The sequence below is a fragment of the Cibotium barometz genome, chromosome 4, assembly GCF_041138505.1.
Source record: "Cibotium barometz isolate CiBa-2024 chromosome 4, ASM4113850v1, whole genome shotgun sequence".
NCBI lineage: Eukaryota > Viridiplantae > Streptophyta > Polypodiopsida > Cyatheales > Cibotiaceae > Cibotium > Cibotium barometz.
The window spans coordinates 40,773,669-40,845,757 of record NC_141049.1 but is presented as its reverse complement, the minus strand read 5'-3'; the positions used below and the strand labels follow the sequence as shown (position 1 = coordinate 40,845,757).

Sequence of the window (72,089 nt, the reverse complement as noted above, 5' to 3'; positions counted from 1 at the left end):
CATACATCTTGAGAACGGATGATGAAGTGAGAGGAATGAAAAGGTTTGGGAAGGGGGGAGCTTTCTCATCCAACATAGATCTTGAACATAGGACTTCAAGGCCAAACGAAGTGAGGACCTCTCTTGAGGAAACTTCAAGACCAAAAAGCCTTGATGAGAGGGGTCAATTCATCGTATCGGCAACGGAAAAAAACTACAATCCCAAAGTTGAGGTGAGGCTTCCCTCCACATTAGACCCAATAAGGGACAAACATCTAACCTTTGTGGAAGAGAGAGTTGCAATCCCAAAGCCGATGTGAGGCTTCCCTCCACGTTATACCCAATAAGGGAGAATTATCTAACCTCCATGGGAGAGAGAACCATTAAGCAAGAAACTGCCTAGAGAAAGAACAGGAACTATAACCCTAGATGAGCTAGTCATACCGCCCAAAGGTTTGAGCGTAGATGTCAAGTCTTGTAATACCCTGATACTGGTAGATATTTACTTGGACTTCCCCACCACTACAAAGAGTATAGTCAAAGTTGCTCTATTAAATATTGGAGCAGGAAGAAACCTCATGTCCTATGAGACATGGATCTCATCAGCCAAACCAATCCTTGATCCCACAAAGGCCTTAGTGCAAACTATATCAAGACTTTACAATGAATGTGAAGGGTTATTAAAACTTTAGTTCCACATAAACTCTTATCCCATGGAAGTTAGTTTTTATGTCATGAGATGACTGCAAGTACTTTGCTAGAAGAAATCATCTTTGAAAGAGGATGGATTGCTAAGCACAACTACTACAGCATTGATTGGAGGACAAAGACTACAACTCCTAAGTTTGAGCAAAGAACCATTAGTGTCCTTTTTTGTTGAAGGAGAACTAGAACAAATCTCCTTGAAGATCTAGAAATACTTAATCTATTACAAGCAGGTTTGATCAAGCCAATAAGTTCAATCATCTAAAAACTCTAAGCCTTACAGAAACGACCCCAACCCTTTCCAACTCTACCACTAATAGGGGCCAACAAACTAAAAGCCAAACTTAAGGCAAAGAAGCCCAAGCCTAAACCAAAGAGGAATGGAAAACTAGCCCAAGAATCACCAATCCCTACTACCTTTGCCTCCACCAATGCCCAAGGATAAACTTCAACAAGTGGGGTACCAAAAGTTCCAACAATTCCAACAGTCTTATCCCATGCCTCTCCAAAATCCAAGGTAAAGTAACCAAAATGGGTATGGATCCCAAAAACCAATATACCTAACATGCAAAGGATAACATATGATAAGCTATGTATGGATCCCAATGCGAGGGAGAAACATTGGGCAAAGAATTGATCAAGCCACCCAAGGATGGATAACCGTGGAACATTCTCTCAAGGCTCAAGGCTATTATCAAGGCTTGATCTCATTGTTTGCCAAAGATTAAGTCCACAAAAGGGGGCCATCATGAACAATAGAGCACATGAATCAAAGAACATCAAAAATCATCATCATGCTCAAAGCCAATCCACAATCTTGCTAAAGCCAAAGCATGTATGGGTACCCACCAAAAGGACCAACAAGAGCAAAGATAAAGTAGCGAAACGATCGACCATGGAAGAGCGCGAACAACTCTAAAGTCAAATTTAGGACCTCCCCTCAACCTCCAACATGAAGAATGCTCCTCTAAATCCAAAAAAAGAGTCAGCCGGCCGATAAGCAAACCTTGCCCCAAAAAGGTCCCAAAGGCTATAAAGTCTTCAATCTTGACATAGGCATAAACCTTGTTTGTAAAGAGAATGCTTACACCCTCATGCCAAATCATAGGTCAAGTTAAGTTGTTGCCCAATAGCAACATCAAGCAGATCACGAGCGACAAAATAAAGGCCAAAGGGAAACCTTCAAAAATGTCAAGGCCAAAATGGGCCAAGGGCATATGAGTCAAGAGTCTGATTAATGAAGGTCAAAATGTGCCTTAGTGTAAATCCTAAGCATGGCACAAAGTTATTCACAAGGTTTTTTTCTATTGACACACTTATGCTAGAGAGGCAAGCATAATGGTGGCTAAGTCAAGTTGCCTATGTGGTATGATTTGGGACAACCTCATGATGGAGGGATTGTCGTACATTGTGATAACATGAGTAGTATTTAGTTGGCTAGTAATCTGGTATATCATGCAAGGACCAAACATATAGAGGTTTACTATCATTTTATTAGAGAGAATGTGTTGGATGGAGTGGCAAAGGGGTCCTCTCACAACCACACACTATTCATAAAAGGAGAAGCCTTGGCTCCGAAGGTTCTCTATTTTAATCCAAACTTCTTCCTGGGATCCTACCCCTTCTTCTTTAGAACCACAGTACACCTTTTTGGGATCTAAATTTTCATTGCACATCAGCATGGTAGCCTTGGGCTTGCAATAATACTCTTAGAATCTATTGTGTGTGTGTGTGTGTGTGTGCGTGTGCGTGTCTACATTCTTACAACCCTATTTCCGACATCATTGTGTATTAGATCATATGCTCCCTCACCCCTACCCTTCACCTCGAGTCGTCTGTCTTCTTGAATAAAAAGGAATTGACTATGGTGATACCTTTGCACCCACATATCGTATGACTACCATGCAGAGTATCATTGTATTCACAGCACATAAAGATTGGAATGTACATCGATTGGACATCAAAACTTCTTTTTAAAATAGATATTTACATGAGGTGGTCTATGTATCTCAGCGTTGTGGTTTTGTTTAGAAAGGTTAGGAATCAAAAGTATGCAGATTGAAAAAAGCTTTGTATGGTCTTAAGCAGTCTCCTAGAGCATGGTATAAGAAGATATATGCATACTTGGTTGCACAAGGTTTTTACGATAGTCCTACTGACAATACCCTCTACATTAAGAGGACTAAAGATGAATTTTCAATCATTGTGCTATACGTTGATGACATGCTTCTCATAAGCCCTGATGATGATCATATTTTAGCTTTTATAGTAGCTAATTTACATACGTCTTTTGAAATGTTAGATCTTGGCCCTATTATTTGGACATTGAGTTTTAGGAGCATAATGATGGCATTGTTATGTTATAGACATGATACATAGAGGCATTGTTAAAGAGGTTCAATCTTGGAGACTATAAACCGGTTACTACACCTATGGAACCTAGTTTTTCAACTTAGTCTTAAAGATATAGGTGACCCTTTTGATGCTGGCATGTATCAAGTGTTGAAATATACAAGTAAATAGGGTGTGTGCAGGAAGAAGCCCTTGGTTAGAGGCTGTAAAAGAGAATGAGTAAATGTGAAAGAACCTGTGAAAAGGTGAGAAGAATCTACTGGGAGAGAATAAAGGGTAGCATGAGAAGATTTAAGAAGTGTGGAGATATTCTGGGAAGTGTGGAGATATTCTGGGAGATATTCTGGGAAAAGTGAAGAGGTGGAGAGAATCAAGGAAAAGAGGTGGAGTGAATCATGGAGAAATCAGTGGGATTTGATGCTTGATGTAAACTCTATAAATTGAGGCATTGCCCTAATGAGAATTTGCTGGTTTTTGAGCATCCATGCCTACATTAATCTATTTGTTAATTACCCACTAATTACATCTTAATTATTTATTAATCACTTTGTTAATGATGTTGATTCTAGTGTTTGATCCACCATAGCTCATCACAATGCCCTAATTTCAACATGGTATCAGAGCCATGCTAATTTGTGAGCCCATTATCTTTCTAATTATTTTGCTAATTAGGATTAGTAGAAAATTACGATTTTTCCTCTTTTTTCAACTAGCTTCTGTACCCCCAGCTAGTCGAGGAGCTCCCTCTCCTTGCACACATAAAATTAGGCCAAACCCTTCTAGCACATGATAGCTATCTCAGTGCTCTTCAAGCTCATCAAGAAAGAAGCGCAAACCATCAATGGAGCTGGGAGAAATCGCTATTTTAGCAGGCGCCGTTTTTCAGCAGAAGATCTGAGATCTTGTCTTCACCAAATCAAAGTTCTCTAATTCCTTTTAGCCCAAGGTGTTTTCAAGCATGCTCTACAAACTGGTGAAAACAGAATTCAATTTCATCAAGTCTACAGTGAGATCCAAGCTCTTCATCAAATCTACAGGTGACTTTGGTAAAACAGAGATTAAGCTTTCAATATTTGGTCAAATCTTGTGTTTCTTGGCTTAATCCTCTACTAGACTCATTTCTATTGATGGCTTTGAAAGCATTTGAGCTCATTTGAAGTCTAAGGCACCAGATCTGGACTCCCCGCATACTCTATTTTTTGCACACAAAATAATGGATTAATTTGTTATCAGTGATTAATCAATGATTAATCAGTGCTAATCACTATATTTTGGTGCAATTGAGGGTTCAAATTAACCATTAGGTATCTAATACAAATCCCTATAACTTCAGATTGCAATTCGGAGTTTGTTTGATACTCCAACCATTTTGTACAAATTGGCTACCCTTGATTTAATGTAATTTCTGGTAAAATTGTGCTGATAAAATTATGATAATCATCATTTTACATTTAACCCTTGGTTAATGCCTGTAAATCTCACTCAAAATCAAGATTATTCACAGCCAGAGTTGCATTTGGGAATGTGCATAAGAATGAATGCTATACGCATTATGTATTGGGCACATTGCATCAGTGTAAAAATGGGATCAGACACTGCCCTTGTCCAGAATAAGGCAAGAGGTAAGACCTCCCACATAAATTTGGGTTTGCATTGCATAATGATACAAGATAAACATCAAAAACCCAAAGGAACTGTCAGCAAATCATTTGAACATGTTGCTCACATGGAGCAAAAAGACCTGATGGACAAGCTCATGGCCCCAGCCATGAAAGAAGAAGAATATCTCTTTCCAAGAGGAAGATCCACACCAAGAAGATCTAAAGGAAGACATGGACACGAGAAGAGAAGCTGCCCCAAGAAGACTGAAAGAAGAGACAGACGCATGGAGAGAAGCTGCCACGACAAGAAGACTGAAGACAAGAGAAGATGTGAGGCTCCAAAGAGTGAGGAGTGAAAATCTCAGAGAGAGAGAGAGAGAGAGAGAGAGAGAGAGAGAGAGAGAGAGAGAGAGAGAGAGAGAGAGAGAGACCCCACAACCCAATGTAACCTGCCCCAACAAAGTAAAACCACCTCTGAGCCACCGATGATGTAGGCCACGTGGTAGATAGATGTATGTGTGAGCACTTTAGTCAAGGTCGCGGGCAACTATAGTAAGCCTTGGACACATAGAGAGAGTGTGTGTCAAGGACTATGAGTTTAGGGACTTGAGGCACTGGTCGCGGGCTATCAAGTAAGAGACAAACTTGGTACAGGGTCCAGGTGTGCTAAGTTCACTTGAGGGGAGGTCTAGACACTAGTCGCGCGGCGGACTATCAACAAGTAAGGGGAGGCAAACTTGGTATAGGAAGGGTCTAGGTGTACTAGGAGTATTCACTTAAGGGGAGGTGTTTAAATATACAAGTGAATAGGGTGTGTGCGGGAACAAGCCCTTGGTTAGAGGCTGTAAAAGAGAATGAGTAAATGTGAAAGAACTTGTGTGAAAAGGTGAGAAGAATCTACTGGGAGAGAATAAAGGGTAGCATGAGAAGATTTAGGAAGTGTGGAGATATTCTGGGAAGTATTCTGGGAAAAGTGAAGAGGTGGAGAGAATCAGGGAAAAGAGGTGAAGTGAATCATGGAGAAATCAGTGGGATTTGATGCTTGATGTAAACTCTATAAATTAAGGCATTGCCCTAATGAGAATTTGCTGGTTTTTGAGTATCCATGCCTACATTAATCTATTTGTTAATTACCCACTAATTATGTCTTAATTATTTGCTAATTACCTACTAATTACGTCTTAATTATTTGCTAATCACTTTGTTAATGATGTTGATTCTAGTGTTTGATCCACCATAGCTCATCACAATGCCCTAATTTCAACATCAAGAAGCTGTTGGATGCCTTATCTTCTCAAGCCCAAGCACAAAGCATTGGAAGTATGTTAAATGGGTGTTCCATTACCTAAAGGACACCAAGCACTTTGGATTGTTTTATCCCAAGGGGAGTAAATCATAGCTGCATGCATTCACAGACTTAGATTGGATATATAACACACAATTGTCCACGAGTGGTTTTGCTTTCGCCTTGGTGATTCATGTATATCATGGCTCAACAAGAAGCAATCCATTGTAGCCACTTCTAGCTGTGAAGTTGAGTACACTGTAGTGTTTACAGAGCTACAGTTGAGTGTGTTTGACTCAGATGCTTGATTTGGGTATTGACGAGTCCTTAGCCACTACCATTTTTACTGACAGTCAGAGCGCTATGGCAATTGAGAGGAACCCAATTTTTTATGCTCACACAAAGCACATTAAGGTACATTATCATTATGTTAGGAGAGAGATATTCTATAGGGGAAATCAACTTGGCTCATGTGCTAACACAGGACAACATGGCACATTTATTCTCTCACGAGAGAAGTTTGAAGCTTTTTGCAAAGCTTCGAACTTACTTCTCTTTGGGGATTAGTCTGGGGTCCCTCTTATAGTCTAAAGAGCCTAGCACATCCTATACTTTAGTGCCAAGTTACCCCTTATTCACATCATCACTCCTAGGGGGGATTTGTAGCCATATTTGGTAGTGATGTGTGTAAACACACTAGGACCAATTGGGTACTTTTTCTCTCTTTAGGAGGTTTTTTCCCCCGTGCTAGTATACACCCCATCTTGGGGTGTACTTATCATCTTTGTACGCACATTCATTATCTATCTATCATCTCATTGTGTGCTCCTTTAAGCTTCTCAATGTGTGCGTGTGTGTGCATTCCTGCAACTTTGTTTCCAACATTCTTAGTGGCAGATAATAAGCTTTCCTTGCTGGAATTGAAGCTTTTGTATTTGTTTTGATATGAGTTGGCGAGGCTTTAGTTATGGGTTGTGGCAGCATTGATGTGATGAGGTTGGGGTCTTCAATAAAGGAGGGGCTACCGATGTTGAGGCTATGTTAAGGTTGGGGTCTTCAAGAAAGGAGGGGCTACCGATGTTGACGCTATATGTTGGATTTTACCAGATTCAATTATGGATCTAATCTCATTTGCTATTGTAGATTATGGGACTTTGCAAGAGGGGTCATTGATAAGATCACAATGATAGATTTTCCTTTTTCAGCTTTTGTAGTAGTGATAACCTTGGTTATTATGGTCAAGGATTATAGAGGTGGCAATAAAGGGGTGATTGATGAGGTTCCCTTTGGTGTGAGTCTTTTCTTTTATTTTGGTGATGTCAATGAAGGTTTTTTCCTTATAGTAGAATTTTCATCCTTGGTTTCTTTGTTAGACATGGATTTAACCATTGGTACCACCATTGGTGATCATGAATTATTTCTAGGAGGAGTGGCTGTTGTAGATGAGGTTTTGTGGTTGAGATCTTGCTGCTTCCTTGGTGACACTAGTAAAAGAGGTTCTTGAGACGGAAGCTCTTTTTTCAAAAGATGTGGCCGTTACTCTGAGCCTTAGTGTGTTAACCCATTCCTAGGGTTAGCAAGAGCACTACCATTATCTTATATCAAGGAGTCAAGGTAGATACACCAAAAGGTCATACATTCAAGATATGAAGCAATGGTGTCCAAATCTATGACTTAGACGAGTTCTCGTAATGATTCGTTGGAATACTTATAGCAATTCCCACTTCAAGAGCATGTGGTAGTAAGTTAGGATGAATTCCCAAGTGATGTACTTCATGGATATATTATGAGATTAGTCATTGTAATAGCATTAGGCCTCTTATGAGCCAAAAGTGCCCGGCCGGCCACAGTTTAAGTGAGTGTGAACACTTATGGCCATGTATATAAGTGAATATCTCTCATAATACAAAGAATTCTCCCATTGTGCAATAAAGTCTTGCTCTTGCTAATCTCTCTCTCTAACCCATGCTAGTGAATGTGTGTGAGTGAAGTGAGGTGAGAGGGAGGGACGAGTACACGTAGTGCAACACGACAGTGTGACAATGCTCATAGGAGGTGCGATGGAATTGCTTCTCAAGGAGTTGTAGAGCTTGGAGACCTCAAGAATTACAAGTTAGGCCATTGGAAAGATCCTCACAACAAACAGTTGCGGTTCACCAAGTAATCTCTTGTTGGATGTGTTTCAAGAAGAGGGGTTAGGGTAAGCCATAACATTTTTGGCACCGCTGTTGGGGAATCATCCCTTGGCTTTTTCCATCATTTTCCTCTAATCTACACATTGCCCATTGCCCATTGTCTTGATTAGTGGTTTTTCATGAAAAAGAGGTGGTTTTGATGTGATTTGTGTGTGATTTGGTGGAAAGTAGCTCTCTTTTTTATTTTACAAAGAATACTTTTTTGCTTAATTTTTACTTAAATCGTTGTTTTTGTTATTGTTAATGTGGTTTTAAATGTTCATAGGGCTTGCACATAAAGTGTTTTAGGCTTTGTTTGCTTAATGTTTGTATTTTTAGCTCTCTTAAGGGTTAAACATCATTAATTCTTGTTTGATTTGTGAGTTTTTTGTTTGATTTGTATGCATTATAGTATTAGCAAGTATTAGGAGTAGCTTAATCCTTTAAAAAATTTCATAAAAAATCTTTAAAATCCTTGAAATCAACTAATATTTCTTAATTGACTGGTTGAAACAGGTCAAGTTCAATCATGTAAGAGGTTGAAATTAGTGTTTTTGAATGTTTTGAGAGCATCTAGATGCATCAAAACACCTATTACATCAATTGGAGGAATTTCTCTCTCTTGCTTAATTTTGCATAAAGAGAAGAGACTAAAATTAAGAGTTTAATTAATCTCTAATTATAAATTAATTTACACATTAGTTGATGTGTGTAGCTTAGCGATTTCATGCTCCATCCAATGATGTGATCAATGGTGTGAATTAATTAGTGATTAGTGGTTAATTAGAGTCCTTGATTAGTCCAAAAGGGAGAAAGATTAGTGGAAGGATTAATCTTTAATTAATTCTTAAGCACTTTTTTCCATAACTCATTAAGGCTAATGAGCATTGAATGAAAAGATGCCAATGAGTTGTCAATTTGTCCATTTTGGGGGTTATTTATGAAGGGTGTAAGGGGGTGTCATAAAAGTGTTGACTTTTTTTATTCCCACTTGCCTTTTTTCGAAAATGCCCATATCTCCTCATTTTAAAATTCAAAAAATATTCCCTCTACACAAGGAATTTCGAATTTCCCAATAGACTCAAAAAAAATTTTAAACGAACATAAAGTTGTTAGTAGATCTTTTGTTTGAGACACTACCTACCCAATCCGCATTTGTATATCTATGTATTACTCCATCCTTATAATATCAACACTATTAAAAGAAAATAAAAAGTTGCTATCTCTTGTTTGAGACACTACCTACCCAATCATCATTTGTATATATGTGTACTTATACTCCAACCTTATAGAAAAGTCCATAGTATACTATGGACTTTATGTGCCTAAGTATCCTCCTAGTTGCATGACTTCCTTTTGGGACCTACATAAATTGACTCACCAATCAACAACATAGATCAAATAGTCATAAAGAGCAAAATCCCTACAATATGCATGTACATAGTAAGGTTCTCCAAAAGATCACCTTCACCTATATCTGTAAGCCAATTTTGTGTTGTGATCCTCTAATAGCACTAAGATTAGCTTACATGTCAGTCCATACTTGGATAGATAGCATGTCCAAAGCATATTATCTCTGCAAAAGGCCAAATACCATGGCCTAATCTAATCACTTCTATACCTAGGAATTATTGTAGCTCAGCCAAATCTTTTATTTCAAACTTTCTCTTAATATCAACATCAATGGCCCCTATGACCAATCAAGTCATCAACATAGATGATTGTTGAAACTATGGATCGGGATCTCCTAACTACACATCCTAATTACACACCCTAATCACACACTAATCTACTCTAATGACATTGTTAATCTAAGGTGGATAGAAATGAAGGAGACTCATTGTGAGTGTGTGCTAACTAAGATTAGACTCAAGCACAATTAGGTTACAAGATTAAGACTTGTACTCATAAAGAGGCTTGAGATGTGTGGAAGTGATCATTGCTTGTTTTCTTTGAATATTTTTACCCACTAGGAAATCTAGCCAAATGTTGATGATCGGATTCTTTAGAGGTAGCATAGATGTTTCAGTTATTGACTCCTATTCACTTTTGCTTCATTCATTTAAATTTTAGTCCTTAGCTTATATTCTCCTAAAGCACTTTCAGGTCTACATTTATGCATCGAGGGTTGATCAAGGGTTTAAAGGTCATTAATAGGGTCCACACACTAATTGTGTATAAAGATGTATATTTTTTACCCCTTTTCATTATTTGTGTTGATTTTTTTGTTTCGTTTGCATGGACTCTTTTAATTTCTTTTGCTTTTAACTTATCGTTTTGCAATAAGCCAATGACATTGTTCTACCTCCATACAACACATTGAGTTCTTTCTAGTTAGCTTGTCTTAGGGGTTGAGTTTCATTTGGTAAATCTAGCTCATTTTCAAAACGAAAATTGATAATTGTCTGTTTGGTCTGGTTTCTCTTGCATGAACATTTTGGAAGTCGATGGGGAGGAGTCAATGGGTGACTCAATCCACCATTGAACCAGTCTCACTATGCTCTCCCACATTTCACCCTTGGAATTATTAGTTGGAGTCAATTCTTCTTCATTTGGTTGGAAGGGTGCATGTTCTTCTAATCCCTTTTTTTCTCATGTGGTGGCACATGACAATTTTTTATTTTTTTATATTTTTTATTTTGCTGTTGTGTCCCTCCATGTAGCACTTGTCTCTCCCAGTGGCTTTGTTTGCTAGCAAATCTTGTTTTTTGCTATTAACAGTGTTTAGTTTCGGACAATCTTTGAACAAGTGGTGTAATGCACATTACTCACATAGGGGTTTTAAAGTGTTGGTAGTTGGAGATGGGGTGTTTCCTACCGAGCAATCTACCTATCTTTGGTGGTCCGCGATAGTAAAAGCACTAGAGTGATAGTCTTGTCATGTCCTGAATAATTTCTACCCTTTGTGTAGTCTCATTCTAGGCCAAGCGCGCAACAATTTCTAATGTGAGTTCTTGGATTTGTAGGGTTTGAGGGTTTTGTGTCTCATGGTGCTGATTCATTTATATAGTGTTTCGAGGAGTTAAAGATGATGTACCAATTATTAAACAAGGTTGGTGCATGACTTATATTTTTTATTGATTTGATTCGGTTGCACAAACTTTAGGACAAAGTATGGTTTCATGGCCTTGTTTAAAATGATTTCAATATAAAAGCATTGGCTTAAAACCCCCACGTGGAAGAGGTTTTAGATTTTATTTATGTTTAGCTCCTTTTTTATCCCATAGTTCTCTTCCCATTAACGCAGTGTAAAGATATTGAGTGGTGAGCTCTGAAATCAATTTCTTTACAACCCTTTGTTTGATTAAGGGATTTCCCACTTCTAGGTCATTATCCAACATGTTGACATCCAATCGGATAGCCTCTTTACAACATTGGTTAAAGGTCTCAGAATTTGATATAAGGATCAAATTGTGTAAGACATTTTTCTTTAGCCCCATCATAAAACATCGTTTCAATTGGGCGTCAATCAAATTTTCCCATGGTTCATACCGTGAATCCAGAGTGTTCATCTATAGGATAAAATCTCGCATGGTTTCATCAATTTTTTGCTCAATTGAGAAAAGTTCATGTGATGCACACCACGAGTGACCCTGCCTTGAGAACCTGTGATGAATAAAGGTCTCTTTTAGGGTTCTAAAATTGACCTTTATCTCTAGCCTTAGAGTTTGAAACCACTATCTTGCTTTGCCTTTTAAGCACAAATTTCAGGCGTGCACCTTAGTGGGATAGTCAGGATTTCCAAAAGCTTCACAAATTGTGTCAAACATTTGGAGATACTAAATGTAGCATGTAGCACTCGTCTCGAGATGATTAGTTTGGATCCCTAAATGATAAAATACTAAATGTAGCATGCAGCACTCGTCGAGGCAGTTAGTTTGGATCCCTAGATGATAAAAACAGGACTTCTAGGTGCAAAATAGGGCCTCTAGAAACTTTTAGACAAGTTGGGATTATTGAGCCAAAGTGCAAGCTTCTCATCACTCCCTTTTGCTATTTTAGGCTCCATCTACTTTCTTTTAAACTTGTTCTTACACTGTGATTTTGCAGGTCCAGGTGTGATTCTACAGGTTTGCTCATACCCTATGATTCAGGTCGTACGTCATGTGACTGCAGAATCGCACCGATTTTCACAGTGACTATAGAATCATGTTGCTCGTACATTGTGATTTTGGCCATACACAATGATTTGTTCGTACACCAAGTGACTGCAGAATCACATCAACTTTTTGCGTGGCCTACAAAATCATGCAATCAAGATAATATAAGATTTACTATTTTTATTGTGGCCTACAAAATCACGCGGTCAAGATAAGATAAGGTTTACTATTTTTAGCCTCATAATCCCAAAAATTGCATAGCGAGAAATCACGGGAAGATAGAGGGAAGATAATCATGGGCGTAATTGCTAAAGAATCACAGTCGTGATTTTGCAGGTTTTACCCAAAAACATGATTTTCCATGAAATTCAAAATTTTGAATGTTTTCGATGTTTTTGCTTAATCAAATTGTCCAGTATGGGTCTCCTAAGCATGAAGATCATGAATATGTGTTCAATAGAGCCCAATCTACTTTCTAAACTCCAATTTCTTGTAATTTTTATCTCTTGACTTTACTTATTAAAAACCTAGTGTATTAGTGAAAATTAGCAAAAATCAAGAGTTTTATTTTATTTTTTAGTGAAAATTTTTGTTGATTAAGCTACATAGTATGAATGCTAACATGCTAATGTAATCAAATACAATAAAAAACCTAGATAACATACAAAAATTAAGCATCTAAGCTTTACGTTCACATAAAAGAGAGCACCATTTTCACACATATCTCCATCAAATCCTACTCTCATTTTAGGCACTCCCACTATTCAAGAGTGTGAGCAATGGGTAAACCATAGATTAGAGAAAAACAAATGATAAAGCCAAGGAATTTCTCCTCCTTACAAAAATGTAAAGGCTAAGAGATAGCTTATAGGGAACCATTCACCTCTACATGTCATGGGATCTTTCTAATGGGGTCGAGCTTGTAACCCTTGAGGTCTCCAAGCTCAACACTGCCATGGGTAGCTAAGAGAGAGCTTCAAGGGAACCACTCCCCTTTACTTACCTCAATGTGTTTTGGGGGATCTTTCCGAGGGTGATCAAGCTCGTAACCCTTGAGGTCTCCAAGGTCAACATCACCATTAGCGGTAGCTTACCATTCGCCTTCTCTCGCAAGCATTGTCACATCGTCACGTTGCACTGCGGAAACTATTCCCTCCTTTCTGCCACTACCATCATTTAAATAGACGAATCTCATGTGGAATTTCCTTAAGAGTTCACAGCCGAAGAGGGTTATCCTCTTCATCATCTGCTAACTTCCCATCACTACTCTAGCAATTTGTTTTTCTTGTCATTGCTTGTGATTGGGTATTGGTTTTATTTCCATTTATTACACCTTCTATATTTGATTAAATTTTAGTGTGCTTTCTATTTTGTAGAGATCTTTAATGACATCACTGTTGGTATATGGTAAGTTCACCTTTCTTTGAATTCATATTGTCATTTACACTTTAATTTAAAAATTTAAGAGCTTTATTTTCTTCATCTTTTTTTTTTTGTATCATTTTTAATTATTATCCTCATCTTCTGTAGAAGAATGAAATCACCAAAAAGAAGAAGAGAACAATAATTACACTTGTGTTTTGTTTCTTTTAACCTTGAAAATCTTTAAAACTCCTCAAGGTGAGTTCATTGAGTACTTTCCATGCTTTCATTATTTGGCATTTATTTGTAGGCTATTAATAGGAAGAAGACAAAAGAGGAGAGAGAAGAAATGCCACGTCTTCACGTTCTTTTTGTATCACAATCATCGTCGTGTTCTTATATAGTAGTGCTTGTCCTAAAGAGATGTTGAAAGTATTACTTCCATTTGTTGTGGGGAATTTATTTATAAGCCAAGCTCGAGCAAGGCTCATAGCTTCACCCTCTTTTGGTGAGAGCTAGCCTATTGCACTTCGCTTTGCACTTGTTGACGCACCAAGCTGGTTCTTCCTCCAATGGGTGGTAATGCCATGCTCCACAAAGCTTGAGATGGCAAACCTCATGAGAAAATTTGATGGAATGCTTATCACTCAAGTGAGAGGAGAGAAGAGAAGTAGGAAAAGAAGATGCCAATGCATGCCCAAACTCTAACGTTGTAGCAATTCCACACAATCTAGTATAGAGTTGCGAGAGAGTAGAGGGAACACTGCTACAACATGAGGGAATTGATACTTCATAAGCATTTTCTAACTCGGACTACTTGGGATAAGTGACTCCAAGGTTAATGGAGTCATGGCAATTATATGATCACAATATTTTTAGTTAATGGAGAGGTCTTAAATAAAGAAATTAATGCTACTTAAGACTTTTATTATTTGATATTTTTCCTTTATTTGCAAGCTCTTATTTCTTATTACTTTGTGATTTTTTTTTGGATCTCATTACATGTATATCCTCTTAGAGGATTATAGTAAAGAATCAATAAAATGAAGAGTTAGTGGATGGATTAGTATTGAAAAAATTAGTGGAGTGAAAGTTAGAAAGTAATGTGGGGGGATCCAAAGAAATAAGGAGACATCCATCATATTGTGAGTGTGTGCTCCAATACTCATTTGATATTTATAATGTGATTTATTTTCTTTATTTTCTTTTGACTTTGTATTGTTTGTTGATTCTTCTATTCTCCTTCTTGTAGAATGAAATTTCCAAAGAAGAAGAAGAGTGGAAGAATAACAGTTATGTTTTGTTTCTTTTAACCTTGTCAAATTTTTTGTCACTTGCCCAGGAAGAGTGGGTATAAACTATCATAATATAAAAGAATACTAGTCAATGACATAAAAAGATATAAATGATTCATTTTCTTTGCCATGTTACCAACCCACTCATTATAATAATTTAGGCTTGGACTACAAAAAGCACTTGAATTTAAAAGAATGCATACATGGAAAATAATTACACATTTAATGAAATCATCATTTTGTACACATGAAACATGGTGAATCATGATAGTCTTCTTGAGAGAAAGAAATATTGGGCCAAAGTGCAAAAAGTAAAGCACATGATGATTGTACTTGGATAAAGTCAAACATGAAAAAATGTGACTTATGAAGAAAAAATGCACCAAATTTAAGTGAACTTGACTAGGGAGATGATCGAAAATGTAAGACCTTTTGGAAGTTTCATGTGGGATTTTAGGAAGTAGGCACATCTAGTCCTCAAGGGGCATGGTTGATCCCATGAGTTGAAAAAGCAGGCATATTCTTTGTCATGCCTTAAAATTACCATAAAGCGTGGTGCTTTTGGGAACTCCAAAGAGATGGGTGAGGTGTCACTTTTTAAGATATGAGCCTTATATTTGTAGCTTATTGTATGCTTAAAATTGTGCACCAAGTTGTTGCTTGAGTTTGAACCTTGACACCCAAATATAATATACAACTCTTAACAAAAAAAATGTTTATGGCCTTGCAAGGTGTGTTCACGAGCTAAGATGAAGGCACATTAAAGGAACATGAAAAATGACTTCTTTTCCAAGGTACCATTCATATTTTATGCCAACTAAAAGAATGGTGTGAGGGTAGACTTAATAGGCTTTCCACATACTTATGGACTCAGGGTGGCTTCACAACGTGTCCATGCTAGTCCCGTCTCTGATGAGTTCTCACTACCAAAACACATGCCACATGATGGTTTTATACTAAAATGTATGATAATAAAAAAATGAGGCTATGAAAATACTTAATCAGTTTTCTCTAATTTTGGTATGAAAGTTTCACCATGATGCCATAAAATTCAACACATAGTGGGCTTAGGCACAACATTCTATTGAAGGCATTCTTGCTCTGGAAGAGGGCATTCTGTTTTGAAGGCATTCTTACTCTCGGAGACGACGAGCGGACGATGTCCTTTGTGAACACATATGTGAACACATTTGTGAACACATATGAACACACCTCGGGGCCTAAAAACAAATATTTTGATAAATTCGATTGGAGTGGGGACGAAGCAAGGAAGTCAAGATTCAAGGCGTTTCCAAAGAAGAGGACGTGCGGAGAAACCAATGGGAAGTTGCCACGTGCTATGGGTGCCCACGAATTTTTATTTGTATAACCAGATTGAGCAAACTTCCGAGGGTTTAGTTCAACCAAATATTATTCATCGCCCTCTGTATTGGTTTGGTAGAGCTAGCCCTCGTGTAATCTTTAGACAGACCTGTAACCCCCCAGTTGATCTGTGCTTGTCTTGGCAGAGCAAGAACCCCTAATTTTCTCGGACACAATACAGATCTCTGGTTTCGGTGAAGAGAAAACAATGCAATTGGGTTTTTTCTGAATACTACATTTGAGAGTAGGGTTAATCAGAGGGCGGATGGGTGCTGTTTCATCTACTCCTCGAGGGGATGTTCATCCGAAGGAGCACGGGGACTACCTGCTTGGTGTTCTAGTCGGAGAGAAGGCGTTTGATGTGCATTCGAATCTCTGGGACAGATTGCTGGGGCTCCCACTTACTCTGCGTTGGCCGGATAAAGTCATCAAAGAAGCATGCGAAAGCATCGGTAAGATTTTCTGCTGCGCGCACACAGAAGAGAGAGAGAGAAGGAAATGAATCCAAGGAGTAACTGTGTCATGGAATAAAACAAAACAAACTTTCTACCTATATAATAAGACAGCCATATGGAAGAAATACAAGGTAGCGTAGCTGAAGGTTAGAAACACTGCACATCTCAGGTACAAGTCTTCTATTTGGCCAAATAAGGGGGTCAATGTGTGGCCTCTGTATTCGTGACCTCATGCAGGCTCCAAGTCCACTGTTGTGGCGGAGCGCTCCTATGTCTTTGGAGGATCTCCTCGGTCCAGTAGGCCTCGGACATCTGCCAGCTGCAACTTGAGTGCTCTCTCCAGTGTGACGAGAGAGAGAGAGAGAGAGCTCTATTAACGGCTACCATGAACGTGTTACAATGTGTCCATGAAATGAGAGAGAGAGAGAGAGAGAGAGAGAGAGAGAGATGCTATTAATGTCTACAAAAGGGTTTATGAGACCGCAAAGATGTTACATGTGATCGATCCATGAGTAAATTGCATGTCAAGGCAACAAGAAAAATGAAAAACTGGTGGAAAGAAAAAATACACTACCAATGTACTACGTAGGCCCTGAAGTACAATTTAGTGGGCAGAGCCTTACATGTCCAAAGTCATAACGTGTCCTCCTCATGGACCGAATATATGGCCTCGATGTGTACTACTTGTGCATTGTCTGAGTATCTGCCTCAATGTCCACTACTCGTGGGAGTGCCTCTGTCGTTTTGAAGCAAGTCTTGGATCTGGAGCTGGAGCCTCCATGACTGGGGATGTTTGGATCTCCGGAGAACGTGCTCACTCTCGGAGCACGCTTCGAGTGCGTATAGAGAGAGAGAGAGAGAGAGAGAGAGAGAGAGAGAGAGAGAGAGAGAGAGAGAGAGAGAGAGATGAAATGAAATGAAATCTGTATTAACGTCTTCGAAAGGCCAAAATGACCTATGAGACCAAAAGTTACAATAATCTGGTCAGTGAAGTACAAATTGTAACAAAAAAAAGTGAGAAAAGATCTAAAGATCTAAAGATCTAGAGATCAAGAGTAACATGGGAAACTACGAAAGTGACCACTCAGAGACATCTCTGGGCGCGTGAGGCTCATGAATGTGTGAGGGTATAGACGGGCCCTCAGTGGATGAAATCCCTCATAGGTCATTGAAGCATTAAGACAAGCTCCTCTGGGGTGAACTGCTTGGAGGGTATCTGCTGGTGATTTGCGATGATCTCTCTAATCCTCCCATGCCATCTGGATCTGCAACGGATTCCTCGAGGTCTAGGGCGTTTGTCCTGACATGTGTGTGTGTGTGTGAGAGAGAGAGAGAGAGAGAGAGAGAGAGAGAGAGAGAGAGATGCAAAGATAATATTTTTGGCATCATATGATTTGTACACACACACACACAACTTTCAATTGCCCTCTATTCAATATGCCTAGTGTTGCTGCTACATGTGTTTGTTGACATGGCACATGATCTACCCTAGCTAAGCTTGTAAAAACTCAAAAAGATTAGGTTCCAGAGATCATGGGGCTGATATGCATGAACATTTGCGTGCAAGGAGGGTTTCAAACCATCCACGAAATGGTCAACTTGCTCCAACCATCGGATGATTAGAGCATGAGCAGAAGCTTCCTAAAACGTGCTAGCTAGTCGACTTTACTTGCTCACCTTGCTTCTGGACAGAGCGATCCCATTGCTGCTTTAGCTCATGGTAATAATCCACAAGAACAAATTGCTTCAAGACCGCCTTTTCCAGCAATCATCCTAGCAAGTAATGGAGTGGTGCTTAAGATGGTCTTGCTGGGAGCACTTGTCAAAGCTGTATGCACTAAATGGAGTTGAAAAACATCTGAACCACCTGTTGTTGCTGCCAACGTGGCATCCATCTCGCGGGCCGAGCTGGAATGAAAAACCCTCCTTGAGAAAGTTTCACCACTTTGTTCTTGGAATCATCTTGCCCCTTGTTGAAAAGCACCAGCCTCGGTAGACATTAAATCCGGAACTCTAGGCACTCGGGATGTACATTCCACTCTATCCAAACAGGAGTACACATTTGCCAAAAGAGCCTTCTATTCCTCCATGGACACCTTCATGCTAAGAGGCAAATTAGTGATCTAAGAATGCACAATGAATAGCGTGAAGCTAGGATACAGAATGATGGCAAGCGTTGGAGCCCTTTGCTTGGAGGAAGGGTGGGTGGTGGGCGGGGCAAGAAAGTAGCCCTACACCAAAAAATACCAGAAAGAACCCAAATAACGACTTTTCCCAAATCCGGACTTGTGCACTTCTAGAACTTAGGGGCTCTATCCTATCCAAACAGTCAACGCATGTGGGTGCTAGAAAAGAAAAAAATTGCAGGTTCACTAGGCTCCGATACCAACTATAGAATAGTTGTGCCTTTGTGCTAGGGTTTTCAAAGATAGAAAAGAGTGGGGCAGGAAAGCAACCCTACACTAAAAAATACCAGAAGGAACGACTTTTCCCAAACTTGGACTTGTGCACTCCTGGAACCTACGGGCTTTACCCTATCCAAGTAGTCCATGCGCACGGGTGGCAAAAAAGGAAAAAAATGCAGGCTCACCAGGCTTTGATATCACAGTGTAGATCACTTGTGCCTATGTGCTAAGGTTTTTAGAGATTGAAAAGAGTGGGGCAGAGAGGCAACCCTACACCCAAAAATACAAGAGAGAACCTGAGTAATGACTTTGCCCAAACCCAGACTTGTGTAGTCTTGGAACCTAGGGGCTCTACCCTCTTCAAACAATCAACGCACGCGGGTGCCAGAAAAGAAAAAAGGGGCAATTTCACTAGGCATTGATACCAACTATAGAACACTTGTGCCTATGTGCTAGGGTTTCAGTGATAGAAAAGAGTGTGGCAGAATCACATATATAGCACACACAAGATTGAAGAGCCCTAAACTACTGATCTGTATTATGTACAAGAAATAATTGAAAGAAACACTTTTCCCAAACTCGGACTTGTGCACTCCTGGAATCTAGGGGCACTACCCTATCCAAGCAGTCAATGCACTTGGGTGCCATAAAAGAAAAAATTTCCAGGTTCACTAGGCTTTGATACTAATTTGTAGAACACGAGTGCCTATGTGCTAGGGTTTTCAAAGATAGAAAAGAGTGGGGCAGGGAAGCAGCCCTACAAAATACCTGAAAGAACCCAAATAATGACATTTCCCGAACCTGGACTTGTGCACTCCTAGAACCTAGGGGCCCTACCCTATCTATGCAGCCAACGCACACGGGTTCTAGAAAAGAAAAAAGTTGCAAGTTTACCAGGCATTGATACCAACTGTAGAACACTTGTGCCTATGTGCTAGGGTTGTAGAGGTAGGTGCGGCTGAATCACACATTCAACACACACACGAATCCTAAACTACTGATTTGTATTATGTGAAAGAACCCAAATAATGACTTTTCCCAAACCCAGACTTGTTCAATCGTGGAACTCTACCCCAGAAAAGAAAAATTTGCAGGTTCATTAGGCTGATACCAATTGTTGAGTACTTATGCCTAGTCTGAGTGCTCTTGCGCCTGCTGGCTCTCTGGAGCGACTCCATGCGTCCATGGGGCAAGAGCTCTGATAATGGCGGTAGCCTTTGTGGCGATCCCTCTGTCCATGTGGGCTCTCGGTGGCCTCCTAGGTTGTAGGTTAAGGCAGTCTAAAGAAGTTTGTAATGGAGGTCTGAGAAGCATCCCGTTGGCTGCGACCTCCTCAGCACTGTCTGAGCAGGGCTTTTCGATGATGACGGAGCTCCAGTAGGTACATACCCAAGCATCGTTGATCCACAAACTGCATAACCCGTGAGAGCTGAATCTATCTTGAAAGAGACAGTGAAATCTTTTGTGAATCTCATAATAGGGTGAGCATCGATACACAAAAAGTGCTCCTCTGTCTCCACTTCCCTAGTCGTGTGCATACATTGCTTGTCCGTGCCTCCCAAGGGATGCCCTCTGCTTTGCCGGACTCAACCCGTAGATGGTGTGATGATACTCTCAACTGGCAAATGGCGATATGCATGGCATGTGATACACTGATATGTGCCGATATAGGTATTCAGGGCTCATTAAATCCATCAGCAGAAACTTGCAGGAAGTAGGGGAGGGGTTTTATTGTTAAAATAGGACTGCACATTATGCAGGTCCTAGGCATACAATAAATAATGAGGGTGGTGTAACCAGTGGTGCTCATTATGTGTCATCCTCCTCTACTACATTATACATGGAGTAATGTCCACAACCTGGTGCAGGGCTGCTCCATGGTGCTGGAGTATATCCTGAATCTGGAGGCTGACAGGAAGAGGGCCTGGATCTCTGAGGGCGAGGTGTGTAACACGCGGAAGCTCTGGGAGTCCTCTTTCAGCCCTAAACACTCTTGGAAATCATCTGATGCAAAAACGCAGATATAGAGAGAGAGTAGAGAGAGAGAGATGTGCTGGAAATTCAGTATATTGCTATAGTACAAAAAGGTACTTGTCTGCAGCCCTAGGCTGCCTTCTTGAAAAGGTGGTAACTCACCAAAACAGTCCTACATAGATGACCCCTAATGACTCAAACCCCTAGAGGGAGTGAATGGTCATAACAATGAGCACTTGGTACCTTTTGTAGGTTCCTTGGACACTTGGTAGACTGGCCGATTGCTGGTCGGCCAGTAATAAATGCATAAAATGCTATTTAACTCAGCCGACTGGTCCTAATCCATGTAATGATGCGCTTTTCAGTTGCCTTGTCTTCTGGTGCAGCCGACAGTCCCTTCTTGCAGCCAGCTCCACCCGTCCTGCAGCCGACAGCCATCTGGTCTTCAGTTTGCTCTCCACGCCTGTCTCCAGTCTACACTGCCAAAAGTGCTCTGTGCTCCATCATCCTGGTTCTACCCGGATCATACTCTTTATCTGGCTGCCTCTTCTGGATTTATTCCTGAAAATGTCCATGGCATCTATGATGCACATGACATCCCCCTCTGCTAAACTTGATGACGGGAATCCAACCTGCTCTTGGATGACTGTCATCATCTCAATCCTTTTCCCAAAGTCCTTGTTTTCCTCTAGTCCACAATCCATTCCTGCCCTGACTTTGAACATCGTCTTGGTCTTCATTCCTGGAACTGAGTCTGGCACTCTCACATCACCCTTGGAGGACCGTTGCCTGAGAACCTATCTGGCTCACGGAACTGCCATCCCCATCTGGCATTGTGGAACACCACCAACAAACCTCCTGGGAGTTCTTCCCGATCTGTGTTCGTGCCTTGGGCTTCGAATCCGTGTACTTTCCCGTACCTTGGACCTGTACACCATCATATGGGACTGAATCAGTGTTTAGCTTTGCTGAGCCTGAAGCTCTGATACCAATGTAACACGCAGAAGCTCTGGGAGTCTTCTTTCAGCCCTAAACACTCTTGGAAAACCATCTGATGCAAAAACGCAGATATAGAGAGAGAGTATAGAGAGAGAGAGAAGTGCTGGAAATTCAGTATATTCTATGGTACAAAAAGGTACCTAAATCTGCAGCCAGGGGTTGCCTTACATAAAAGGTGATAACACCTAAATCTGCCCTAAACTAGGACCCATTCCCTAGTGGAATGAAATGAGTTCAATGATGAGCACTTGGGCCTTTTTATATGGGTCTTGGACCCCTTTTATGCTGGCCGACTGCTGGTCGGCCAGTCATAAATTCTTTAAAGGTTATTTAACTCAGCCGACTGGTCATAAATGCTTTCTTTGATGATGCGCCTGTAGCCCCTTCAACTTGGTTCAGCCGCCTCCACCTCTGGTACAGCCGACTCCCTTTTGGTACAGCCGACAGGCTTTTCCTCTTGCTCTCCAAGCCCTGCTCCAGTCTAATAGCTCTCTGTGCTCCATTTTCTGGTTCTAATGGTCCTTTTTCTGGCTGCCTTTTCTGGACTAGCTGAGGAACTTGTCCATGGGCATTTGTGCACATGACAAGGTGTCTAGTTTTCCGGAGGGACTGTGCTCAATCCTGGACAACCCCATGTAAACATGATACTAGTGGGTCTCGGATCAAGGTGGTACTTTTTGACGAGTGCAGGTGCCTTTGGGGGAAAGAGAGGTATTAACGTCTACAAAAGACCTGGGCCTATGAGACCATGAATAGTACAAGGATACCATGGGTATACAATCTTAAAATATTGCATCTCTCATGCTGTCGTGGAGCTGTCGGCCTGTTTCCTACAGCCGACTGCTTCATGCACAAGTATATAAGAGTTGCTCCCTTATTCATTCCATTATATCATTCTGTGCCCTATTTGCTGGCTCTTGTACTCTGTAACCTCAAGCTAATAAAGCTCAGTTCTTGCAATCTTTCTCTCTCTCATGTTCATTGCTTCTGCTTGTGCACATTCTTTCATGGTATCATTCGCCTAGGCTCTGGCTGCTGCACAATCTGTTCCTCTACGTTTTCTGCTTCCCTAGATTCTCCAGGCTGTAGATCCTTCAAAACAGTGGCTGCATTTCTCTTTCTTAGCTGCGTTTTTGCTATACAAGCTCTCCACCTGTTGTCGGCCAGCCCCCAGGCTGCGTTTTCTTCTACAGGGGCAAGTGGAGGAGTTCTAGCTGCAGATTCAGTAAGTGCATCAGACAAGTGGCACATCAGCTCCTCTCCCTCCAAGATCCCCTCCCTCTTCTGGTAGGAGGTTCCCGGTGGTGTGTTTTTGCGTTTCTTTTGTTGCTGTCCGGCTTGCATCTTCAGAGGGGGCTATTAGTCCCTAGTTGGATCCTGTGGAAAGGTGCTTGAGAGAGCACATGGATTGCTTAGCTACAGAAGTTGTTTGAGACATAGCTTCTTTGAGGCAGACATGGGTCCCCCCAGCACGAACAAGGAGGACAAGCTCAGTGGTACAAACTATGATCACTGGAAGCTACAGATGAAGGTCTGGTTCACACTCAAGGGTCTCTGGGAGATTGTTTAGGGCCACGGCCGGAGAGGGGGCTTTCAAAAGCTCTCTTATATTAAATGTGGAGCATGGGACCCGTGTGTTGGAGTTCCAAGTATAAAGACAGGCAAGTTCACTTGATGGTCCGGATGAGTTCCAGGATCAACCAAGTTTCCTTCATGGTTCGGATGAGTTCTAGAACTATTGGTTAGCAGAGACTATGGACAAGATGTGTTCCATGTTCATTTGTTCGAGGTTATTGGATGTGATGTGTTCACAGTTCTACTTTGAGTTTGGAGCCAAGCAGATGCTCTTTATAGTGGCATTATGTTCTCTGAAGACAACAAGCTGACATGTGCATTTTCCGAGGTGTACTCAGTACTGGCCATGCTGAGGTGTCCATGGTCGCACCTTCGTCATCAGTTTTCTTTTGACTTTTTTGCACACTTCAAGATGCAGAGGGGGTGTTAAAATATTGTATCTCATGCTGTCGTGGAGCTGTCGGCTTGTTTCGTACCGCCGACTGCTTCATGCACAAGTATATAAGAGTTGCTCCCTTATTCATTCCATTATATCATTCTGTGCCCTATTTGCTGGCTCTTGTACTCTGTAACCTCAAGCTAATAAAGCTCAGTTCTTGCTTGCAATCTTTCTCTCTCTCATGTTCATTGCTTCCCTTGTGCACATTCTTTCATACAATGCCATTGAAAAATGTGAAAACTGAAAACTAAAACATGACTCTATTAGCCTCCTGATGGCAGATGTGGCTATGGTGAGGGCATGTCATGTCGTCGAAGAATCTCATGGTTCTGTCTCTGTGTGGGGATCCTCTCCTGGCACAGAGAGAGAGAGAGAGAGAGAGAGAGAGAGAGAGAGAGAGAGAGAGAGTTATATTAAACGTCTTCAAAAGAACCAGTGGGTCTATGAGACCAAAAGTGATACAATAGTGTCCATGTAATCTCATCATGGTACGAGAGAGAGATGAAATGAAATGTTATATTAACGTCTTCAAAAGGCCATAATGACCTATGAGACCAAAAAGTTACATCATGGGAGAGAGAGAGAGAGAAAGAGAGAGAGTTCTCATATGCTGCCTGGACTTTATTTTATTGGTGTATGCAGCTCAGAACAGCATTTTCACCTGCCATTTAGCCAAATTATTACTCCATCTAGCGTGGAGCTTACAAGAGGCTTCATGTGCTGCACCTGGTGCACATGTGACTTTTGTGAAAGCTACCAATGCAGTCCGATTCTCCAGTGTATTTCTCAAGCATTTGATTGAGCATGCAACCAGTGACCAGCTGATGAGCTCCCTGTCTTTGTGCTTGAATGAAAAGGAAGCTGAAGCAATCGGGCTCTCAAAAGGTTTGATTTCAAACTTCAGCTCATCCAAAAGGCTTGACATGAAAGTGATGTCTTTATAAGACCCACAATGCATCATGATTCACATTTTTAGTATGTAACCTAGGTGACCAGAATGTGGCTTGCTTTGTGGTGTCGGCCATGATGTCCTTTATTGGTAACTCGGATATCAAGTAAGCATGTTTGTTCCAAATCTTTGAAATTTTCCCTTTTGTTGATGTGATTAAAGGAATGATTTTTAGCTGCATATTTACCTATACTTGATCTGTTGGGTGAAGCCCTTCTACATATTGGTTACATTTGGAAGTTGGGAACCTTTTGCTTGTCATGATGTCCACCCAGCTTCATTCAGCAACATCTTTGGGACCAAAGGATGGCCAAGTTTTTCTTGATGCGGCTATGACACAGGTAGGTATTCTTCAACAATCTTTTGATATATTCTTAAGAAGCATATGAGGCATTGACTGGGTAATAGTGCATGTTTGCAGGACCTCAGTCTTGAAGGGCTCATTGTTTGCATTGAGCATTGACTGGGTTTGAGTGTTTGTGCACAGGACCTCGCTCTTGTAGGGCTTGTTGTGCGCAAGTTGCTTACATCATACATAGCCAGGTTGCCCATGCCAGCAGATGCTGCACATTATACAAGCTTTTCCAAAGCCAATCAGCAAGGAGTGCTTCAGAGAGTCGGGTCAGCAGCTGGTTAGTACTGATGGTGAATCATCTGAGGATTTGAGTTTGGATAATTTAAGGCTTATGTACTCTTTTCGCTGTGTAGCTGAGTCTTTTTTGAAGTATCAAGCTGTTCCCCCATCTATCTTGCAGTGACAGTGTTGCGGTTGCCATATCACACATATAATTACCTGGTGAGCTCCAACAGTACAACGGGATCAAGTCCTCTGGCTCAAAACAGTTTGCTCCTGCTTTTAATTTTTGTACACTACCGCAAAGGTCTCCAGGTTGATGAGACTGTAAAAGAAAAGATCGATCTAAACGGGGAAGATACAACTGCGGCATTGGCCTACCCATACCACCTCTTTTCAAGCCCCTTTTGTCAAGCTCTTGATTTGGCAAGGGATACTGAGTGTAATCATCTTCCACTGATCTGTTCTATCTTGGTGGCAGTTTTGTCGTTAATTACATAGATGAAAGGGTTTTGCTCAATGTAACTTCTCTGTTTTGTCATCTTTTGAAAGCAGTTGACCTTGTTGATGTGGAGAGCAATACTCAAGGAGGCGCTATGACAAGGATTCCGTTTGCAGCCTTATATGATACACTGGGATTGTAAGTAATGCAAGGGGGATCCTCTTGGAGTCCTGATGCATTGTCTAATAATTTCGTCTTTGCTACTGAGATCAGTTAACAGAGTATCATAAATAGAGGTGCACTAATGAATAGAAAAGACCAGCAGTACCAACCAAGTGACAACTAGAAAGGTTCAAGAATGCAGAAGGGCTTTTATTGCTTGGCATGTACCGTGGATACTGTGATGGGATTTATGATCCATATGTTGGGTTTATGTACACGATCCTTACAGTTGGAGTCTGATAATGTTAAACTGTGTCTTGGGCTTGCTTTTTGTGTGCAAGATGAGAATCCAGTTAATCTCATGATTCAGTAATGGAGTACAGGACCCATTTGTGCCATGCATACTTCCATCTTTAGACTTCTTGTGCTGCCTAGTACCATAAGGGGCACTGGCAAGGGAACTTATTGGCGCTCTGCTCACAAGCTTCTTTTTTTTTCTTTATTCTGAAAGGAAATCCTTTCATTAGTAGAAAAAAGAGAACATCGGCATTGAGGTAGGTTACGTCCCTCTGACGAGGTATAAACACTAGGATGATTTTGTTTTTTTGTTTTTTTGGGGGGGGGGAGCTTCCTTCATCGCCAGCTGCTCTGGGGGGAGATTTCATCCTAGGAGGAGGGGGGGAAAGACACACTGGGGCCATGTGATGCGAGAATATGCTGCTGTTGCCCGGGTGAGAAAGGGACCTGGATTTTCGCGAACCCTTTGATTTTGGAACGATCCGTAGTAGCCGAGATGGACTTGTTATCTTTGGTAACAAGTTTATGGGTGATTGGCTACACCTCTCATGTCTATTGGCCAGTGGGCGCATCGAACCCAGCTTTTTTGCCAACCCTTTGATTTTGGAACGATCCGTAGTAGCCGAGATGGACTTGCTGCCTTTGGCAACAAGTTACGGGTGATTGGCTACACCTCTCATCTCTATTGGCCAGTGAGCGCATTGAACCCAGGTTTTTTGCGAACCCTTTGATTTTGGAATGATCTGTAGCAGCTGAGATGGGCTTGCTGCCTTTGCCAACAAGTTTACGGGTGATTGGCTACACCTCGGGACCTGGATTTCATGTATGTAGGAAGGCTGCACGTTTCTGCTGTCTCTGAGTCACCCTTTAGGTGTCCCAACGTCCCCAGAGGGTGTGGATGATGTGTATTTGTATGAAGCAGATGTCTCCGGGGGGCAGAGGGGGGTGGGGGAGGGGGGGGGCGGCGCTGCTCTATGGTCTCTCTATAGTGCGCTCACCAAATGTGCTAGGTTGCTATGCTACTGATGAGCTCCCATTGCGGGCCTATGGGGGTTAGTGGGGTCTAAGGCAGCATTGGGAAGCCCTGGTGCCTATAAAAGCAAGTATTTGGGTTCTTCACTCACACAATGAGTACTATTGAAGTTGTGCAATCTCTCTCTCATACTTGAGCTCTATTGCTAGTCTCTCTCTCTCTCTTTTACATACTCCACTATGATGCTAATATTTCATCCTCCATAGCTCCATGTGTGATCCCATGGATGCCAACAAACAGCCTTAGGCGAATCAGCCACCAAGGACATTTGTGGTTCTTTGGCTTTCTCCTTGTCCTTACGAGGGTTTTCAAGACATGATGAGGCAGCTTGGGTATGGTGGTGTCAAAATATGCAGCGGAAATGATAACCAAACTTGGGTTCACAAGAGCAAGCAGAGTGAAGAAAATAGACAGCATAAGAGACACAGAGAAATAGGCGTGTAAACTCTTCTCTATACACAAGATCCCGCACAAAACTGAATGATACAATGGTGAGGAGCATGGGGCCTATTTACATGCCCCATGGATGCAGTCGGCCAGCGCTAGAGGCTCTCCACGATTGCATAAAGTAGGTTGGCCAGCACAATATCTCCACGACTGTATAAAACCAGGTCGGCCAGCATAAAAGCCTCCACGACTGCAGCATAGGCAGTCGGCCAGCCTCAGGAGCACATGAGGTGCAGTCGGCTAGCACCATGGGCTCCTGCCAACATGTGGCATCCATCCCCACCGTGGAAAAATGGGGAAAAAATACGGGGAGTGAGGAAAAATGATAAAACATCTATACAAGGCGGGCACACCCACAACAGAGGCCCTGGTGTCTGATTAAGACAGGAGATGACTTCTAACACCCCCTCTCAGCTCCTGGCTGTGCAATCAACCCAAGGGAGCTGGAGTGTCGCCTGAGCGTAGCCTGAGGTAGAGACTTTGTGAAGAGGTCCGCCGCATTGTCCTCCGTCGAACAATAAAGTAGCAAGATGTCACCAGCCAAGATCTTCTCACGTACAAAGTGATACTGTATCTCTATGTGCTTGGTCCGGGCATGGAAGACCGGGTTCCGAGCAATAGCTATACAACTCTGGTTATCGCACTGGATGACTGTGGGCTCCTTCTGTGGAAACCCAATCTCGCCTAGCAGCCTCCGCAGCCACACAACCTCGCAAGCAGCACCACAAGCAGCCCGGTACTTTGCCTCTGTCGACGAGAGGGTAATAGTTGGCTGCCTCTTGCTGCCCCAAGAAACTGCTCCTGAGCCGAGGGTAAAACTTTATCCTGAAGTAGATCTCCTCGTGTCTGGATCTCCTCCCCAATCTGAGTCACTCCAACCTTGGAGTCTGACTCCATCCCCTCTTGTGTAAAAGAGTCCTAGATCCTTCGTACTCTGCAGATACCGCAAGATCCGCAATCCTGCGTCCCAATGAATCAATCTTCTGATTCCAAGCCCTGGGAGCCTGCTTAAGACCATACAAGGCCTTACGTAACCTGTAAACCATCCCTTCTGATCTTGGAACAATAAAGCCTGGAGGCTGCTCAACATACACCTCCTCCTGCAGGTCACCATTAAGGAACGCAGATTTTACATCCATTTGATACACGGGCCACCTCTGAGAAGAAGCAAGGGCAAGAACGGTCCGAATCGTGGACATCTGTGCTGTCGGTGCAAAGTATCCTCGTAGTCGATGCCTGGCCGCTGAGCATAACCTTTAGCCACAAGTCTGGCTTTGTGTTTGTCCACCGACCCATCAGACGTATATTTGGTCTTAAAGACCCATTTGACACCAATGGCTGACCGTTTCGACGGCCTTGGTACCAACTCCCATGTGTTGTTCTTCTCGATGGCATCAAGTTCCACCTGCATGGCTTTCCTCCAAGTATCTTGTGAAAGGGCTTCCTTGACGGAAGTGGGCTCTTTGTCCCGCATAATACGAGACGTCAAAGCATAGTGGGTAACTCCGTGACACCTGACTCCCGAAGGGTGTCTAACAACCACCTAGGTACTCGAACAGATCGTGGAGCCTCCTGAGGTCGCGGGGGCTCTACTCCAGCTGCAGGCTCAACCTCATGTACTGACTGAGGTTGATCAATTGGAATAATGGTCTGGTAATCATCATCAGACTCCTCTGGATCTCCAAGAAGTGGCGGCTCTTCGACAGTGGATATTGGAACATGCTCGTCAAAGACCACATCCCGGCTGACAACAATCTCATTCCTGTCTGGATCATACAATCTGTATCCCTTGGAAAGAGAATTATACCCCACAAATACAAGCTTGCGGGACTTGGAGTCAAGCTTCCCCCCCTGCTTCTTCGGAATATGTACATACGCATCACTCCTAAAAACACGGAAGTGTGAGACATCAGGTTTCCTGCCAAAGTATGCCTCAAATGGAGTCATATGGGATACTGAAGTCGTCGGAGATCGGTTGAGAGTATGGACAACCGTTGCCACAGCCTCTCCCCAAAGTGGACGAGGAAGATCACGATGCTCCAGCACGGTCCTCGCCATCTCCACCACAGTCCTGTTCTTGCGTTCTACAACTCCATTCTCCGAAGGCGATCCTGTATTGGCCAGTTCCCTTTTGATGCCACGATCTGCACAAAATCTGAGAAATACAGTCGAGGAGAATTGACCTCCTTTGTCAGCCCTGAGAGTCTTTACCTGAAATCCAGACTCTTTCTCCACCATCACGTGCCAATCCTTGAACCGTGCAAAAGCTTGGTCCTTCTGGGAAAGAAAGTAGACCCACGTGAATCTGGTACAATCATCAACAAGCAGCATAAAGTAGAGAGATCCTCCCAAGGATGGTGTCTGCTGAGGTCCACACAAGTTAGTGTGAATCAACTCCAATGGTGTCGAAGCCTGCCTGGAAGCCTGCTTCGGAAAGGATTCCCTGTGCTGCTTACCACGTATGCAAGAACTGCAACGTCCTTGCCTACTGCCAACATCTGGCAAGCCAACCACCATCTGGTCTCGGAAAGCTCGCCGAAGTGCATCCACATTTAAGTGGCCAAAACGAAAGTGCCACAAATCTCCGACCTGAGAACCTGTCAACGACGAGAGTGCAGAGAGCTTGTAGATACCATTCTCCACACCGCCTTCCCAAACAACTTGGCCAGTCTCACGGTCCCGTAGAGCAACTGAATGCTCCTCAAATTCCACCCGAAAGCCAGTCTTGCATACCTCATGCACTGACAGAAGATGAAAACCCAGAGCAGGGACATAAAGAACACGGGAAGCATGCTTGCCCCCCTTGCCGTCAGGAATACTCTCCATTCGGCCCTCACTATGTATCGGAATAGTGGAGTTGTCGCCAATAAAGATGCGACCTGACTGCCGTTTCAGATCCAAAAAGAAGTCACGGGATGGAGTCATGTGCCTGGAAGCACCACTGTCAAGAATCCATTCCCGGGTATCCTTCGCGGTGAAGCCAACTGCCTCCTCGCTCGAAGACGATGAAGCGTCGGAGTCCATCATCTCTAAGTGCACAAATGCAGGAGTCTGTGCAGTTGAGGCTGAGGAATCAGCACTCTTCCCTGTCCGCTTAGGACACTTCCTCCAATAGTGGCCTTTCTCGCCACACTCATTGCAGGATCTTTCGGCCTTCAGCTTCTCTCGTTCTGAGTCAGGCTTCTTCTCAGAAGACTTCTCCGGTGAAGCCTTCCCTTTGCCCTTGTTGTTATTCCGGCCTTTCGATCGTTGGCCAGTTAAGGCCTCCGAACCGCCGCTGTGAGGAGGGTTCGTGAAACGTTCCTCTTGGTTAAAGACCATTGGCACAAGCTCCTCCCGTAATGGTGCTGAGCCTGCCACTCGTAATCAACGAGGAGTATAAAGTATAATACTGAGCAGGCAAGTGATGGCCATGTCTTCAGATGATATCTCCTTCCCAGCTTGGAGGACTTCCTGCTGAAGGGCCTGCAGCTTGTTAATGTGTTCCCGCATCGTCGAGGACTTTGTAGGGTTCATAATCCGCATCTGCACTTCCAAGGAGATCCTTTTCATGGGTGATACCTTGTTATAAAGAGAAGCCAAGTGCTCCCATATGCCTCTAGCCAGCGTCATGTGCTTTACATGATTGATCACTTGTGGTGTGCAGTTGAGGAAAATAAATGACCGGACCCTGGCATTGACACGATCCCACATGTGTGCCTGTGCCTCTCGGTCCTTCTTCATCGACAGTAACTCCCCCTTCTCTGCTTCCAGCGTGGAACCCCGATGGCGATGAAATCAGCAAGGTCATATGACTCCAGCACAGACTCCATCATAACCTTCCACATGCCGTAGTTGTTCCCGTCCAACTGACGGTCCATAGGGAACGTGGGGAGAGTCGGAATCTTCACGTGCTTCTCAGCTATCTCTAGTAAATCTCTCATTGCGGGGATTAAACTGAAAAGGGTGGGTGGGTGGGAAAAAAAAACTCTAAAACCTGCAAGTGGGTGTCCAGCACCTTAGCCCGCCTTCCTCTTGCACCTTCTCTTCCCGAACAGTCCAAAACAGTCCACCAATCAGCAATCTAACTATCCCCCTCTTGCTCAGAAAACTCCCAAGATCTATCACGAGCCTAGGGCTCTGATACCATGTCAAAATATGCAGCGGAAATGATAACCAAACTTGGGTTCACAAGAGCAAGTAGAGTGCAGAAAATAGACAGCATAAGAGACACAGAGAAATAGGCGTGTAAACTCTTCTCTATACACAAGATCCCGCACAAAACTGAATGATACAATGGTGAGGAGCATGGGGCCTATTTATATGCCCCATGGATGCAGTCGGCCAGCGCTAGAGGCTCTCCACGACTATATAAAGCAAGTCGGCCAGCACAATATCTCCACGACTGTATAAAACCAGGTCGGCCAGCATAAAAGTCTCCACGACTGCAGCATAGGCAGTCGGCCAGCCACCAGGAGCACATGAGGTGCAGTCGGCCAGCACCATGGGCTCCTGCCAACATGTGGCATCCATCCACACCATGGAAAAATGGGGAAAAAATACGGGGAGTGAGGAAAAATGATAAAACACCTATACAGGGCGGGCACACCCACAACAGAGGCCCTGGTGTCTGATTAAGATAGGAGATGACTTCTAACAGGTGGGACTTCGAGGTTATCGCTTGACTACCTCCTTTGATGATGGTGGGTGGTGAAGTAAATTTCATGGTCTTTGACTTCTCTGAAGTAGACGCTCCTTTTATGCTTAGGTAGGCTTTCGCTGCTGCAATACCATCAATCGCATTAGCCTTCTCGGTAAGAAAGTCTTCAAAGACTTTAGCTTCAGCTCTTCTCTCCACCATCAAAGCTTGAATCTTTGGATTTGCTTTGAGCTCTTTGTACCTTTGAATCTTCTCATAGTTTGAAAAAGACACCATCAAAGAACGTCTAGAACCTCGCAATTGTTGATAAATACTCGTCTCCTTCTCTTGACATGGTGAATGTAATTTGTGGGTTGGCCAAAGATTCTGTCACCCCGAGAAAGTTCTCATAAGAGAAGACTTAGCTCTGATACTAACACCGCAGATTGCAGTGCATGATTTGCCTTGGCAGAAACCCTAACCCTAATTTTCAAGATTGTCAAAATGAAGATCTGTTTGCGTCATCGAAGAGAGCTCGTTGAGAGGAGCAACTTTGTCTCTACAGCATCTTCAAATTCAGAAATCCTAATCCTAACCCTAACCCTAATTTTCAAGATTTTGAAGTTCTGTTGGTGTCATCGTGAAGAGCTTGTTGAGAGGAGCCACTTTGTCTCTTAGCATCTGTCACGTGCATCCCGCACTTGGATGCCACGTAGACATATCTGTACAGAAGGTGCAGGACCTGGGATGGTAAACTGGTCCCATGTGAGCCCAGTCCGGGACAAGTCAGCCAGGGATCCATCCCAGTCGTCCGAGGTCAGGTGTGCATTGTCCTCATCCGAGGTCAGGTGTTCACTGTCCTGCACATGAAACAATGCCAGTCCGCGCGCTGTGAGTTTCCCTGTGGAATGATGTCATTGATTCTGACTCGATGCTAGATCATTGTGTGGGTGGTTAGGGTTTGATTTTAGGAAAAGGGGCCAGCCCATAGGGCTACCCTAAGTCCTTGTGTGGGCATGGGGACAGGGTAAACCACCCCCATGAGGGCCAGGAAGGCCCTGGCTGTACCCACCAGCCATGGGAAGGCCATAGGAGTGCTTTAGGACAGTCCCAGGGCTCTTGCAAGGGGAACCAATTGCCCTAGGGGACTGTAGGGCAAGTATGGGGGCAGCCCATGCAGGCTGCCCAGCCTTCAGAACCATGGGCAATCAGTGCCCAGCCCTTTGTGCTCATGCGCCTAGTGCCAGCCAGCCAAAGGCGAGCATGCGCAGCATTTTTACTGATTTTATTCAGCATTTAATTAAAGACAACCGACAGGGATTATAGCTGGCCGACTGCTGTTAGTTGGTAGTATAAATACCAAGGCCCACAAATCAGTGTGTTATCTCATAATTCACCAAGTGTTAAGGCAATCAAGGGCCAGGACAGCCAAGGAGTGCTAACACAAAGGGGTGAAGGACTGCAGGTCAAGGGCAGAGTTATCTCAGCCAAGAAAGGTCAAGTTTTCTGTATTTTCTTTTCAGATTTGCATCATTCTAATAAAGCAAATACACCATTCGTGGTGGGGGGCCTACAGAGGGTATTTGGGACCCAATACTGGTCCTCCCCTCTCTCTCTCTCTCTCTCTCTCTCTCTCTCTCTATTTTCTGCACATCTTCATTCAGTTTTGTGTGTTATTTCTGTCGTGAAAAGTGTGCTGATTTGTGAGCATTGAAGTTACCTATCTCCCCCTGGTCCTCCCCTCTCTCTCTCTCTCTCTCTCTCTCTCTCTCTCTATTTTCTGCACATCTTCATTCAGTTTTGTGTGTTATTTCTGTCGTGAAAAGTGTGCTGATTTGTGAGCATTGAAGTTACCTATCTCCCCTAGAGCTTTCGCATGTTAGAGCATCTTCAAATTCAAAGTGGTTTGAGAGATTTTTAGGAGGATGACTTTTCGCATAAAAAGACAATAAAGTTGCTTTTTGATTGCTTTTTAAAAGCAAGCTATTTTTTAAAAGTGTTTTTTAAAAGAAAAACTTGGTTTAAAGCACGCCTAAGCCGGCTCTATATAAGTGATGCATGGAGGAGGCCTCTAGTCATAACCACAGCGTTGGTCTGAGAGGAGGACGCTAAAGAAGCCTTCACTCGTGGACCTTGGGCGCTAGTGGGTGTGCGGGAGTGCTTCTAGCCGAGAATACTTCGAGTGAGACCGGTGAAGTTGTAACCCAACTTTGTGAAGAGTAAAGAAATACCTGCGGGGCGTTGATGAGAAGTGCTTTTGGCGGCTTGTTGGAGGGCAAGATTAGGGCCTCTTGGAGGGGTAAATCACTGGCCAAAAAGCAGCATTGGACATGAGCACTTGAGGGACAACAAGAGGTGCCGAACAATTGTGCTTATTAGCGTTTCTAGAGGGGAACTTTATGGATTGATCAAGGTCAAAAGGGACTTTGATGCAGGTGAAGTCATGTGAGAAGGCAACTTTAGGGAGGCTTCAAAGGTTCAACAGGTATCATCTTCAGTGGGGGTCTGAGCTTTTATTGCAAAGACTCGTGAGAAAGCTAAGTGGACAGTACACCAACATGGTCAAGCAGTGCTGTTTGACACAGGTGATTGGGTTCTGTAGAGCTTTTGAAAGGAAAGAAAAGTACAAGGTAAAGTTTCATGTCGATATTTGGCAAAGTTCAAGAACTATTCACCTATGGATTCGAAGTGGATGGAGGAGGGTGACTTAGCAGATTCACCTATGGTTTTGCAACTCTGTCTTGATGCTTTTGGTTTGGAGCTTACCATGGAAAGTGCTCACACAAGTTCAGCAGCAGAGTGTGGGTCTGGAGCATTACCTGATGCTCAAGAGGGGGGTTCCTCCACTCCTTTGTCTCACAGACGCACTCAAATGGGATCTAGGAGTCGCTTAGTGAGCTCTTTATGATTCACCCGAGGTACTGAGGGCTGACGATACATCTGCTAGTAGGACTTCTATGATATGTGTATTTGTCACATGGTTTATGGCATAGTTCATAACATTTGCGTTTGCTTCATGAAGCAAACGTTTGCAACATACACGTTTGAAACTCATGTTTCATATGTGCTTTTTTTTTAATAAATGTTTTTCTAAATTGAAAGTTGCTACGTTTTTTTAAATCGAAAATCGGTCCACGCAATGAGCATTTATGTAACTTTGTAAGTTTTTATAATGGAACTTGGAGAGCTTCAATTTACAATGTATATTTGTATCTATTTGTCTAAATCTCGTCCTTTCTATGAGGTATTATATAGGTCACGTATGTTACTCGGCCCGGGCCTGAAACATACTCGAAACATTCTTACATACCCGAATGCATATGCATTTGCTAAACGTATGTTATGAACTATGGTTTATGATATCTTTTGACCTGGGTATGGTTGGAAAAAGATAGGGACGTTGATCTTTACCGTATGGTCATGGATGTACTTATATTTGTACACACTTTGGTGTATCTTTTGTGTTATTAAATGCTAGCTTGGAATAATGTAAATTATGTATCACTTTGGGTATAGAAGTGTTAGATAAATTGACAAGTGTAGGGACACTTCGTACATTCTAGATGCCACATGTCTTAATTTAAGAGCTGATTCTTTCATAACCTTCTTTCTATGCTAAAAATATCCCAACTCGTAAAGAATTTGATAAACGGGCTTTAGTAACTCTTGAATCTTGATCCTTGCAAAAATCCAAAGGTTTTGACGCGAATGGAATTTCGATCAGAGTCTGCCAAAAATAGCAACTCTCCTAGATTCTAGGAGTTGCAAGCTTTAGGTCCAAGAAGGCTTTGTTATATAAAGACTCACCTGTTCATGGTTTGTTCAAATGATTTGAGCATCTAGTTTTTCCTTCGAAATCACTCATCACTCATATAGGTGTTTTGGTCAATTTGACCACCTGAGTGCTAAATCCAGTCATCTGGGCATCTGGTCTATGACCACTTGACTGAATTGATGGAGAGTCTTCAGCAAATTCCACTCTTAATTTGTGAATAATTCACCATCCACTTGCGTGTGAAACAAGTTGTGATAACAAACCTTTGTTCTTCTCTGTATGCTGCCCTGCTGTGTATGTAAGGGCAAAATGAAGGTAATAGACTGCTGTAATACTTCGTATGCAGCCCTGTACTAAGAGATATGTGCACAATGTACACAACCTTTCTGCAACTCTGAATAGCAACCTGCTTTGTGGAAAAACAGAATGATATCATCAGTTGTCTCCCCCCCCCCTCTTGTATAGGGGGGCCCTCCGTTCAGTCCACTGGGTGCAGGATAGAGAGAAAGATTTGAGTCCAGGGCTTTCACTTCAGTTCACAAGTGGAAGAGAGAGAGAGGTTACTTTGCTTCAGTCCTCCTGTGAGAGAGAGGAGTCGTCCTTTTGCTTCAGTCCATATGTGACAGAGAGAGAGAGACAGAGAGTATGCAGGATATCCTTCAGTCAGGCGGGCGAGAGAAAGAAAGAGTTCAGGGTCTTTGCTTCAGTCCGCTGGATGATAGGAGGAGAGAGTGAGTCCACTACTTCTGGCTGCCTGTGAGAGAAAGAGCATCAAACGTTTCTGCCTGCTTCAGCCCGTCGGCGAGTGTGAGAAAGTCCAGCCCGATTCCAACGCCAGCCAGTTATCCTCCTTTCCCCATGTTGACCACCTTGCTAAATCCAAGTGAAGGCTTTAGCAATCACCTACGTGGCCATCGTTTTAATGTGTCCAAAAATTCCCACGTAAATGATGTTGGGTTTTCTAATAATTGAAATACTCCCTTAGATATAACTAATGGGTTTGGGTGCCCATTGGGGTCTTCAAAGTTCACACCCATTTTTAATGTGGGTGTGAACACTCCACCTTATAAAATATAACTAAGCCTTAGATATGGTTTTTGAGCCTTTCGACAGCCAGTTTTGATGCCTGCAAAAAACCAATCACAAATCAACAAGCAAAGGCATCCACACATTCTTGTAGCCAGTAGTTTTGGATGTCCAGACATAAGCAAGCATGCAGGAGGACACGAAAACAAATCTTGCATCTAATAAATCTTTTATCTTCGCACATACACAAAATGAAGTGCATATGCAAATATTTATATACATTGGAAATCCCCCGTTCTCAAGTCATGTATCTCACCCAGGGATCTAGTCATACTAGATGACCTCGAGCAACAAGTGTTCCCAGTCATATTGGTCACACCTCCAGGCCTACTAGTCACACTAGCATTGCAAGAAGTGCTGAAAGAAGGCAGATTGTTTAAGCTGGATGCTGGAAGTCCTGAGCTAAAATCAGCCATGTTCTCCAAAAGTAAAAATGTGGTACAGGACATTGATATGTGGCATAAGAGGATTGGACATGTCAATATACAGAGATTAAAGAACATGCAAACAAGAGGCATTGTCAGTGGATTGCCTAGATTCAAATATGATGGAAATATGCATGTTTGTGAAGCCTGTCAGTTTGGGAAGCAGGCAACCTCAATTGAAACCTCAGTTTCACAAAACTGTAGGTTCACGAAACCATACTTCATGAAACTGCAGGTTCACAAAACCTCACTTCGACCCCATACATCACTATGTACAATCTCAAGTGGCCTGCTACTCATATTTCCTTCTCTAGGAAACCTCAACCTGATCATATTAGCAAAACTACTATCCCTCTAGAAATACCAGTCCATGTCCCAAGACTACTGATCATATCAGCAGAGCCAAACACTGGACATCCCAAGGGTGATTCACTAGTCAAATTGGTGTCCAAATGCATAGAAAGATCCAGTGAGAATCTATCTTTGCATTTATTTCAGGATACCTTGTTGTTCAGGGAGCCAAATGGTGTCAGATATAGTGACCAAGTTTATGGACTTGGATATGAAGAACGTCTTTCGACATGTACTTACAGAGATTCAAAGAGTTGCAGTCTCGAGTGGCACACATGGATGCCACAACATTGTGTTGGCATGGGAACACAAGCTCTAGGTAAAGAAAAATCATAGCAGGACACTGGAGGATGCCACCCGGTATGCTAGGATTTATGAAGAGACGATGGATGGCCATACTCAGAAGAATGTCTCTTAGAAACCTTAAAACCACAGAAACCTTTGAGCTTTCAGGTGTAAACGAAAGTTTAAGTCTGAGAAGGCTCCATAGAACCACCAAACCTAGTCTTTGGGTGAATCCTTTCTGAAGAGGGATTAGAAGCACCAGCAGACCCTACAGAGCACTAGGGAGGGAAGGTGTTTCACTTGTGGTTAAAAGGACCATATGAAGGCGAGTTGTCCAAAGGCAAAGATCAAGGTAGCTCATTTGACCGAAGTAATAGGTAACCCTCAAATTTCTTCCGTGGATACTATTGTTTTAGGTTAGAGTGCTTGCATGGAATGTTTTTTCAACATGGCAGTCTTCGGTCATAAAAACTTGATATGTATGTATGGGTTGGTGTTAGGGGAGAGTGTGCACATCCTTTTTGACACTAGTAGCACTCACAACTTCGTTAATGCTCGACTTGAGTAGAAGCTAGGGGTGAAGACACAACCAAGTGATCACGTGAACGTGGTGGCAGGACATGGACAGATCTCGGACAGGCGTGTCTCAGTATCTATTCAGAGTTATAAAGAGTTTCTAGATTTTTTGACTATGAATCTAGATAGGATCTCTTTGGATTGTTATGAGCTTCTTAGTGAACTTCTTACATGAGGTAGATGTATGCATGCTGCATGATCCATTCCTTCCTAAGCACATGATCAATCGAAGGAAGGGTATGCTTAGCATTGCCTTTGACTTGGGTCTGTGGTCTAACATCAATGTAATTGAATGCTATCAATAGGATGGCTCTCCATAGCCATAGTCAGAACTTGCACGGTTTGCAATCCGTACATTGTACCTAACGTCCTTAATGACTATGGAGAAAAATATAGTGATTAAGGGGCAAGATAGCATATGCTGATTGCAGCCAGCAGTTGTTGGCTGATCAGCACTTCCAGTTGTTCCTCAGCAGTTTCAGCAAGATGCCATTTTAGTTACCCAGCTGGTACTTGATTAGACACATCGCCTACCCTTTGCAGCAGATTGAGCTTTTGTCTCTAGCCTTCGTGTTTTACATCAGAATTTCTATCGGTAATGCAAGAGGAAGCGCAGGAGGTTATTAGGACTCGATAATGGTATCGTCCTCGACCCTACTCCATTGTGCTTGCTTGTCACATGCACTTTGCACTGTAGTGCATGGTGACAAGATGACTCATCATCATTAGTGCAACATTGTACATTATTAGTACCCTTTAGGATGATAATTGTCGTACGCCGTGACCCCATTGTAATCCTCGGTCTAGGACAAGTCAGGCACGAGCTATGTAGGTCATTCCTCAGCCTTAGACAGTCAGTCAATCAGTCCAAGTCCCAAAACCCACTTGAAGAGATGCATTCATGCATGTAGAGTTAGTAGAGGCTTTAGGGTTTACATTAGAAAGCACTCTGCATAATGCATATAATTCATCTATTGCATATAGACCATTGCAGAAGCCGTCAGATAGCATCTAGCATTTATTAGAATTTATCCAGTATTTTTTCCATAATTTATAGCATTTAATGGACATTTTTACATTATTTATCCATTTATCCAGCAGTCGGCCAGCTCTGTAGCCAGCCGACCAGCATCAAGTGTCCTTATAAATAGTTGAGCATATCATTCATTCATTCATTCATGTCATATTCAGCCTTGAAGAGCTCAACGCTTGGAGCCTTCAGCACAAGGAGCAAAAGCGATTGGAGAATTCAGCACATCATCCATCAGCATTTCATCCATCAGCATATAGGAGCATCAACGCTTGAGCATTCAGCCTGCATTCAGCAAAACGCAGCATTCAGCCCTACAGAGTACCTTGCGTTTTCAGCATTCATACAGTTTTCAGCGTCCTTGTTTGCATCGTTTTGCTACAGCCACTTGGTGAAGGTAAAACTCAGCATTCATACTCATTTTCAACATTCATACATAGCCTAGAACAGTCCCAATCAGCCCCTTCTCTCAGCCTCAGATTTGCAGCCTTCCTACATCCATTGGGAAGAGTGCATAGGCTCGAGATTGGACATCATTGGTGCTTCTACAGCCGTGTACAGTTCAGCCCGACTCTTGATCCTCAGAGATCTTGCGTTTGGCTTATCGTCAATCCCAAGTCATTTCTCTTCAAAGTAATAAAGCAAATACTATTCCGGTAACGGGATAGGGGGCCCTTCAGCGGGTAATTCGGGACCCCATACGGTGTATAGTTTCTCTCTCTCTCTCTCTCTCTCTCTCTCTCTCTCTCTCTCTCAAATCTCTTAAAGTTTGAAGTCATAAAGTGGATTGCTAGACTCGCGAAACTTAGGATACAGAAGACGGTGTGAGCATTTGTGTGACAAGATCCTCAAATACGAATACTTCTGCTGCATGTTACAGTGCTATAATCAGCTGTTTTAAGTAGTTTGGTTCTTTGTTATCTCAATCCAGTTTGTGATTAGGATTGCTGACATGGCAGTCTATTTGACAATGATGTAGCTTCTGGCTAAGGTTTTTAAATGGTCACTGTTATTATTCTTGTCTCTGACTAATGTTTTGTTCTTTTAATGGTACAGGTGTTTAATGGATGAAAGCTCAGTTCTACTGTTATACTCTCTGGTGCATGGAAATGCTGCTTTCTTGGAGTATGTTCTGGTGCGATCAGACTTGGACACGCTGGTAAGAACTCTCATTTTTTGCTGTTTCCACTTTCTCTTAAACATTACTGGCTCTGGAAGACTTGATACTTCTATGGTATTGTAAAAGTAATCAGCCTTGTCTTGCAGCTAATGCCGTTGATGGAAATGCTCTATGATGCTCCAAGAAAGACTCCAAAGCAAATATACATGCTGCTTATCATACTTCTTATCCTTAGTCAAGATGCATCTTTCAATGCCAGCATACATAAGTTGGTAGGGCATTTTATTCAACCAATTTTGCTGCTGCCTGTGGTTAAATATCTGTACATATTCATGTTTACAGTGAACTAGCATTGAAGTTCCTACCACATTAGCATCTGAGGGAAAGTATCTGTAGATTTGTGGTCACTTTATTTTCTTTCAGAAGAAACCTCTTAAAAAATATAAGGTAGACAACATGGATCAGTGTGCTTTGGTGTTTGTTCATCAGGTACTGCCGAGTGTTCTGTGGTACAAAGAACGTCTTCTGACTCAGACAACCCTTGGCTCATTGATGGTTGTGATTCTGATACGAACTGTGAAATACAATCTCTCAAAACTGAGGGTGAGTTGAAAGAGTGAACTTTTTATCATGGGCAGGATGAAGCTGTGATACAGTTCTAACTTCTCTGCATGTATCCTTCTTTTCTTCTGTGAGTGCAGGATGTCTACCTGCACACAAATTGCTTAGCAATTTTGTCCAACATGGCTCCGCATGTTCACAGACTGAATGCGTATGCAGCTCAAAGGCTTGTCAGCCTTTTTGACATGCTGTCACGCAAGTATGTATGGAAGCATCAGTTTGGTCGGAAAGGTTTAGAAGTGCCTTATGGATCTAGCTTATGCATACTTAACTAAACAAGCTTATTTTACACTCTTTCCAGGTATATCAAGCTGGCAGATCTGAGTGCCAAATCATCAAACATGAAATTGAGCCTGGCAAATGGGGTAGAAACTGGAGAAGATGTGGTAAGCAAAGTGGGTTCATGCTAATGCATTTGCTTCAATATTTTCCTTGTTTTTCTTACATTAAGTTGTCCCTACTGTCGAGTGCTGGTGAGGTGAGCAGGGATGCCATAGCCATGCATGATGAGGTAACTAACATTTGAATCTTCGACGATGATGACGACGACTGTATTAACGTCCATAGAGACCAAATATGCCCTCCCCCCCCTCCTCCCTGGGACCAAAACATCAGTACAAAATTGTGAGAGTTAAGTTGTTAACTAAGTGTGTGTGAGTAAAAATTTATCTAGTGAATGGGCACAGTGAGATATGTCCATCTACGCACTGAATACAGGTGTACACGGCTCCCAAGTGTGGAGGAGCCGTCGATGGAGAAAGCCTCAGTGCCTGTTTTGTTCGGTAACTAATAGAAGAATCTCTCCACGGCGCCGGGGGGGGGGGGGGGGGGGGGGGGGGGGGCGGGGGCGGGGGATGGTTCTGATGATGGTGGCAGAATATAACCCCAGTATTAAGGTTTGAAGCATTAAAAACATTGAAAATAATTATAAAAAAGCACCCGACTAAAAAAATGACGTGGGGAAGACCTTTGAAGAGAAGTCGCCACCTGTATGAAGCCATGAAGGAGTCGCCTAAGCAATTTGAAGATATAAAGCTGCCAACTCATCATCATGAAAGTGTTTGACATGTGGATGAAGCTTTGGAATCTATTGGTCGACTTGCTGATTATGAAGACCCTCTCCAATAGCCTATATATACGGAGCCTCTGTCATCTCTTTAGGTATCAGGTTCTCTACATGAGAATACCCTATTTGTTATCTTCTTTCCAAGCTTTTAATTCTCAGCCTTGAAGCACACTTAAGGAGCTTCTCTCTCCGAGCATGCTTTGAAGCAAGAAAAGAAGAGAGTACCTGCTGTAACTCAAGTTTTTGGAAAGCCATTCAAGGGTATATGCTTTAGTTTTATTTATACTCTTGAATTTGGGCACTATTACTTTATGTGCTTGACGTTCTAATTACAGGCTTAATTGCAACAGCAATCTAATCTCTTAATTAAGAGTTCAATTGTTTCCATCTTGTTACTCTTTTTTGACACTTAATGTTTGCACTTTTTTTAAAGTGATATTTGTGCGCAGTCTTTTGGGTTGTTAAACACACTCCTGCCTTTGTGTTTATTTCTGAAATGGTTAGTGCTCACAGGCACTTAGTATCTATCCCTTTGTTTCTCCCCCTCTTCCCCCCTCCCATGGTGTGTGACTGCCTTATATGCACGGACTCCCATACAAAATTTGAGGGGCATCTTTCAGTTCAGCAGGCTCTGTTTCCCTGACCAACTCTTCCAATCTATCAATGCATAGGCCAAACAAAGTTGGTGACAGAGGGCAGCCCTGTTTGACACCCATATTGCTGTAAAAAGAGGTTGACATCCCATTTGTGCCTTTGAGTTGACAGACCACCTTCTCATAGAGTTTATAGACTGCCACCCTTAGGTCATTTGGCACCCCTAAGTGCACCACTCTCCCATAGGCTGTTCCTTGGCACGGTGTCAAATGCTTTCTTAAAATCTACAAAGCAGCAAAAGAGGGGTTTTCCTTGTAAACGGCTCTCCTCCATCAGAACACGTATTGTGACCAAGTGATCTACTGTGTTATGGTCTCTCCGGAACTCGGCTTGTCCAATGGCTCTCTTCTCATTCATTTCTGCCCATAAGCTGAGTTTGCTCTCAACAATTGTACTGAATAGCTTGGCCATAGTGGATCCAACCCTAATGGTTATGTAGTTGGTGAGTTGGTTCTTATCTCCCCCTTTAATTGGCAGTCTAAACTCCCTTACCAAGGTAAGGTTTTCATTTGGAGGATGTTGGTGGGAGGGTTACCTACACGGGATCAGCTCAGCCGTCGTAAAATTACATTGGCCTCTTGCTTCTTTTGCACGACATGCACTGAAACAGTTATGCATCTGTTCATGAGTTGTCCAGTGGCCTGTCAGATTTGGTCTTTTGTCTCTCGCGTTTGGAAGGCAGTAGAGAGGTCTACTGTTTCGGCTCATCAGTGGATATTTGGGATTTGTCCTCAAGTCATTACTTCGGACAGTCACCTTGTGATATTCCATTTCCTTAGATGGACAGGACTTTGGCATATTTGGACTACACGGAATGGGTTTATCTTTGATTCCTTGTCTGGAATACATGGGCACATTCTACGTATCCGCGGTTTGTTGCTTTGGCAGTTCTCTTCTCCTCTCTCAGCTCAGCTACTGGATGCAGATGTTATTTCGTTATGGTCTACGGCGGCTCGGCTGGCTCATCTTTGATGCTTTTATCTGGGATGCTTATTTGGCTAGGAGGTTTTCTTATTAGTGTACAGGTTTGCATGGTCATGATCCTTTAGAGGATCTTTTGTGGGGGTTTTTTTGGGGCCATAGGTTCTGTGTGAGCCATGTGGCTGATGTACATTTTTACATATAATATAAAACACCATTTCACGAAAAAAAGAAAGAACTGACATTTTGGAGTCTAACCTTTGCTTATGCAGCAGACAGATCTTCACATTTACACGGATTTTTTGCGGATAGTTTTGGAAATCATCAATGCCATCTTGACATACACCCTGCCACGTAACCCAGAGGTGTAGTTGAGTGCTTTAGTTTTCTCTCACGAGAAAGTTTAGTTAACCGAATGCTCAGTTTATTTTGATTACCTTTGATGTAACAGGTTGTATATGCACTTCTCCATCGGCAAGAGCTTTTTCAGCCTTTCCGAGATCATCCACGTTTCTATGAACTGATAGAGAACCTATACACAGTAATCTTCTAGACACATTCATGCCACAGTTTTTAGTCTTGAATTATATATAGATCAGATAGGACTGATGTATATGCGCTTTTTTTAAAGGTCCTGGATTTCTTTAATGCTCGAATGGATGCCCAAAGCAATGAAGGAGAGTGGTCGGTTGAGAAAGTGCTCCAAGTAATAATTGCTAATACAAGGTCCTGGCGAGGAGAAGGCATGAAGGTGAAGTACAAGGAAGTACAATTGGTCATACTGGTGGAATAAGCTTCTGTGTAAGTGAAGCCTGTCTTAAGGGGCTACTTGTTTCTCCTGACAGATGTTTACACAGCTCCGGTTTACATATGAGGAAGAGCTTCACCCTGAGGAATTCTTTGTTCCATATGTTTGGCAACTAGTTGTGTCCTACAGGTAAGGAAATGAGTCAAGTGCATTGTGTGAAAATTGTTGGTTTTTCTCACCATGAATCGATCAATTTGAATGGCTTGTGTTTTCTCTTTTTACTTTTGCATTGTGTCAAAGTTGTGGGTGTGGGTGCAGGTGTGTGCATATGTACGATTCCCGGCTGGGAAGGCACATAAAATCTGGTGAGTGCCAGATGTGTCCTTCCAGCCAGGAGTCGTCTCCCAGTGATCCTTCCCCTACGCTTTTAGGTGCCATTTTTTACGTGTTGGATCCCGGGCTTGGATTTTTCTTGGCTAACCAGTGAGCTGATATGAAAATGTGGTAGCTTGTCTGTAGTCTGCTGATCTTAGTCTTGTGGGTTTTTGTTAGTGGCATTGCTTGGGATCTTGACACAATCACACTGTTTCCCAACAGGCCAACTCTTGAGGTATGACAGTGCTTTAAGCTATCTTTTATTTCTATTTCTTCAGGGTGTATGAAGCCTAATTATTTGAATGAGATGAGTCTGGTGGCACTATGGTACTTTTTCATGTTGTCCTTCGCAGCTTGATAGATTGGAAAGCTTTTCCGATAAGGGCTTTGAGATGCCGGCCACCCCTGTTGTGGAAGTGTAATATGTGCACATAACGACTGTAGTCTGTACATATATGACAGACTTGGTGTATAGCCCTCCACTCCAATTTGCAGCATTGGATATATTTTTGTGGTTCTTGTGTGGGTGGGAAGAGGTGCAGTTGGTGTGAAAGGCTTGGTGCAGTCACCCCCATGATGCCTTGATGTAAAGGGGCAACTTCCAACTTCTTGGGCATGTTATAGGTCACGAGAGGCAAATCATGGTACAAAAAAAGGAATCTGCCATGACTGGATGATTTGTTGGATGGCTGGCAATCCTCTCATGTGCTGCTGTTGGTAATCTACAAAACGTTGGGAAATGTTTTGGATTTTCTACATGAGGGCATCTCCAAACCACTATATCAGTGTACAGGAGGGTTTCTGGGTGAGTTTCTGATGAGGCTTTTAGCTGTACAAATCTACATCAATCTGATTTTCAGCCAAGGGAGCAAGAAATAAGGTGTTTGAATCAAGAGGATAACAGCACATGAAGAATGAACCTCCTAACAGCATATTGTTTATTCTTTTTGTGTGTGTGTGTGTGTGTGTGTGTGTGTGTGTGTGTGTGTGTTGGAAAGTTGGGAGGGGGCGTCGTGCGGAAGCTATACATTTTTACTGAACCCATTTCTTTTAGTCAATTACTTTGTGGCTTAAATCATGTTTTACTCAGGCATGAGGTGTACAAACATATGCCATATATTTTTTTTTCAAAAATTGTCCACAGCTATAAATAAAGCAATTATGCTATTGAGAGCCTTGTGTTGGTGCACAATGCAGTAGAATGACAATGTAAAAGCAGTAATTCTATTCCATGATCATTACAGCCCATGCTAGCATCGCATGACTACAGTAGTGGGGTATATACACACCTCATACACAGCTCTCAAAGTGAGTTTTCTAGGAAAAAATGCTAAGAAGCTTGTGTATTTCTGATTTGGTGTTCATGTCTCTTAGCATCTCTGAGCATCTCGGTGTGGTTGGGGCAATTTAAGAATCATTGTGCGCGTGCGTGCTCAATAATCTCTCTAAGAAGCCTCTTCAAAGTGCAGTTTATTATGTAAGATTTTCACATGCTAAGCGAGAGAGAGAGAGAGAGAGAGAGAGAGAGAGAGAGAGAGAGAGTGTGTGTGTGTGTTTTGGGGCACCCCTCTGCTGTTTTTTGGAGTTAGGGTGCTTGGTGCTTTAAAAGAAAGGATTGAGATGACCTGGGCATGGGGGTTGAAGAAGCTTTAACAGTCAGTCAGAGGTGGCCTGTGCCATTTCCCTTCAGATTTTTCTAGATCAAGTGGCTTTTATGAATCTTATTTCTGGACCCGCAGCACTTTGTGCATTGGTTGCCACTACATATAGCTGCACATAGTAGAGAGCCTCTAGCAGCAACAGCAGTCCAGAGACTTGGAAATAAGTGGAAGTTGAGAACATCTTGGCATGGAAATCAACGTATCTAGCTCACAAGTGGATTTTGTGACTTGGATTTAAAATCTTTCATCTGTGAAATATATATTTTAAAATCTTTCGTCTGTGAAATATATATTTTAAAATTTAGTGACTTGTGAGCTAGATGCTTTTTTTTTTTTGGGGTATCTGATGTTTTTGTGAAGTATCTCGTTCTTGCCACTTCCACTTCCTATCCCAACCCTTCTCTTGGCCATCTCCCATGCACCTTAACCTAGTATACAAATCGGCATCCCTTCTTTTGTTGTAGCCAAAAATTGATCCCACACCCTTTTTCACCTCCAAGTCTTTTCATTGGCACCTCTTGCATTCTCACCCGCTTGTTGGCCTCCTGATGAAAGTAGAAACCAGTGACTTCAAACACTTACAAAACATTCTGCCATACCATGCCTGTGGTCCTGAGGACATATAGGTCACCTCTTGGGCTATCAATGTATTGGATTGTGGTTGCTTTTACTGTAGAATCAAGGTCTCAAATGTGGTTCTTTAAAATGTTCACTTTGTTGCATGGCTGCCGTCCAATTGGGTTTCCTACGTGCTCCTGGATTTTTAGTCTCTCTAACATGAGCACACCGTTCACAAGATTTTATCGAGCAAAATCATATGCTTTTAACTTTTCTATCCTCCTAAAATAATGAACAGTCAACTTAGAGTGGATCTTAGCAAATGAATAGCTTCATGTCTGTTCCCAAGATTTTATCGAGCAATAATATGCTTTTAACTTTCTTATCCTCCTAAATAACGAACAATCAACTTAGAAATCCAGCTACCTAGGGTGGAATACAATGATAAAAAGATCATAAATTCCCCACATAATCAAGCATCATTTTATAGCTTTAAAGAGAAGCTTTAGGTCCATTCATAGTTTTCTCCTTGATTCGCTCAATTTTATTGTGTGTTCTTTCATCAAACCATGTGACACCTTGTGCTTATGACACCATCAATAACATGAGTCAATACTCTCTTTCATATTTTATCATTGATTTACACTAATCTCCAATCAAACCATATTTTGACATTCTTGTTAAGTGATGGAGTAACTTAACACTCCATGTGTGCCCGTCCTTATACTCCAAGCTTCTTGGCATGAGCAGAGTGGATGAGCTATCTTTGAAGGCTAGACTGTTCTTGTTCCTTGACCACCCTCACATACAACAAGACACCTTTATACTCAAAGCAAAAGCTAGTGGACATAGGGGGTCAGAGCCATGCCCTTACATTATTCACTTGTTCAATGCTTATGGCAAGCATAGGAGCATATGCATGCTCCTCACACATAATCACCTATCACCTAATATGTTTTCAACAATTTTTGACTCGTAGGAAGGGGTGGAAGTTGCCTCTTCCTAACTCCAAGTGTTAAAAATAGCGGTGAACCTAGCCATTCACATATATATGATAAGTAGAAAAATTCTAAGGATTTTATTGACATGATTTTATTGATGAAGCGTGTTGGTGAAGGTCCCAAAATAGAGGAAGAATTTGTCATTGTGGAGGTTGATGATTTTCATGTTGAAGTTGTTCTGGCTTCATTTTGGAGAACATGCCAATTTCCATGTTGGTGATATAAAATTTAGGACCCATTCTTGTTTTCCTAATGCCATGGTTTATAACTTTGTAGGGTCATACAAAGGTCAAAGAGAGAATGTCCAACAAGCGTGTAAAGGTTTGAAAGTAATGCTTTGCAAGGCTATTTACACCACCACTTTTTACAAGGAGGATGCATCTTTTCTTGTGGAGAATGCGCCTATTGGATTGATGAGATGTTCTCGATGCACTTGGTCAGGATGACCTTGCATTTCTTTGGATGATCCACAAGGTTTATTTTTAAGTGCGATACTCACATTTCACGGGCTACCATCCAATTTGCATCTACTTATACTTTTTATGTGCGATTCTTCATGATGGAGTCATACTCACATTTCATGGCTACCATCCAATTTGCATTTAAATGTACCTTTGTGCTTGGCTATATTTGTGGACTCTTTCAACTTCATCATATTTGCGATTGACTAGGTTTTCTTAAGCCTCCTTTCTCCTTTCTCCTTTCTCCTCTATCCTCTTTAACTAGCAAATGTTTGATAGCATACTTGTGATAACTACCCTGTTAAAGATCTTCTTGATTCACTTAGGGAATGGTTTTTCCCTTTGTGGTTTTATAAGGTTGCTATCTTCAGTCTCTCAAACTCAATCTTTAAAGGATCCCTTTTTCCTTCACAAAGGAGGCGTACTATTTTCTAGTGGTTGTGTTTTTCATTAATTGATTTCTTAGATAGTTGATAAAGTGGAAGGAAGATCCTCCGTCATCTTATGTGGTTGCTCTATAAGAATACCACATCATGGTTCACCACAACCTTCTTTGCCTCTAGGCCATAGAACCTTTAAATTCCATGCCACATCCCAAGAAGATGCATTTGTGGCTTCCCATTTAGTTTTATTTGTCTCTAGAACATGCACAGAATAGCCACTTCCAAATAATATAAAATGTGCAACTAAAATTTTCTTATGTGTACATATGTAACCCATCCCTCCCCCCCGCCCCCCCCCCCCCACCGCCCACTGCCCCCCTCAAAGCTCAAGTGTATAGCCATGACCTTCACACTAGGAATGATAAAAAACACAAGAAACCTAAAAGCACATCGAGAATCATCAGAAAACAACTAGAAATCTGCACATTTGTACCACATGCACATTTGCACCTCGTGCATACACATTTGCATGTGTGTGCACCCATTCTTACACACATCAAGTTTTCACCCATGCATGTGCACACACCATTGCATTCACACACTTTTGCTTGCACATTCACCCATGCACACACTCCCTCACACCCACATGTGCACCCATTTACACACATTCACCCATGCCTACACACACCTAACCCTTCATACACTAGATGTGCACACACCACATGCATTTAAACACGTGCACACTCCCCTTCACACATTTGCATGCATTTCAACATGTATACGTGTGGGCATGCACCTTTGCACTTACATTACACATGCATACTTACTCATTTACATCGTGCATGCATTCACATCTATACATGTCGTTTTTACAAACGTGTATGCAACCATCTTTTCACATCTATACATGTCACCTTCACATCTTTTCACATCCATACATACACACGTGTATGAAATCGTCTTTTCACATCTATACATGTTGCCTGTACACGTGTATGTAACCGTCTTTTCACATGTTCATTTGCACATGACCTCCCCCACCATTTCACCTGTTTTTACCCACATTGTGCACTCGTACATGCTTACACTTTTGCACACTCATCAGGCCCCTTGCATGCACAACGCCCCCTCTAAAAAAAATAACCCCTCTCTTTTTTATTATTATATTATATTATATATATATATACATAAAAGTTCCCCTCGCCTCATTTTCATTTTTTACCCCCCTCCCCCCACCCTATTTGCCTTTTCGTATAGTTTTTATTGTTTTGATTTTCCATAAAAAATGCTTTTCTTATTTTCTTTTTTTCCCACTCTTTGTTTTTCCTTTAAAAAAACAAAAAAAGGGCCCCTATCTTTTCTTTTTTATCATTGTTTAGTATATTAAAAAAACCCCTTCTTTTTTATATTTCTCTCTTAAAAAAAACTTTTTAATTATTTTTCTTTTGATTTTAGTTTATTATTTTAATTTTTTAAAAAAGGAATCCCTCCCTCATTTTTTCCCTTAAAAAATTTAAAAAACACAAAAAAAAACAACAAAATATCTTCCCATATATATCTCTTCAAAAAGAAAATCCCTTGCTTTCCTATTTATTTATTTATTTTATTTTAAAAGGTTCATATATATGATTATTAAAAAATAAAAAAACCAAACCTACCTAGAGGCACCCAGAAGTTATATAAAAAAGAAGAAGATACAAGGACCATGAGCACCCCCCTTGCCATACAGGTTATGCCCACTTGCACCCCACCTACCTCTGTAGGAGGCATGCTCCCCCTTCGTCCTCAGCTTTTAGTAGATTCCCACCCTTGGCTGTCTTGCTCCATCATGTTGCTTGACGTTGCCTCCCCTCTTGCCTACACACACTAACTAGACCGGCCACCATTGCTTCACCATCGCCAAAAGGGAGAGAGGAGAGCAACAATGTGATGACATCTACTATATCGGAGGTCTACAAGCATAAGGAGGAGGAAGAGATTGTGTGATAACCCATTGTAGCTTCTACCTCGAAAGTCTCTCAATGCTCGAAAGGGGACCAAAGCCAGGACAAACAAGGGCATCCCTCCAAAATAATAGAGGCCCACTCTATTAGTATACAGTCAATGCCCACCTCTTAGCATGTATCTCACATCGATAATTGGTGCACATTTGTAAGGGCCCCTATTATGAGGAGAAGCCATTGGTGCATGTGTCTTTGGTGGGAACCCCGACTTAGATGTCAACAGGGTCGTTACCATTGATAGTTAGGAGATGGTCAAGGGCTTGAGCGTTAGCTAGGCCTGGGGTGGATAGCATTGTCACATTATTGTACCTATCTCAAAATTTTAAATGCATTGTCTATTGCACTTTGTTTTGCCATCTATCTTTCTGCTATGCTATATTCTTATATGGAATAAGAACTTTGGTGCTTTTAGCAGATATAGTGCATAAAGTCTAGCCTTTCTTTGCATAGAATACTAGGAGTAATGACTTATATCTTGGTTGCTACACCAGCCCTGTGCATTTGGATTATATCTCGGCTTCTGCACTAGTCGTGCGCATTCGTCCACCACCACCAACCTTCACAGAAGGCAAGCTTGATGTGATAAACTACACTCCCAAAATCAACACCATCTTAGACTCTTATGAGCTTCTAGATACTATTCTTACAATAGTGGGATCCCTTGACCTTTGCTACATGAACGCACTTTCACCAATAGGATGCTATACTTTCTTCGAGCATGGAAGAGACGCACTATTGACACACTTTGTGCCATCGTTTTACAACATAAGTGATTCTATTCTTACTCCGATTCAATGTATAACTAAGCCATCTTGAGGACTCGATATGACACCAAAAGCATATCGGGATTTAGAACCCAGAGGATCAACTTGCTACTACTGAGAAGTTTAGCATTTATCATGTGAATCAAAAATCTATGGGATCAACTGGCTGTTGTGGGGTTTATAAAGACCACCAAGGAACTAGCCTGGGAGGTGCATCCTGAATTCTTTAAAAGTACGTTGGCTTGGTTATGGAACTCAACACTCAGGTTAGAGTACCACCTATATATTTGAAAGAATTTAGTGCTATGTTACTTGAGGAGGAGATGCAGTTGAAGACCCATGAGTGGTGATGTTGCATTTTCAACCAATGCTAAAGGGGCAAAGGTGTGGCATCTTCTGATGATAAGAAGAAGAAGCCAAAGAAGAAGTTTCAAGGAAGCTATTATTACTGTGACAAGAAGGGTCACGCTGCCAAAGGCTGTAGAAAAAAGCAGACTGATGAGAAGAATAGCATGGCGCCCTGAAGTCTTCATGATGGAGAGTCAATTATTAACAATGCTAAGACTGGGCTTGAACTTTGGGTTGCCATTGAAGTCTTCAATGAATTTTGGATAGTGGAGTATCTCGACACATGACCAGTAAAAAGGACTTGTATAGTTCTTGGAAGCCTCTACAAAAACCTATGAGTCTTGGGAATAATGTAATATGTCCAGCCAAAGGGTCTAGAATCATCTCTTTTATGGGAGAGCTATAGGTGAAGAGAAGAAGTGACATGCTCTATGTATCTCAAATCAAGAGGAACCTGAGATCAGTTGTGCTGTGATGAGAGATCATGGGCTTGAAGTACGGTTCAAGAAGACATAAGTAGAAATTTTGATACTGTTAGCAAGTTAGTTGGAAAAAGATTAAGGTGCAACAATCTGTATGAGCTGAGTGTCCTTACAAGTGGCTGTAGAGATAAGAGCACGAGTAGGCTTTGGCATGAGCAATTTTGTCACATTGGATTTGCAGTGTTGAAGGAGATGCAAAAAAAGGGAATGGTAGGCTAATTTGCTTGCATTTTTAGAATTACCAAGAACCATGTGAGGCTTACATGATGGGCAAGCAATGATGTAAGATATTTCTATAGGAGAGCAGCATAGGAAAAAGACTCCTCTAGAACTGGTACATGCTCATCTCTATGGTAATATGTCTACTACTATATTTGGGGGGTCTTCTTATCTTATGCTATTAGTCAACGATTACAGTAGGAAGATGTGGGTTTATTTCCTTTGGGATAAGGAAATAAACCTGTTAGTCAACAATTATAGTAGAAAGATGTGGGTTTCTTTTCTTTGGGATCAGGATGAAGCTTTTAGCAAGTTTAAATAGTGGCATAAGCTTGTGGATAATGAGACTTCAAAGAAGGTGAAAAATTTGATAGCTAGCTGCAAGGAGAATGGCATCAAGCACTAACTCACCACACTACTCCTCAGCAAAATGGTGAAAACCGTAATTCGACCATCGTGGAGATGGCTAGAAGCACGATAAAAGGAAAAGGGTTACCAGACACTTTCTAGGCTGAAAGAGTGCACACATCAGTTTACATCCTTAATCAGAGCTACACAAAGGTGCTTAAGAGTATCACACCATGCAAGAGGCTTACTTTAGTAACAAACCTTTAGTGTCTCATTTTAGAACATTTAGTTTGTGAATGTTATGTGTATATATTAGATCTATCCACACAGGAAGAAGCTTTACGCCAAAAGCAAGAAGAGTACATTTCTTGGATACAATCAAAAGTCAAAGGTGTATCGCCTCTATCATCCACCATAGGTGAAGATAATCACCATCAGAGATATGGCGTTTGTGGAGCAGCCACACTTAATGGAGGAGACAAGTCCATCAACTCTATCATTAGCTGGTTGGGTCTTATGCATTTCTCTTTGGAAGTAAGGGATACGAGTACTTAGGTACATCAAAGGTACTCTTGAGTATGTAAAACACCTACAGTGCATGTAACACTCTTATGGGTTATTATGATTCAGATTGTGTAAGAAATTATGATTCTATGAAATTAGATTTTAGATATTGTTTTTTGCTTGGTTCCGGTGCTTTCTCTTGGACTAGTAAGAAGCAACCTACAATGGCTCTTTCTTCTACAGAAAACGAGTACAAGGTAACTCATTTTGCTACTTGTGAAGCAATATATGGCCGAGGAGGATTTTAGTGGACATGGGAGTTCAAATTCATGGGGCTATAGCCTTGCAATATGCGACAACTAGAGTTGAATGGCTATTGCCAAAAATCATGTGTTTCATGCTCAAACGAAGCACATTGAGATTCAATATCATTATGTGTGAGAGCTGATTAAGGATGAGATAGTGGAGTTGGAGTACTATTCTCTACGGGACCAGAACTATGCCAACATCTTCACCAAGGCTCTTAGGAAGGACCAGCTCACTTGGTATCTTCATCGACTTGGTGTTGGGCACCATAAATGTATCTTTGGGTAGATAATGAGGGTAGGGGTTAGTATATACGTAATGCCCGTCTCTTAGCATGTATCTCACATCAATGTTTGGTGCACATTTATAAAGTTTCCCATTATGAGAAGAAGACGACCTCGTGATGCGGGTCTCGTGTGCAAGATGTCCCCAAAAAGAATGCTGATGCACCATTTGAAGGGTGTGTGCATGTATATGTGTGTGAAACCATACTTGTGACAAAAACGATGGCTATATATGTGTGACAATGGGATGGGTTGCTTGGTTTCCTTTTATGATTTTAAACCATTCAATATAATTAGTGGTTTACATGCTTATCTTCTTTTATGAATAAAAACGAAGAGGGGTGTGTGCATGTATCGCAAGAGCATGATATTTTCTTTACTTTCATGAATAATGGCTGCTCATACTCATGCATTATTGACTTTCTTGTCTAGCATGTTGCAATGATGGTGTTGTCCATTTTATCTAGGGTCTATATGGCCACATAACCCTTGTTTAGTGGCTACTGATGTTCTCTCTCTAGATGTCAACATGGTAATCATATACCTAGCTCCTTGCTTTGTGTGTGAGAGTGGCATTTAATCTCGACTCCCCAAGAAAAGGGCTATCAAGTAAATGTCAAAGAAATCAGCAAAAAGAGTCAGAGAATGTAGATGTGCTAGCAAAGTCTTTGTGTTGGAGGAGTGTACACACATGGACACACATTTCACCCATTGCCCATGCATGTTACCTTTATATTTCATGACACACCTTTTGCCCATTGCCCATGCATGTCACTTGTATATTTCACGAGACGACGAAAAGCTTTATAATTTTTTTACTTCTTGCATCTCACAATGCACACAAACACGTGCACCTGCAATAACTAACCTCATTAATGCCAACCCTTAAGGTACATCTCTGGATGGGGGGACTATGGTAGGCACAATCTTGGCCCATGGTATGACCAATTGCATGGAGAACCCTTGACCTTATAGGTACCTCCAAAGCGCTTAATGTATACAACCTCTACTTTGCATGTAACCCAACATCACCAACACATTAACATGAAGAATCCCAACGCCTAAGCATAATGCTATGAGATCTAGGCATAATACTCAGTCATGCCATGACATCCTAGACATCCATCCACCCATGCTAATAATTTCAATCCACCCATGCTAATCATTTCCATCCACCCATGCTAATCATTTCCATGAGGTCCTAGCACTCCTTTTGCCAACCACAAGGCGCAGATTTCTTCTACCAACTATCTCATGTTGAAGGGTCCATAGCACTTTCACAACCAACAGAAGCTCGGCATGAAGCACCTCTACATCGCCTATCACTCCCCATGCTGTCTTGAACAAGTTACCTACCATCAAAGCTACCCCCATCAATTTGCCCTACCTTTGGCTGTGGATCGGTCCTAAACTAACCACTTAACCTTGGCCTACCTTTTCAGAGATACCCATCACTTTGCCCTACCTCTAGCTATGGATCGGTCTTGAACTAACCAATTAACATTGGACTTCCAACTTCATGGCATATCATAGACCATCCACACTATCTACTTCCTGGCTGTAGAGAAACTTCACCACCACTGACTTGGGTGACGCGAGGACACGGTCACCATTAGGAAGGGGGGTATGTTAATGACTACATAGGTCAACATTGTTTTGCCTACCCAACCTACTATAAGGCACTTTGCCATCTTACTTGTGCAAACATGCACTTAACTTTTCTAAGATGATGCTTGAAATATAAAGTAGCCTTACTATGCACTTAATGTGAACTTAATTTTTGTAAGATGATGCTTGAAATATAAAGTAGCCTTACCATGCACTTAATGCCAAAAAGGAAAAATCTACAAACTTAGTGTACCTAGTTGCTTAATGTCAAGTAGTAAAAGTCTACAAACTTAGTATACATAGTTGCCGAAGACTAGTAATAAAGGCTCGACTATTTTTAATTTGGTCAACCTAGTGTGAAAACTAGTCACTTGTATAATATGAGTCATTTTAATAAATAAGAACATAATCATTCCTTTTTGATAGTTTTCTTGTGAGCTCTCCTTCTTCCCTCTTCTTGCTTGCTTGTATGCTTTTGAATTCATGCTTGAATAGGTTTGATTATAGGTTTCCCTCTTCGTTTAGCTTCTTTTTCCCCTACTTGTTGTGAGAGAGAAGCATCATAAAAGACCATCTCTTCTTACCTCCATCTATGTATTGAGAGATCTCCCTTCATCCCTTTGGCAAGGAACATTCTGCTGTGACAATGGAGTGAGGATGCAATGAACAAGCTAGCACATCCATAATGGGAAGCTGCATTTTTAGCTTGAAGGCAAGACCCATTGACATATGCTTCCGAGCTAAGGTAAGATCTTGACTTGAATAACGTGCTTAGGAGGAGATTGTGCTTTAAACCTGTCCTCCTATGGAAGTGATTGCTAATATTTCTTGCCTAGCAAAAGCCTCTTATGCATATAACAATTATGGAAAATATGGTAGGTGTTCCATGATATCACTTTTTTACATCTCATTCACAACTTAGAATCTTAGGTGAGAAAATATTTCATGCCACAATTTACTTGTGCCACATCGACTTGGGTAGCAAAAGTTGAAAGCTCATAGAGATTATTATATGTGGCTTCTCTTACTAAAACATTATCATCCAATATAACATGACTGCACTTTGACAATTATAAGTTTTGATCTGTGAGACAAAAGAAATTATATCTATCCCTTTAGTAGGGAATTTTGGATTTTTTTTTCAATGTTACCAAGATGTTATCTCCCACCGCCTTATTCTTTTTAGGCCAATTATTGAAGATTGAAGCTTCTTATAAATTATTAAAATTGACTCTACATTCTCTTATTGTGCTAGTTACTAGAATAAGAGATGATTAATCCTTAATCCTTAATAATAAGTCTTATTAGGCCAATTACTCAGTATTAGAGCCTCTTAGAGCTTATTAGTGTATCAATCTTAACCCTTAATCATCATTCATCTTTCTTATGAGATGGTTATTACATCCTATATCTTGCTCGTTCAGAGATGGTTATCACATCCTAATAATTCTACTAGGTGTCAACCTTAATTAATTAGTCAAATCTACATTATCCTTAATCAAAGTTTCAATAATTACTCCTATCACCTCCTATCAAATCTACATTATCCTTAATCAAAGTTTCAATAACTACTCCTATCACCTCCTAAAAAAATATGATGCTATCTCTATCCTAGATAAATCTATATAGGAACCATAAATAAACTAAAGGAGGAAGGAACAAATGAATAATTGAAGACTTTATAAAATATTTTGTAAGCAATTATGTGTAGAGTACTAGGATGCAAATGACTTAATGTCAAAGGATGAATTTAGAAAAGAACTTGTAAGTAATTATATACAGGGGAAGAGGATGCTAATTGATGACTTCAGAAAAGATTTTGTAAGCAATTATGTGTAGGGGAAAAGGATGCTAATGCTATCTCTATCCTAGATAAACTCATATAGGTACCATTATAAACTAAAGGAGGAAGGAACAAAGGCATAATTGATGACTTTAGAAAAGAATTTGTAAGCAATTATGTGTAGGAGAATAAGATGTTAATGACTAAACCTCAAAGGATAAATTAGAAAATATTTTGTAGCAATTACGTGTAGGGGAATACGATGCTAATTGATGACTTTAGAAAATATTTTGTAAGCAATTATGTGTAGGGGAAAAGGATGCTAATGACTAGCCTCAAAGAAATTTCCTCCCTCCTTTTTGAAATGAAACAAATGAGGCCTTGGGTAGGATATTTCCCATTGGCTTTATTTCATTAAAGGTTGCTTGGATAGTGTCGTCCTTTGTGAAGTTTAAATATAGATTGGTTGATGTGATCCTCTTAACTAAAAAACTTTGTGTTATATTTTACTTGGTTAAATATCGCTTGGTTGATGTGACCCTCTTAACTAAATAGCTTTGTGTTCTATTGTACTTGGTTTAAATATAGCTTGGCTAATGTGATCCTCTTAACTAAATATCTTTGTGTTATATTATACTTGGTTTAATGTTATAGAATAATATTTGGTTTTACTACTAGATTAAGATTAATTATTAAATAGTTTAGTAAACATGAGGTAATTCGAATAATTTATTTTTTTATAATGTAATAATTTTAGTTCTATTATCTATTATTATATTTTAATGTATTGATATGTTTTGTGCATAGGATGCAAGATTTTTGGTTCTTTTATAATGCATGTTGGTGTGCTTCCTGTCTCTTGAAATTATGATGGGAAACCACTTGCATAGTTCAAAGAGAACTAAGAGGACATAAGCAAGTATGATGTAGCCAATAGTGATGCAATGTCATAGAGATGCAAGCAAAAAACATGATCTTTGGGTGGAGGGATCAATATATCCACTAGATCCTCTTACTCAACGACCTCAAATTTTTAGGATTAATATTTCATTAAGTATGCATGTGGGGGTCATGCTGGTTTGTTAGGATACACAAAAAGACTTGCTAACCAAGCACATAGTGCTTATACATGTGCTCAACATTTTTTGATGAGTAAGGAAGCAAGGATTATCAACCTAGACTAAATAAGAAAGAAAAAGAGTGTGAAAATTTGTAGGACATGCTGTGAAAATATAAATTGCTAAGTTGTCTAATGATGTGTAGAGATTGATGTGTAGAGATTAGACAACTTATGCTCACTTGTCTAATAATGTGCAAAGATTGTCCAATAATGTGTAGAGGTTGGAGAACATTAATAGGAGGATACAAACCATGCTAGAGAAGAGGATTGCATTAGGGCCACATCAGGCCACATTAGCATGCAAAAAACTGAAAACCAATCATAGGTTGGTCATTTGAGGTGGGAGTGGAAGCATTGAATCAAAGCATGCAAAAGTACCATCATGCAAATGTTCACCAATTTTGATAATGAAGTGGATAGATCCATTGTAAAAGTTCTCACAAAATGCATGGTAAAGTCTACACTCCAATATTTGAAGTTTAAATCAGTCTCTGAGGACATGATAAAGTGGGGATAATCTCGCAATCATATTCCATGATCTACAAGGAGAATTTGGATCAAGGGTTAAATACTATGTTAAAGAGAGGCAAAGGGTTTCACCTCTCCCAAAACCCTTTCATGTATCACAAAAGCACATAAAGCATTGATGATTGTGAAGATCTTAGAGCTCATCGGTGAGCCCATTCATCTCTATCACACCCACATTTGTAAATCAATCTCAAAAGAGGCAACATTCAAGTTGAATACATAAACAACTTTGCATTGGATGTGTACAAGGTACAATCTTCAATGGTTAAGTTCTATAACATGACAGTTAGAGAGAATGTGGTGGTTTGTTAAAAATGGTTCTGAAGCTTGATGAAAGTGAAATTGTAAAGGGAAAAAATCTAGAACAAGTTATTTTGACTCTCATGAAGCTTGATGAAAGTGAAATTGTAAAAGGGTCAAAAGCTAGAAAAAGTTAATGTGGTGGTTCGTTAAAAAATGGTTCTGAAGCTTTTAAGGAAGCTCCTCGAGCTTGGTATCAGAAGATTGACAGTTTTCTCCTTTCTCTACATTTTGAGAGGACTTATGCAGATCCTAATCTTTATGTGCTTATTGTGGATGATGATATATGCATTCTTGTGCTTTATGTGGATGATTTGACACTCACTGGCTCTAATTTGGACCTACTCAAATGGGTTCAAACTCAACTCACAATATCATTTGCCATGACTGATCTTGGACTTCTCCACTATTTTCTTGGTTTAGAAGTATGGCAATTTACTTCTGGCATCTTTCTTTGTCAAAAGAAGTATACTTTAAGGTTGCTTGAGAAATATGGCATGCATGCTTGTGCATCACTCACTTCTCCCATGGATCCTAATTTAAAATTATCCAAAGATGATGATTCCCCTGAGGTTGATTCTATAGAGTATCGCCAACTTATTGGTTCTCTACTTTATTTGGTTAACACTCGGCCAGATCTCTCCTATGTTATGAGTATTCTCAGCTAATTCTCTTCACAGCCTCGTCAATCTCATTGGCAGGCAGCTTTGAGGGTTCTTCGATATCTTCATGGAACTCTTGAGTATGGCATTTCTTATGCAGGTGGAGATACACTTGTTGGTTACTCAGATTCTGATTGGGCAGGGTGTATTGATACTAGGCGTTCCATGTCAGGCTATTGTTTTATGCTTGGTAAAGGACTTATTTCTTGGAAATGTCAAAAGCAGCAAATTACTTCTTCTTCATCGATAGAAGCAGAGTACAAGTCATATCTTGATGCCGCTTCTGAAGCACTTTGGCTTCAGCAAATTCTGAATCACCTTGGATGTTCATCTACTCCGACACTCATCTACTCAGATTCACAGAGTGCTATTGCTTTAGCCAAAAATCTAGTTATTCGAGGACGATCCAAACACATTGATGTTCATTTTCATTTTGTTTGTGATTGGATTTCTGAAGGTCACATTCAGCTTGAGTATTGTCCTACCAAAGATAATGTTGCTGATTTGTTTACTAAGCCTCTTCCTCGACCTACCTTGGATTATCTTCTTCAGCACGTTGGCGTTGGTCCTCCCATTTGGACCTGAAGAGGAGGTGTTGGATAGGTGTCATCTCCAGATGGTGTCACGCTAGTGGCACACTCTTTAGCCTCTAGGCATTTTTGGGATTTATAGCATTCATTTCCATTTTTTCCTATTTACACATTTTTGGGTGGAGGAAAGGGTGGAGGAACTTTTCTAGAGATCCGGAGGGGAGAAAAGCTGTTCCTCACGGGGACCCAGTGAGGCTGAGACTGTGGCTATTGCTACAGCGGTCTCTGTCTGGAGACGGGAAGCTTCAGGAATGAAGGAAGACCTTTTCCTCGAAGTACTTTCTCAAGAACTCTGGCTCTCTCAAGAATGCAAAGGGAAGAGCTTCGAAGTGAGAACAGGTGCTTCGGATGTCAAGGGTTTGGGCGCCAGCTCAAGGATTGCCCATCTCCTGTGGGCCAAGGAAGCCAAGGTCCCAGAATTCAGAGATAGACTCCTTCGTATCAGTCCACCAATCAGGGTCCCCCGTGCCGAAAATCAGGGCAACCCCAGAAGAGTGCCAGCTCAGCCCCTGCAGCCTCCATGCAAAGCAATCTCCGATCTCCCTCCCAGAATTGGAGTAACCAAAGAGAGAGAGTTTCACCTAAGACTGTAGCAGCTAGAGCTGTCACTATAGCTGATGAAGTGGAGGAAGAGAAAGAACAGCTCTATGCAGCAATAGAGCATCAGGGGAATAACCGTCAATTTTCAATCCTCTAGACTCCAACAGAGTACCAGGGTAAGCAATTCAAGCTTTTGGTTGATTCAAGTAGTACTCATTCTTTTATTTTCCCATGATGTCTACATAAATTAGTCCTAAATAAAAAATCAGAGAAACCTATACAAGTGGAATTGGCCTCCACTGGAAAGATTCTTTTCGTACACCTTGAGACAGACCTTATTCAGTTTAGTCTACATGGGAACGTAACAGAGTGCCAGTTCAAAGTCCTACCCTTGGGAGTCTATGATGGAATCCTTGGAATGGATTGGCTCCATAATAATCAAGCTGATATTCATTGTCACAAAGGAACCATCTCTTTCCTTGACCTTCACGGGAATAAAGTTCAAGGATTTGGAATTTTTGGATCCCCAGTGCTGCAATTATTAGTGAAGGCTTCTAAATTGTTAAAAGGGCTCAGAAAGAGGCAAGCTATTTATGTCGTTAAGATGAATCCATTAGACATAAAATGCAAGGCTAAAGAACCAGAGTGGTTAAGTGAGTATGTAGATGTGTTCCTTGAAGAGCTGACTGAGACGCCTTCGTCTCGCGAAGTAGATCATGAGATCGAGTTAACCCCTGGAGCTCAGCCAGTGGCCCAACATACATACAAAATGCCAATCCTTGAAGCCATAGAACTTAAGGAACAGTTAAGACAACTGTTAGAGTAGGGATTCATCAGACCCAGTGTCTCACCTTGGGGTGTACCCGTTCTCTTTCAAAATAAGAAAGATGGAACGTTAAGACTCTGTATTGACTATAGAGGATTGAATCAATTAACAATTAAAAATAATTATCATATTCCTAGGATTGATGAACTTCTGGATCGATTAAGTGGGACTCAAATGCTCACAAAGATAGATCTCAAATCCGGGTACTAGCAGATCAGAATCAAGGAACAAGACATCCAGAAGATAGCATTCAATACTCACTATGGGCATTATGAGCTCACAATCATGCCGTTTGGATTGATTAATGCCCCGATGATGACATTTAATCGTCTTATGTAGGATATTATCAGAGAATACTTGGATGATTTTGTTCTTGTCTTCTTTACTGATATCTTGGTATACTCAAAGAAGTCTGCAGATCATGAAGATCATGTGCGCAAGGTCCTGGAAATCCTAAGGAAACACCAACTCTTTGCAAAAAAGAGCAAGTGTTCTTTCTTTGTTGACCAGGCGGAATACTTGGGATTCATAGTATCAAAGGATGGGATTTCTTCTGACCCCGCAAAGATCCAACCAGTCGTAGAATGGCCATAACCCATGTCGATAAAAGAAGTTAGAGGATTCCTAGGATTAATCGGATGGTATAGGATCTTTATACCCAGGTATGCTCAGATAGCATCCCCTTTAACTAACTTTCTCAAGAAGAGTACCCTTTTTTAGTGGACTGCAATGTGTCAGAGTGCCTTTGATAAACCAAAGATAGCCTTTGTAACCAACCCTATCCTTAAGTTGCCAGATTTTACCAAACCCTTTGAGGTAGTTACTAATGCCAGTGGTGGGTTCGCCTTAGGCAGTGCTCTTATGCAGGAAGGTTGTAGTGGCCTATGAATCCAGAAAACTCAGAACCAACACATGAGAGAAATTATGCCGTCCATGACTTGGAGTTACTCTCAGTAGTTTATGCTTTGAAGTTGTGGAGACATTATCTTTTGGGACAAAGGTTTACCTTGATGACAGATCATCAAAGTCTAAAGTGGATCTTCACCCAAAGGGATCTTAACATGCATCAAAGGAGATGGATGCAAACCTTGCAGGAATTTGATTTTGAAATTATCGGCCAGGGAAAGAAAATGTGGTTGCAGATGCGCTCAACAGAAAAGCCTTCTTGCTTGCAATTACAGTGGTGTCAAATCCATTGATTAGTGAAGCAAAGGAGAAAATCATGCAGGACAAATTCTCTGTCCCTATTGCTACCCTTATGATGCAGGAAAGCAAGACTCCTCAGGAAATGAGTCGAGTTCTTGGGTATAAATTGGATGATGGATGCATGTATTGTAATAATCGACTATGTATTCCCAATGATGAGGGAATAAAGGGAAGAATTCTAAGAGAAGCCCACGATAGCCTGATAGCTGGACATCCAGGGTTTATAAAAACCTATATGTCTGTTGAAGAAAAGCTTCTTCTGGCCAGGACTCAAAAAATATGTACTTGATCATGTGCAAAAATGCTTAATGTGTCAGAGAGTCAAGGCAGAGAGAGTCAAGATGCCAGGGAAACTGCAACCTCTAGACATTCCTCAGATGAAGTGGGAGTGTATCAGTATAGACTTAGTCACTGGATTACCTTCAGTACAATCAGGTTACAACTCCATTTTTGTGGTAGCTGACAAGCTAACCAAAGTTGCCCATCTGATTCTAGTGAAAGAAACATACACTACAGTGGATGTTGCCAGAGTTTCCCTTAAAGAGATCTTCAGATTGCATGGCTTACCCACCAAGAGGATAGTAAGTGGTGACAAAGATCCCAAATTCACATCAAAATTCTGGACTGCATTCTTCGAAGCAGTAGGAACTTTCTTGAATCTGAGCACAGCCTATCACCCCGAAACAGATAGCCAGACTAAAAGAGTAATCCAGCTAATAGAAGATATCCTTCGGTCATGCTGCGCGGCAGGGAACCCAAGAAGTGGTCAAGCCATTTGCATCATCTGGTTGAATTTACTTACAACGCTTCTTATCATCGAAGCATTGGGATGAGTCCTTTCAAAGCCATTTGCATCATCTGGTTGAATTTACTTACAACGCTTCTTATCATCGAAGCATTGGGATGAGTCCTTTCAAAGCTTTGTATGGACAGGATTGCCTTACACCATTGACTTGGTCTGATCCATTGATCAGAGTCGAGATGTCCAGACAAATGCTTGATGACATGGACCAGCAAATGCAATCAATCCGTAAAGATATAAAGGCAGCCCAAGATAGGCAAAAGCAGTATGCAAATAAAAAGAGATCAGAGAGAGAGTTTGAAGAATCAGATATGGTCTTCCTTTGAGTACGACCCAAAAGAAGTTCCTTATCCTTAGGAAGGTACAAGAAGCTCTCTCCCAGATACTATGGACCGTATGCTGTCATAAAGAAAGTGGGTGATCTAGCCTATAAACTTCTTTTGCCTCCCCATCTCAAGGTACATAATGTATTCCATGTCAGTTTGCTTAAGAAATATGTACCCAGCCCAAGTCACATGCTTGATAATAATGAAACAATCGATCTCTCTGACTCAAGGCCAGATGGTACTCCAACCTGAGGAAATCCTTGACGTTCGGGAGAAGATTCTTAGGAGCAGAGTCCTTAGAGAATTTTTAGTCAAGTGGAAGTTCTTCCCTCTCTAGAAGACGCCACTTGGGAGAAAGAAGAAAAGTTGGCGAAAGATTACCCCCACTTTGCGAGATGAGGACATCTTGCATTTTTCAAGTGGGAGAGGATGCCTCCTCAGCCTGAATAATGAATAAGCTTTACTTCAATCCCCTGTAACCATTCCCTACTTTTGAATACAAGAAAATATTATTTTTCCTTGTTTTTGCCTAGAGAGATAAAAAATTCTAGAGAGAGATAATTTAATATTGAGATATTTTTGGATAAACAAATTCTCCTAATATCAAAAATATATTTCCCTGAAATAGAAGTTCAAAATAATTTTTCCAAGGTGCATTAGGAATCAATTTAAAATGATTTAAAAGACCTTAGCCTAACGGTCAAGATTTTTTTGAAATTTTTGGATTATGGTCCAATTAAGGTTCCTATGGGCCAATAAGATTAATCCAAGTGTTGAGATGAGATAAATACAATGAATAAAAGAAAATACCCAAGAATGAGTAAATGCTCACATAAGATGAAGAGTTGACTAAGTACAAGGTTTATTAGTTAAAAACTATGAGATATTACTAAAAAAATGAGATATTTTGGAATAATGATATATTTTTGACACCTTGGAAAGGAGGGGGGAGACTTTGAGATAGGCACCTATTTCGCACATGGGGATGACTTTTTAATTTAAAAATATTAAGATATTTTTATATCTCCTCTCTCCTGAATAAAACTAGATCAAAATGGGAGCTAAACCTGGTCCAAATCTTGTCCAAATTCAGCCAAACTGAACCTAGAAAATTCTAGAACTTAGTTGGACTCAGGTAGTGACCTCCCTCACCTATAAATAGACCCTCATTCTTTTGTATTCTCATCTGTGAGCTAGACCATGCCAGTATTACATTAAAATAAGCATAGTTTTTATTATCCCTTAAAAATTCTCTACATTTTGGAGAGATTGGAGCTCTCTCTCTCTCTCTCTCTCTCTCTCTCTCTCTCTCTCTCTCTCTCTTCAACCATCCTTGGAGCTTTCCTCTCAACACTAACCAATTGATTGGTTGGGGGCTTCCTTCTAAGATAGAGAAGCAAGAAAATCAAGAGGTAATATGTAATTTCATGGTTTCTTCTCTAATATTCTTAATGTTTTCACTTCTCAACCCCTCTCAAGCTTGAGAAGTTTCAAATGAATGGTTTCTCAATGCAAATTAAGCTTTCTAAAGAATTCTAATGATCACAAAAAGTTTACATTTATGCTTAATTAGGATGCTTTTTATGTATATATCTCTCTCCCCAAAAGAATGGTCATTCCTATGACCAATTCTTATTCAAATGATGCTTCTCATTGATAAATTCTCAATTCAAAGATCAAACTCCATGCTAGTTAAGCTAGAGGTTAGAAAATGGCTTTTTTAATGCTTTTATATTAATAACATTATGGTAAAATTATGATTAATTCCATAAATTGGATTTAGGTCCAAATGATACTTCCTCCCATATTTTAGGATTAGTCACCCTATGCTAAAAGAATAATTTTCATTACATTCATGGAAAAGTAATTTTTAGTGTTTATACTTAAATACTTAATTAGAGAAAAAGAGAAATTTTTAGTAATTTCATTTTTATGCAAAAAGAGAAATTCCCATGATAATGGAGATCCATGTATTTCAATGGGAAAAGATAAATTTGGTATGTTAAAATAATGAATATTTTTATTTAAAATTAAAGAGGATTTTTAGATAAATTATTTTATGCATGAATAAATTTAAATGATGGAAGTGGAATTCCCATCATATTTGGAATTCAATCATTTAAATGGTAAAAGTGGAATTCTTGTCATATTTAAATTAATGGATTATATTATTTACTTTTAAGAGAAATGTTAGTTAAATTTATTTTTATGCATGAGAAAACTTAAATGATGAAAGAGGAATTCCCATGATAATTGGAATTCAATCATTTAAATGGTAAAAGTGGAATCCTTGGTATAGTTGGAATAATGCATATTTTTATTTAATTTAAAGAGAAATTTTAGATAAATTTATTTTATGATAAAAGAGGAATTCCCATGATTGGAATTCAATCATTTAAGTGGTAAAAGTGGAATTCTTTGTATAGTTGGAATAATGCATATTTTTATTTAATTTAAAGAGGAATTTTAGATAAGTTCCCATCAGGGTGACTATCCAACTAGATTCTTGGTGGTGATTTCGGTCAAGGGAAAACTAGTTAATTCAACGGTAGTATATTCTTTGTATTAATAACTGGAATCGATCATGAGGTTTTTGCTTGATTCAAATCGAGAGGTGGACAAGTAGATTTTCCCTCTCGTGGTCTAACCAAAATCATTCGATTTAGTTCTAACAAAGGATTTTCTTCAGATAAACATCTACTAAATTTCTAATTGTAAGGAAATTCCAACTTTGTGAATTTCATTCCTTCTTTTTTATAGTAGATTAAGAAATGGTTTTATTAGAGAATATTGGATTTTAATGAAAATACTCTTCTTCCGTTTAATCTAATTTTGGGTAAATACCAATTTGGTGATTTAGCCACATAAAATATTTAAAGATATTCTTTCTTTCAATCTTAATTTATCAACCCTGATTCTCTAAGAGGAATTATGGTGAAAATTCCTCTTTTGTCACCAAAATTTATTTCAATTCTTTCCCTATTTAAATACCATAAAAAATCTTCTTTTAACCAAATACAATTATCCTTTTTTTATAAGCTTAAAATTCCTATTTTCCTCATTTAATGATTGGATTCCAATTGTCATGGGAATTCCTCTTTTATCATAAAAAGCGGTGGGGAGTCGTCGAGGGATGTCGCTCGTGGTAAAGCTTGTCAAGGTCTTGACTAGCCTTGGTACGGTTAAAATGGTGCGATTCCGATACGATGGGCGAGGAACGACGAAGCGGTCCCTGAATGAAGTGCTAGGACACCCATGCATGCATCGAGGAAGATTCGGATAGACTAAGAAGAGTGACTTTTATGAATCAAATTTTAGATATTGGATCTCGTTGGTTGGCCAACTGGTCTTCAACGGAGAGTCCAGATGACATATTTTGTAATACAATGGACTCAAAATTTTGGAGGATGATGATGTGATCAGTAATATTATGATTTTCATTGAAGGATTATTTTAAAGATAACCGATTCTGTTATAATGGCAATTTCATATTGGGTGGGTACGTAGTATGCCTACCTTAATTTTGCATGAAACGTCGGCTAGGGGGCCTGGGAACTCTTTTCCTCGATACCCGAGCTTGAACTTCTGTCTAAGCAAGATCTTTACATCAAAGATCTCTGCATCATGGTCCCCCGTAATGATCAAGTCATCTACATAGATGACAACAAGCACAACCCCTCTATCACCATGTCTCACATACAACGACGAGAAATCTGCATTGGCTACATGAAAGCCAATAGTGACAAGATATTTAGAAATCTTGTCAGACCATGCTCTTGGTGCTTGTTTTAAGCCATACAAGGCTTTCTTCAACCTGCAAACATGCTCGGGGTGACCCACATCCTCATAACCAGGTGGTTGCAACATATACACCTCTTCTTGCAAATCCCCATGCAAGAATGCATTCTTTACACATCTGATATAAAGACCATTGCTTTGATGCAGCCACTGCTATCACAACTCTCACTGTTGCCATCTTGGCAACGCCAAAGATGTTAACTAAAACATATTACCTTGCACAAGAGAGGGAGATAAGAAGAGAATGAAGCCATGCAAGGGTCAATTTGGAGACTTGCATTTAGACAACCCTAATACGGGTTAACTCACCAATGTGAGGCCTCTAGGGGCTCACTCCACCACCACTTGTGTCACCCAACTGGAGATCCACAAGCCAGGTAATGAGCAAGGAAGAAGGGAGATATGGAGAGCTCTACCTCTACTCAATGCCAATGTGCATGCAAGAGGAATCTTGAGAGAAAGACAAGAGAAGGGAGAGGAGAACAGAAGCTAGACTAACACCATCCACTCCATGCATACACAACAATCAAGGAAGCAAGCATTCACAAACACAAGCATACAACCATAAGCACGAGAGAGAGAGAGAGAGAGAGAGAGAGAGAGAGAGAGAGAGAGAGAGAGAGAGAGAGCAAGACTCAATTGAGACAAATGGGATTGTCCCTTTTCATATTTCATAAAATCATTTATATACATGAGCTCACTTTTTACAATGGTTGGCCGCCCATTTACAATTAGGGGCCCAAAATTGGGTTTCTAGCTCTATGTACATCTACGACCAGCATTACACAAGCCATAAGCTCGATCATCCCATCTGTCTTTTATTAATAAGCGCTTAGCGCGGTTACAAAATGGTAGATTACAAGAAGTGTAACCACGCTTGAAAAATGATGTTAACCAGAGTGGTTAACATAGAGATTGAGTGAGAGGAGGGTCGAGCTTCCTTTGGAGTGTGGCGGGTGGACTGGAGCTTTGGAGTGTGGCTGCATGGCAACATCATCTCCTACAAGAATCCGAGCACAAGTATTAATGAGGTGAGTGACACACCTTGCCTATGCAATTCCGAGCTAGGTCATGGAATATTGGCTTCTTGATTGAGCTTTTTATGCTCTCAAGTGTGGTAGGGCAAAGCCCCACAATATTGGTTTGCTTCTACAATCTTTCTATGGTGCAAGGACTTTCCATGCTACATTTAAGATACCACAAGACCATCCTGATATTATGAAGGTGTTCTTCAATTTAAAATAAATACCAGGGAAATTTTTAAGGTTAATGATTTTGGTGAGTAGATTGGCATCTTACAGGGCATCCAAAAACTTTTAAGTGCATGTTTGGTGTGTCAAATAATACAAATTTCCTTGCTTATATTGTATGAGATTGAGAAAGAAAGGCAAGGATGGAAAGATATGTTGGATTACAAAGATAGCTAGAGATGGTGCCACAACCTATGACCAACTTGGGGATCATCTCGATAAAAAATAGTGTCAAAATGAAATCAAAGTGGGATCCTATTCTAGACATATTTGGTGTGTTTGGTGTGTCAAATAATACAAATTTCCTTGCTTATATTGTATGAGATTGAGAAAGAAAGGCAAGGATGGAAAGATATGTTGGATTACAAAGATAGCTAGAGATGGTGCCACAACGTATGACCAACTTGGGGATCATCTCGACAAAAAATAGTGTCAAAATGAAATCAAAATGGGATCCTATTCTAGACATATTCTTGACTAGAGTCCATTTTTTAGATTTTTCATGCCACATCATTAATTATAGAGAAATTGCTATATGATTTTATGTGTTTCACTTACAAGATCCAATCTCCTAATGCTCAAGCCACTTGTAAGAAAGTGGAACAAGTTTTATTTGAGATTGGACTACATTGAGGCCGAGTGGAAATTAAGAAGGATGAGGAAAACCCAAGTGCAAGTGGGAATTTACCATGTAAACCATGGTTTGGAGGAGCAAAGGCAAGGAAATTTCTTTCTAGAATGTAGATGATGAATCGTTAGTGGAGAAGTGCAATTCATGGAAGAAGTTGTATATGGCTATTCTTGATCGGAGTAATGGAAGAAGGACATAGATAGAAAACGTAAATATGTAGATTGCATTTGACAAATTAGCTCACGCCTACAAAAGATGACATTCACATAAAAAAATGTAAGAGAATTTAACTTAGTGATTACTACATTTAATAATTTAATGATAAGTAGCATCACACATTACATGGTAGGAATCATTCTAATTTTAGTATTGTACATGTGTACATGTTATTTAGTGTTTTAATTATGTATATGTTGATGCAACACATCTTGGAGGCTCATAGTCCTTACTTTACAAATGAGGAAAGTTTGGCAATATGGTTTACACAAGGCATGGAGTGATTTCATGTTGTGAAGCTCGATGTGGTTTTCAAAAGGAAACGGCTCATGGAGGTGGAATACATGATGCTCATCCCATGAGACAATTGGTCAAGTGTTGATATACAAGGATAAAGGTGAGATATGAGGAGAAGATGTTGAAGTCTACACCTAGTGAGTCAAAAGCGGTCTACAAAGCAAGATGTCTTGTCAACTTTGCTATGGGAACTTGGTAGTTGAATATTTAGGAGTAAAGGGAAATACGGAGAATAATTTGATAATGTTAATGTTTAATTATTATAAAGGCAGTGATATTAATGTTTAATTATTTTAAAGATAATGATGTTAATACTTTGCTAAGGCAATGCACATATCAATCCCAATGATGTTAAAGTTAATGTTCTTGTATATAAGTATGAGTATGCTACTTTATTTTTTGTTGAATTCTTTTTGCACTTTACTATTCATATAGATATAAGTGTGAGAATAAAGTTTGAGGGATAAATCTATCTCACTTCACTTCCCTAGTCTACTGTAGTTGCATCTCTTTCTCATTGATTTTCTCCATCATCCTCTCCTCTATTCATCATCAAATAATGTTGAGACAACAGTCTAACTCGAGGGACACTCCTAATGCCATTTCATCATGCATTCTTCACAATGTTAAAGATAATGAGGGTGTGTGGAAAGGCATAAATGTCAAG

General features: G+C 40.9%; 1 protein-coding gene across 2 annotated transcripts; it reads left to right on the top strand.

Annotated features, from left to right (window-relative positions):
• The first annotated feature begins 16,081 nt into the window (after window positions 1-16,081).
• On the top strand, window positions 16,082-46,784 carry LOC147639259 (uncharacterized). Of its 2 annotated transcripts, none has more exons than XM_086789035.1 (18): window positions 16,082-16,667; window positions 24,705-24,947; window positions 25,051-25,117; window positions 25,223-25,352; window positions 25,499-25,643; window positions 25,767-26,027; window positions 26,141-26,225; window positions 41,169-41,271; window positions 41,379-41,504; window positions 41,722-41,835; window positions 41,934-42,052; window positions 42,155-42,239; window positions 44,767-44,859; window positions 44,946-45,035; window positions 45,126-45,245; window positions 45,340-45,431; window positions 45,795-45,852; window positions 45,971-46,784. In XM_086789035.1, exons 1-18 carry the CDS (start codon window positions 16,481-16,483, stop codon window positions 46,037-46,039), a joined length of 2,187 nt encoding a protein of 728 aa, XP_086645161.1. In that variant the 5' UTR covers window positions 16,082-16,480; the 3' UTR covers window positions 46,040-46,784. The 2 variants fall into 2 exon arrangements, with proteins under 2 accessions (XP_086645161.1, XP_086645166.1); XM_086789040.1 differs by having other exon boundaries at window positions 16,087-16,667; window positions 44,770-44,859.
• The last annotated feature ends 25,305 nt before the right edge of the window (window positions 46,785-72,089 follow it).

Bases quoted from the DNA above. Each gene is read 5' to 3' on its own strand.
- LOC147639259 (XM_086789035.1), top strand. From the start codon at position 16,481: ATGGGTGCTGTTTCATCTACTCCTCGAGGGGATGTTCATCCGAAGGAG. The intron at 24,948-25,050 runs GTTTGATTTCAA...TATGTAACCTAG, and splicing joins AGCAATCGGGCTCTCAAAAG to GTGACCAGAATGTGGCTTGC. The intron at 42,053-42,154 runs GTATGTATGGAA...CACTCTTTCCAG, and splicing joins TTTGACATGCTGTCACGCAA to GTATATCAAGCTGGCAGATC.